Raw genomic sequence first — 72,089 nt, forward strand, 5'->3', positions numbered from 1 at the left:
CTGTGATCAAAGCAGGCAAATTGGGAGCTTGCAAACATTAATCTCAACAATGCTGCAACTTTGTCAGAGTTGTTTGTTGAAGTGCTGATGGCGGCCAGTGTTGTGGCATAGTGGGTTAAGCCACCACCTGCAACGCTGGCATCCTGTGATGCTGACATCTCATATGGGCGCCGGTCCTTGTCCTGGCCACTCCACTTCTGATCCAGCTCCCTGCTAATGTGGCTGGGAAAGCAGTGGAGAATGGCCCAAGAGTTTGGGCCCCTGCACCCACCTGTGAGACCCGGATAAAGTCCCTGGCTCCTGGCTTCGGCTTGGCCCTTCCCCAAGCTGTTGCAGCCTTTTTTGGGAGTGAACCAGTGGAGGGAAGATCTCTCTCTCTCTCTCTCCCCCCCTCCTCTCTCTGTAACTCTGTCTTTCAAATAAATAAAATAAATATTTTTTAAAAAGAAATAACCAATGAACATTTTACAATAGTGGAATTCTTACTACTCTGTGGATCCCACATTTAGGGAGCAATCTCTAGAAATCTTTTTTACAAATACCAGTGGCAAATTACACTGGCCTGCCTGCCTTCCCTCCCTTCCTCCTTCCTTCCCTTACTCTGTACCACCCTCACTTCCTCGTTCCCTTCCTTCCTTAGTCCCATCCAGCCTTCATTTCCAAATCCGCTGAGTGGACAGTGCCAGAATCTCATCTAGGCTCTGGGTGCTTTAACACTGAAGTAATGACTTTTTTTTTTTTTTAAAGGTTTACCATTTACTTTTATTCATCTGTAAAGCAGAGAGGGAGGGGGAGGGAAATAGCTTTTCCATCAGCTGGTTCACTTCTCAAATGCCTGCTAGATCTGTTTATTCAATTCTTACTACTTAAGTGACACTACAGCGGAGTGTTGAGGGTGATATGAAAAGCAGTCTATCCTTCCCCAAGAGTGTTGCAATGCCCAGTGCTAGGGAAGCATGGACTCAATATTAGTTCCCTCCCTGAACCAGAGCCCCAGCCAGAGTTGTTCTGGGACCGCAACTCACAGAAGAGATCAGAGACAGTTTCTTACTAATGCTGGCTCTGCCGATGCAGCTGGCGCCTGTGTTCTCAGCCCTGCTGTTGTTTGCCTTCGCGCCAGCCAGTGACACAGCTACTGTCCCAAGCAAACACACAAAAAAGAAAACATCCTCCATTTTAATGGGTTTACATAGAAAATATCCAAGATTTCTTGCTTGTTTTAGAGATAAAACAATTTGCTATGGGGGAAGACAAAGGTTCCAAATCCCCTGGAGTCTCCGGTGTGGTAGCATCTCCCTTGGAGGCAGAGCTGGCCGCCTCACCAGGCTCCTTCCGGGCCTCTGCCATTTCCTCCTCCCCCAGAATGTCGGGTGGGCAATGGGACTGGCCTGCTCTCCCCACATCCAGAGCTTTCCTTTTGTTTCTAAAATGCCCTTGAGTTTGACACTGACCCCATCACCATCGCCACCTCCTGCTAGCAAGAGTTTTTACATCTTTAGGACCCAAACTGTGGATGTCGATATGCAAAGACAAGATTGTCAACAGAAAAGCAACCAGGGATCAACGCCTACGTTTGTGGGAATACACAGAGCGGTCTCGGAAGCCGGTCATCCCAGCCAAGTTTAATCAGTGATTCTGAGGAACTCTTCCCAAGTGTAGAAGGTTAGTGTCTGAGTCTCTCTCCCTACCCCACTCCAGTCTTAGTTCCCAGCTCTAAGGTTTCTGTGGCACATTCCTTGGACTTTATCGCATCCACTGTTTTTGTTGTGAAAATTTGAAAAGGGTCAATGATCCCACCAAGGCAGGAACCCTGTTATCTAAAGGGCTTACCCTGCAGACCGGCTGATCCAGAAACCTCAGTTGGCTGGCGGGCCATCCCCATGTGCTGCTGGGGAGAGCGAGGGAGGAAAACCCAGGGCCAGCCCCCGAGGTGCATGTGGAGCCTGGCCCACTAGCCTGCACTATTGGCCAGAGGCTGAGAAAACAAAGAAAAGCGCAATGCAAATGGATGCCATCAAATCATTAAAAAAAGAAACAAATGCAAATGTGGTGTTCTTGCTGGTCTTTTCTTTGCCGTGTGTATCCAATTTTTTTTTAATGTGTGCATGGTTTTTGTTGTGATGCTTTTCCTTTTCACCAGCTGTGTTCCACATGTCTGTCACCTTCAGCCCTTTGCTTCTTTTACTAGAATATATCAAAACAGACCTCAGTTTTGAAACTCTCCTGTGGCATGTTTTCTTTTTTTCTTATTTGGAAAGATCTGTTTGATTAAGAAAATATAAAGATATTGCTCTACTTTCTTTGTAGCTGGGCTAACTTGGAAATAGGCAGCAAAATAGGTGACTTCACACAGGCCAGGAGACTGAGGGAATTTTAGGCCTGGCTATGGAGGCTGGAGGTACAGGTTTGGGGTAGTAGGTGGAGTCAGGCCAGAGCCAATCGCATGTTCCAGACTTTGGGTTTCATTGTGTTATAGAGGCCAGGAATGACAAGAGGGTATGGAAATCTGTGTCCTTAGTTTAAAAGAATACAGAGTCTGTTATATATTAATGTTAGCCATTGCAAAACACACTGAACACCGGAGTAAGGGAAAGGGTTTATTGGGGAACACCCAACAGACCGGAGTGAAGGGGCGGCGAAGGAAAAGGAGAGAGAAAGAGTATAAGAGAGAGAGCCAGAGGAGAGGAGCTAGTGAGGAGAGAAGATAGAGCAGAGAGACGAGAGACGAGAGGAGGAGAGGAGCCAAGAGAGAGAGCCAAGAGAGAAGAACCAAGAGACAAGAGAGCACGTGTTCAGGAACAGGCCCTTTTAAAACTTCACCCGAGGGCGGGCAGGGATACAGGAGCAGCGGATCTCATTAGGATGGGGGTGGAGCCTGGTTCAGGTAGCTGGGCCATGCGGCCACCTGGCTAAAACTGTGCCAGTTTCCTAACAGAGTCCATGCTGTGTTCAAAAATCTACTCATACATATTGTGTGGAAAAAAGGCATACAGAAACCAGTTACTGGGGCCAGTACTGTTGCGTAGTGGGTTAAGCCTCCCATGTGAGGGCCGGTTCGAGTTCTGCCTGCTCTTCTTCTGATTCAGCTTCCTGTTGATGGCCTGGGAAAACAGTAGAAGATGGCCTAAATCCTTGGGCCCCTGCACCTGCATGGGAGACCAACCTGTAGCTCCTGGCTCCTGGCTTTGGATCAGCCCAGCTCCAACCACTGTGGCCATTTGGGGAGTGAACCAGCAAGTAGAAGACCTCTCTCTCTGTCTCTCCCTCTTTATGTCTGTAGCTCAGCCTCTCAGATAAATGAGTAAATTAAAAGGAAGAAGCAGCAGCGGCAGCCGCTGCTGCCACCAGTTACTACTGAGGTGGGAATTTGGTAACTCTGGGGCAGGAGGTGAGAGGTACACTTAAAATTTCCTTGCAAATACTTCCTTTTTAGATTTTTGGACCTTGTGCTTAGATTTCTGATTAAAAGTTAAAATTTAATCAACATCCTCAGAAAGGAATACATTCCACAAGACTAAGAAAATTGAAACACAGTCCCCTAGAGCAATTCCTCCCTTTGCATAAGAGGAATACAATCCTGCCTGTCACCTCCATTGGAAGGGAGAGTCCTGGGGCGAGCTCACACCATGTTTACACTACAGTGATGCTGAAGGGCCAAGCTGATGTCCCCAAGTGGACACAGGCTCTTGAATACCACCAGTTTGGAAAAGATGCTGGGGACTTCAGGGTTTGTGCCAGTGGGGCCTGGATGGCACCTGTCTGTGCATGTCATTGCAGGCCCATGTGCTTGGAAAGACCTGGACCACAGCTGCTATAATAGGGACTGAGAAAAGGAATGGATTGGGAGAAGACATTGAAGAAGCAGATGGAGCAGGTGCACCAGTCCATGGAGCCCCTCCCTCTCTCCTCTGCAGGCTCTCCTCCCTGGAGCAGATGGAATGTCCAGTCGCGTGAGGCCCTTTGGTTGTGGCTCTTGGTTCATTCCTTGCAGCCATCACTTGAGGGCTGGCTGGTTCAGTTTCTCAGGACATGGATCTTGGCCCATCTACAAGTCCTTCTCTTCAGCATCATCCTTTCTCCCTCTTTGCACACATCCCAGAGGAAATGGTGCCAGCACAGGATGCCAACAGCGTGCCCCTTAGCTGGACTGCTCATACAGGTGGCTCTTCTCTGGTTCTTGCTTATTTATTCACTTAACAAACATGCGTGAAATAGTTACCAAGGGCCGGCACTATGGCTCACTTGGTTAATCCTCTGCCTACAGCGCCAACATCCCATAAGGGTGCCGGGTTCTAGTCCCGGTTGCTCCTCTTCCAGTCCAGCTCTCTGCTGTGGCTGGGAAGGCAGTGGAGGATGGCCCAAGTGCTTGGGCCCTGCACCCGCATGGGAGACCAAGAGGAAGCACCTGGATCCTGGCTTCGGATTGGCACAGTGCTGACCATAGCTGCCATTTGGGGAGTGAACCAACAGAGGGAAGACCTTTCTCTCTCTCTCTCTCTCTCTCTCACTGTCTATAACTCTACTTGTCAAATAAATAAAAAATAAAAAAATAAATACTTACCAAATGCTAAAAGCTATGTTAGGATCTGGAACTACAAGACCCTGTACAGTTTGTGATTGAATGGGAAAGAGATTATTTTTCAGAAAACACATGTTGTACTAGGCTGAAGAATATTAGTAGAATCTAGACTCAGGGTAATATGGGACTATCTGGAGGGGTATCCACCCTAGATTGACCCAGGAAAGAAGTAACCAAGCCAGCCCTGGACAGTGGGAATGTGTGTGCTGCTGTGGACTGGTGGGGGCAAGGTGGGAGCTGAGAAGAGTATAGAACATTTCAGAAATGAATCACAAGCCTGCACGTCAGGAACTTTAAATTGCTTATCTGGTGGAAACACAAAATCTGAGCTAGGATAAGAAGCAGAAAGAGAAGATAGAGGGCTTTAAATCCCAAGCAAGGAGTTTACAAGGATCTGTAGCAGAAAAATGGCATGATTTAATAAGCTTTGTGTTTTGCAGAGATGATCTAAGGCAGAGGGGAAAATGTATTGGAGTGGCAAACAGCTCCTGGAATAGTACAGAGGAGCCAGCTTTGAGGGGGTGAGATGTGGATAGGGCAGCATGTGCTAGAAAACAGTAGAATAGAGGTGAAGGCAATAGTGGGAGTTACTCTGATTTTCCTCCCGTGATTGATGGGAATTAGGATGTCATTGCAGATCTACAGGAAAGGAACTTGGGAAAAATGACCACACAGTGTCAAAGCAATGTCAGACCTAGGCCTAGGGAAGTGGTCCAAAGCCAGTGCCAAGCCAGATGGGTGGTGGGGGTTATGAGATGATTCCTGCTGGGATGCAGAAAGGAGGCAAGGCAAGTGGATGTCACCGTGGCCAGACTTTGTGGAACACTCGTGACTTCAGTGAGTGTTCTAAGAGTCCCTAAAGGAATCAACGTGGACCCTACATGGGAGTGAGGTGGGGTCCAGATCACCCACTTTTTGGTGAGTATCTGGCTGAGTGGAGCTATAGTGAGGAGTGACGGAGAGCTTGGGAGGAAGGTTTTGAAGAAAAAACAATGATTTCTGTTTTGAAGTTTTTGACTTTCTGGTGCTTGGTGTCCATCAGATCCATGTGAAATCCAGGAAGTGTCTAGATAATGCAAATGGTGTGCTTCAAGCTAGGACAGGAGTCTTAAGAAAGAAAAAGCAATAAAAACATCCATTGCTTCAGTGAAATAACTGTCCACTTTGTTTGTCAAAATGGAATTAAATTGTGATCGTCCTAAAAACATTTCTAATAGAGTGGTGTCAATAGAAACTAGAATACAACCATTGAAGAACAAAGGTAGCAGTAAGGAGAGTGTTTGGTATGAAATGAACTTGACGCAACAGTTACCTGTAAGCGGAGTGACCAACTGTCCCTGTGTGCCCAGGAATGAGGGGGTTTGTGGAATTCGATGTGTAGCACTAAAGCTGAGAAGGTCCAAAAAACCAGGACAAGTTGCTCATCTGACTTCCAAGAACACTACTTGGCAGGATGTCCTAGAAGTCGCGAAATAAACATGCTGGGAGAAAATGAAGACACTCGAGGCCGGCCTGGCTCACTAGGCTAATCCTCCGCCTTGCGGCGCCGGCACATCCGGGTTCTAGTCCCGGTCAGGGCGCCGGATTCTGTCCCTGTTGCCCCTTTTCCAGGCCAGCTCTCTGCTGTGGCCCGGGAGTGCAGTGGAGGATGGCCCAAGTACTTGGGCCCTGCACCCCATGGGAGACCAGAAGAAGTACCTGGCTCCTGCCATCGGATCAGCGCGGTGCGCCAGCGGAGGCGGCCATTGGAGGGTGAACCAATGGCAAAGGAAGACCTTTCTTTCTGTCTCTCTCTCTCACTGTCCACTCTGCCTGTCAAAAAATAAAAAATAAATAAATAAATAAATAAATAAATAAATAAAAGAAAATGAAGACACTTGAACCAAAGATTTATTGAATAAACTCAAAATGCAAACCACTCGGGGCTGGCACTGTGGCATAGTGGGTAAAGCCGCCAGCCACCGGCAGGTACCCCATAGGCACCGGTTTGGGACCCGGCTGCTCCACTTCCAATCCAGCTCCTTTTGTTGCACCATCTGAGAGTGAATCAGTGGATGGAAGACCTCTCTCTCTCTCTCCCTCTCTCCCTCCTTCTCTCTCTCTTTCTCTCTCTCTGCTTCTGCCTCTCTGTAACTCTGATTTTCAAATAAGCAAATAGATCTTTTTAAAAGACACACAAACCAAGAAGCAAGAGAAAAGAGTGAGATGGTCCATGGCACTAAGGCTAGGATGCAAGTTGGGTGGAAAAAGCTACGTGAACTAAATCCTGTTACCCAATGTCCGTATCCTCTCTGTGTCTCTCTGGTCTGAAGCAGGGGCTAGAGTTGAAAATGAGCAAAGTAGAGTCAAAACAGAAGATGTTTAAAGCAGAGATATGAGAAATTAATTGAGGAGGCACAATTCTTGGGAGAGCATAAAAGACAGCACACAGATCTGGCGGTGAGTGGTGGGGAAGTTCACCCTCTTATCCTCACGAAAGAAAGAATCTCCTTGGCACGGAATATGTATTTTCTGTGGTGAGTGGGGTTGCCATGTATCTTAGCTTCTTTTGTGAAGCAGCTGGGCCCTTGCACAATCATTTCCAGGCACGGATTGATTACTTTTTATTAGGTGTGGTGTGGTGTGGTGGCCTTGTGTGTATCCACTTGGCTATACTGAGCAACATTTCCCACAGTCTTATTTCTCATGTTTCTGGTTTGGGTGGGCCACAAGGGAGATTCTCTTGAGATTTGGGAGGTGGATGGGCAGGATCATGCTGACTCCCCGCCATCAGCACGAAGCAGCAGCCAGGCCTGCTGTGCCTCCTCCTGCTTCTCTGACCCCTTGGCCTGTTGTATGTGTTTAGTTCCGTGGGGAAGGGCCCCACTATCAGCACCACAGGCGATCTGAACTGGCAGACGTTTCCAGCTGGCCTCCCAGTTCTAGCTCATGCTGTGATTCCCTTATCCATTTTCCCTTCACAACTCCTGGCTCTTGGGACTGCTGCAAGCTCAAGTACCAGATGAGAAGACTTGGGCCTCGTGGAGATTGCTTAGCCAGTTCCAACAATGGTGGAAGGCCAGATTTCTATAAAGTGACTCTCTCAAACCAGACCTGAATGTATGCTAATACGTGCCAGAAAAGCCAGTCACATAATTAGAGGGTTGGGGCTTCCAGCCACGTGACAGCAGCCTGACCTCTGACCTCCAGGGAGGGGAGGGGAGCTGGAGATTCAATTAAATCGTGCAACCAATCATGTCTATGTGATGGAACCCCAACACGAAGTCTGGACAGGAAGCTGGGGGAAGCTTCCTGTTGGTACTCACACATCAGTGAGACCGAGAGGTGTTGAGTCCTGAGCACAGGGAGCGTGGAGTTTGGGACCTGCCAGATTCTTCAAGTACCTGTCCCTGGTTTGTATCTTTTGTGGAGAAACTGTAATCCTAAGCAGAGTGCTTATTTGAATTCCATGAGCCATCTAGTGAATTATCGAACCTGATGGGGCTGTAGGAACCCCTGGAATTTGCAGTCAGTTGGTCAGAAGCACAAGCGACTCAGGAATTGTGGAGCTTCTAGCTGGTACTTGGAGTAAGGGGAGTCTTGTGGGTGGCTGTACCCTCAGCTTGTGAAGTCTGACCTATCATGGGGTAGTTGGTGTTAGGGTTGTATTGCAGAGAGAAGATAATATGATTAACCCCATGTAGGTGTCGCCTAGCTTCAGTAGAAATCAACTCACGGCCAGTCTTGCTTTGGCTACAACTGCTCCCATATTCCTTCCAACCTTATTCCTCACCACCGTTTCTATGTGCTGCTGGTTACTTTGAAGCAAATGCCTGACATGATATCATTTTCTCTACAAATATGAGGGCAGATATCTCTAAAAGACAAGCCCCCCCTTTCAAAATAACCACAGTGTCACTAATTTCCTTTAAAAAAAGGACATTGACTTAATATTATTACATAATAATATCCCATCTTCCAATTTCCACTATTGTCTCAAGCTTTTTTACAGATAGTTTATTAAAATTAGGATTCAAAGCCCACATTGCAGCTTACTGGTGGGTCTTTAATCTTTTTCAATCTATATGTTCTTAGCTCATTTTGTTCCTTGCAATTTATTTGCTAAAGAAATTTGGTGTCTTGGGTACTCTTCCAACTTGAAAGTACTCACGAAGCACCTGGGGATCTTGTGAAAAAGAACATTTCTGCTTTAAGGAGTAGAACTGGAGCAGGTCTGAGATGTGATGTCACTGGCAACCTCCCGGTTGGAGGCTGATGTTGCTGCCCAGGGACCATACTTAGAGCAGCAAACTCTACAGCTTGTGTCTGGATCTGATGGTTGTATCCTCATGGTATCATTACCATGCTTCTCTGTCCCTTTAAGCTGCTGGTGAGACCTTCCACACTGGGTGGAAGCAAGCTTCTCTTGTGTTACTTGTAATGCTCCTTCTAAAATATCTAAAATATGTATTTTGGGGTGGGCATTTAGCATAGTGGTTAAGACACCACTTGGTTAATAACTTAATTAAATAACTTGGGACCTCGGCATCCCTGTTAGAGTGTCTAGGTTTGAGTCTTGGCTCCAGTTCCAATTCCCATTTCCTGCTAATGTGCACCCTAGGGGGCAGCAGGTGATGGTTCGAGTAGTTTGGTCTCTTGTCACCCACGTGGGAGACATGGATTGAGCTCTGGACTCCTGACTTCAGCCTGGCCCATCCATGGCTGTTGTGGACATGTGGGGAGTGAACCAGCAGATGGAAGATATCTCTCTCTCTCTTTATCTCTCCACCTTTCAAATGAAATGAAAATAAATTTTAAAAGTTTTAATAAATAAAATATGTATTTAAGCAATTAAAGTTTTTCCACTAGTATCTTTACAGTTCTCTCAACTCTTTTCAAAGTTCTCTCTCATTTAAAATTGGGAGAGTATGGGTGATCCTGGCTGGGAGACTGCCTGCCTAGCCCATGCATGACCTGACTGCTGGCAGGCACGTTTCCCCCACCTCCACTCCCTGTTGAAGAACCTTGCAATTGCCAATTAGGTACCCGGCTCCTGGATGTGGCCAAGACCCATAAGGATCACGTAGAAGTTTACGTGACCTTCAAGCTGATTAGAGAGGCATAGCGGCTCCAATATCAGCTTTATCCTATAGAATTAATGTTGCTCTGAACTAGCTATGCCCCCTCGGCCTGCCCTTTAAAAGGTGTGCTTGATTGCTAGTAAACGGACATGTTCACTACAACTTGTCTCCGGTGCTTCTTGCCGAAGAACGCTGTCGCCCCACCGTACTGGCAGTGTGGGCCTCGCAGGACAGGTGCGCAGGAGAGGGGAAGAACAGACAGGCATGTGGTCTAGCAGTTAAGATACCAGTTAGCGTGCCCACTTCCTCACCTAGGTTGGATCTCTGGCTCCAGCTCCTTATTCCTGTTTCCTGCTGGTGCAGACCCTATGAGGCAGTGGTGATGGCTCAATTAGTTGGGTTCTTGCCACCCATGTGGGAGCCCTGGATTGAGTTCCTGGCTCCCAGATTCAGTTCTGATCTGTTACCAGCTATTGCAAGCATTTGGGGAGTGAACCACCAGATGCAGCACTACTTCTCTATCGCTCTCCCCATCCTGAGTCTGTGTGTGTGTGTGTGTGTGTGTGTATTTGTCTCTTCCTGTCTCTCAAATAAATAAATTGAATAACATAATTTTTCAAAGATTGATTGGTTTGTTGGTTGATTTGAAAGGCAGTATTGGGCCGGCACCGCGGCTCACTAGGCTAATCCTCCACCTAGCGGCGCCGGCACACCGGGTTCTAGTCCCGGTCGGGGTGCCGGATTCTGTCTCGGTTGCCCCTCTTCCAGGCCAGCTCTCTGCTGTGGCCAGGGAGTGCAGTGGAGGATGACCCAAGTGCTTGGGCCCTGCACCCCATGGGAGACCAGGAGAAGTACCTGGCTCCCGGCTTCGGATCAGCGCGGTGCGCCAGCCGCAGCACGCCAGCTGCAACGGCCATTGGAGGGTGAACCAACGGCAAAGGAAGACCTTTCTCTCTGTCTCTCTCTCTCTCATTGTCCACTCTGCCTGTAAAAAAAAGAAAAGAAAAGAAAAATAAAGAAAGAAAAAGAAAGGCAGTATTAGGCTGGTGCCACGGCTCAATAGGCTAATCCTCTGCCTGTAAAAAAAAAAAAAAAAGGCAGTATTATAGAGAGAGAGAGAAGGAGAGACAGACAAAGACCCTCTACCCACTGGTTCATCCTCCAAACAGCTGCAATGATCAGGGATAGACCAGGCTGAAGGCGAGAACCTAGAATTCCATCTGAATCTCCCATGTGGGTGGCAGGAGCCTAAGTAGTTGGATCATTTTCTGATGTTTTCCCAGGCACAATAGTAGGGAGCTGGATCAGAAGTAGAGCAGACGCCAGCACTGTGGCATAGCCGGTAAAGCTGCTGCCTGAAGTGCCAGCATCCCATATGTGTGCCAGTTTGAGTCCAGACTGCTCCACTTCTGATTCAGCTCTCTACTATGGCCTAGGAAAGCAGTAGAAGATGGCCCAAGTCCTTGGACCCCTGCACCTGTGTGGGAGACCCGAAGGAAGCTCCTGGCTCCTAGCTTTGCATTAGCCCAGCTCCAGTTGTTGCAGCCATTTGAAGAGTGAACCAGCGGATGGAAGACCTGCCTTTCTCTCTCTCTAACTCTGTCTTTCGAATAAATAAATATTCAAAAGGCAGAGTTACAGAGAGAAAGAATGATCTTCCATCTGCTGATTCACTCCCCAAATGACTACAATGGCATGGGCTGGACCAGGCCAAATCCAGGACCCTGGAATCTATCCAGGTCTCCCATGTGAGTAGCCAGGACCCGGTCACTTGTGTCATTTTCTGTTGCTTTTCGAGGTGCATTGGCAAGGAACTGGATCAGAAGTGGAGCAGCCAGTATTCAAATCTGTGATTATATGGATGCTGGCATTGCAGACTGCAGCTTAATACACTGCACCATAATGTTGGTCCCTTCCTTGAGTTCTTATGTGTAGAAAATGGTTGTCTGTTGCCTTGAAATTCAACTTGATTTGATTTATTGTTCTTAATCAAATCCTTTCCATCCTTAGTATTTTATAGGCTTCTGCTGATGTGGAAAAGATCAACACCAGTTCCATTGTCCTCTATTAAAAGTAACCTTCATTTTACATCTAGAAGCTTAAAGAATTCATTTTTTTAAAAATTTAGTAACAACTAGGAGTTAGTTTAGTGTTGATCATTCTTAAACAATTTGTCCTTGAACATAATGTACAGATGCATTTGTATAATTGTTTCAATTTCTTTTCTTGTATTACATCTTTGAATATCATTTCTTTTCCATTTACTGTATTCTCAAAGCTTGAATGCACTGATGGCAGATTATTACTGTCCATTCTACACTTAATTTCTATTTAAATTTAAATATTTTTGGTTTTGTCCTTTGCACTCTCTGTTGTTATCAGAGGCCTTTTATTCATGGTACTAATTTAGTTTTTAGCCATGTCTGTTGTTTCTAATTAGTTTTCTTAATAGTGCATTTTGGTGTCCATTTTTTCCCTTAATACTATATGTTTTGGTGATTTTAAGAGACATAGAATCAACAGATGTGTGTGAGGTGGTGGAGATAGAGACAAGTTTATTATTAGGAATTACCTCATGTGAAGATTGCAGGGGCTGAGAAGTCCCAAGGTTGAGTTGGAGCCCCAGGAGAAACAATGTGTGGCTCTAGTCTGAGTCTAAAGGCCTGAGAACCAGGAGAGCCACAGTGTATATTCTAGGGCAAAAACTGGCAGCATGAACACCCAAGGAAAGCCAATGTCGCAGATTGAGTGCAAAGGCCAGAAAACACCAAGTTCTCAGCTCAAAGCAGTTAGGCAGGAGTTCCTGTTTACTCATGCACTATTCGACTCTTCAGTTGATTGGATGAGGCGATCCACACTGGGGAACGCAATCTGCTTTGCTTAGTATATAGATGGAAATGTTAGTCTAAAGCATCCTCACCAACACAACTAGAATCATGTCTGCCCAAATGTGGCTGGACCAGGCTGAAGCCATGAGCCAGGTACTCCATTGAGGTCTCCCATGTGGGTAGCTGGGATCCAAGTACTTGGGCTATCATCTGCTGCCTCCCAGGGTATCCATTAGCAGGAAGTTGAATTAGAAGTACAGAGTAACAAGGCACTCCCATATGAGATTGTGGGTGTCCCAAGCTGTGGCTTAACCTGCTGTGCTACAATGCCTAACACTCTGGGAACCCTTGGAGACCCAAAATTAACCATCACACATTGCAATCACAGCCTTCTGTTGCTTTAGCTCACCTTTGATTTCTTGTTTCATCGAATTCATAGACTTTGAATTTTTTCCTACAATACAAAGCATTTGTTGTAGGAATTTTCCTTCAAGTTTTAAAGGTGTATTTCTTTCCAGATATATTGTTAATCTTTTTTTCCTGTCACAGTATTTTTCATTTACATGCAAACCTCCTTTCTACTGTACTAACGTGTGGATCTGAATCCAGATCCTAGCTTCGCAGACACAGTGGGGGTGAATCTCTCATCATTTTCATATATCTCTGAGACTAATGAGTCTTCCTCTGAGACATTCAGTTTGGGGCTGAGTCTTTTGTGTTCTCTCTTTTCTCTTATTGCCTGGGGACAAGTTGAAGGGGAAAATGATTTTTTAGGATTAGACTCAGACTCAATGGTTAGAAAGAAAATTCAATGTAATGGTAGCTTAAATCACAAAGGAGTTTATTCCTCTCTCTCATTTAGAAGGCTGACTGAAACCATAGACAGCAAAGGGCCCCCCTTGTTTTGCTTAACAGCAAGCTCCCTTAACTGTCTAATGTACTAAGAAGCCCACAATTGTCATTCACCCGCCTATTGCATAACTCAGTGTCCCACAATGACTGTCCTGGCTAAAAATCTGCCAAATACAACTTCAGCAGCACATATACTAAGACTGGAATGATACAGAGATTAGCATGGCCCCTGTCAAGGATGACACACAGATTTGTGAAGCGTTCCATATTAAAAAAAAAAATCTGCCAAGATGTCTTTTAAGGTCCCTGATAAAACTGGACAGAACTAGCTACAGTCAACTTTGTAAGTGGAGCCTGTGTAGATCAACTCAGACTAAACAATGAACACTATGGTTCATTATATGGATGTCTATTTGAGTCCCTGCTGTTCCACTTCCAATCCAACTCCCTGCTAATACAACTGGGAAAGCAGCAGAAGATGGCCCAAGTTCTTGGGTCCCTGCACCCACATCGGAGACCTGGAAGAAGCTCCTGGCTCCTGGCTTAGGTCTGGTCCAGACCCAGCCATTGCAGCCATTTGAGTAGTGAACCAGTGGATGGAGGATTCTCTCTCTCTCTCTCTCTCTCTCTCTCTCTCTCTCTCTTTCTCTCTTTCTCTTTCTCTCTCTTTGCCTTTCCAATGAATAAATAAACATTTTTTTAAAAATGACACACCTCTGATGACATTTCAGCATTCATTAAAAAAAAAAAAGATTTATTTTCTTTATTTGAAAGGCAGAGCTAGAGAGCGAGAGGTCTTCCATCTGTCGGTTTACTTCCCAAATGGTCACAGTGGCTGGGGCTGGGCCAGGCCAACACCACGAGCCAGGAGCTTCATTCAGGTCTCCCACATGGGTGAAGGGGTCCAGCACTTGGTCCATCCTCCTCTACTTTCCCAGGCACATCAGAAGGGAGCTAGATCGGAAGTGGAGTAGCTGAGACTAAACGGGTGCCCATATGGGATGCCAGCACCTTTACCTGCTACGCCATAGTACTGGCCCCCAGCAGCCACCTTTGAACATGCAATGGAAGTAAAGGCATGAGTTGTCAAGCTACATGCCCAAGGGACTCTCCTCACCCCTTTCTTCTGCATCTACCACCTTCTGTCACTTTGTTTCACCTAGTTATACCCCTTTTACCCTAACTCCATAAATTCCTGGATCCCTTTCTGAAAAAGGAGATTGATTTGGGTTTGACATGGCCTGTCTCTTTCTCCTTATAGCTCTGTAATAATGGTAACAACAACAATGCTAGATGTTCTCTTTCTCAGAAGATGAATTCAGTGTTTTTGCAATAGTAGCAGTGTGTGCGCAAGTAGGCGGACCTGCTGTCTTACAACATGAGTATGCCATTGCTGTTGATACGGAGTCTCAAGTTCACTGTGTGGTCACCATGTGACCCATCATGGTCAATTTAGCTCCAATTAACACATTTGCTTCACAGCCAGGAAGAGAGAAATGAGAATGAAATGCCCACTCCATATGTAGTACCCATCACTTTAGCTTTGTCCAGAACTTGAAACCTATGGGGTCACACTTAGCTACAAAGCTAACTTAGAAAGTATATATTATATTTTTTTCATGAGTGGTCTTATGCCCAATAAAAATGTGAAGATACTTTTACTATGGAAGAAAGGATGAACAGTAAGTGAGGACAACTGCTGGTCTCTGTGGCGATGGGGGAAGTGAGCAAAGAGGAGTAACTTCAGCTGGGGCTGTGGGCTCTCCTGTGTGGTGGATTGGCCAGTGTCCTTTTTGCTGTACTTGAATTGAAGATCCTGCATGAAATCCATCCCACTTTATTGCTGAAATAGATTTGCTCTTAGAGTCTAGCTACTCTCCAACTCAGGACAGAATCATGAAGTCTTTGTTTCTGACAAAGGAAAAATGTAGGCATTTATTTCCTCCTCTTCCCCCATGCGTGTCTGACCCACCAATGCCTCTGCTAACATCTAGGCCACTCCCTTCCAACTGGAGGAAAGGAAAGATAAGAGAAGCTGTGGCTTTTGATAATTTGTCATGGGAGGAGGAGGTTCTTCAAATATAATTTTCTTTGTGTGTCTTCTGTTTTGTTTACTTCATTTAATTTTAGAGAAGATTCTACAATATAGCTTCATAAGTTTTTCATCTTATTCTCTTCAAACATCCCTAAATAGAGACAAAATATATAACTGCAAATTTATCAGAATCAAATAAAACCTATCTTTTTTTATTTTTAAAAATTTTTAAGATCTATTTTATTTATTTGAAAGACAGAGCTACATAGAGAGGTAGAGCCAGACAGAGAAAGAGAGGTCTTCCATCCACTGGTTCACTCCCCAGATGGCCGCAACAGCCAGAGCTGGGTTGATCCAAAGCCAGGAGCCAGGAGCTTCCTTGGGGTTCCCCCAGGTGGGTACAGGGGCCCAAGCACTTGGGCCATCTTCTGCTGCCCTTCCAGGCCATAGCAGAGAGCTGGATCAGAACTGGAGCAGCCAGGACTTGAACCAGCAGCCATATGGGATGCTGGCAGTGCAGGCTGGGGCTTTAACCCACTCTGCCACAGCACCAGCGCAAAACCTATGTCTTTTGATGGAAACACTGATAATTCATGCTGATTTGTCTGAAGATATATACTTATATTTTTCTTGGGAAATTCATTACTGGATCATTCATAAAAGTAAAATTTTGCTAAGAATTAGTGATTTTTCCTCTCTGTGCTACTAATTTGTTAGCTCCTAAGTGGTGGTTATAATAATCCAAACATATTTTTAGTCAATAAATGAAGACAATTTACGACACTTCAAAACAGATCTTCTAGGAAGCTTAGAAAACTATCTTACTGATGGATTTTATTGCATGATAATCATCATTTGTATTCTCTTCCTTTGACAACTGCCTCTTAATTCAGACTGGCCTATAATGACAGTCTGGCTCATTTAAAAGCCCTGTTGGTGTGAATAATAATTATAAATGTAATAATTATAACTAGCATTTATGGAGCTCTTACCGATAATATCCTTGCTTGAGCACAGCTTAAGGCTACATAGGTATTAAGATATACCTTTCAAAATTATACTCTTCCTTCCACACGTAGAAGTTTGAAACCAGACCCCCTACTTATACCTTACACAAAAGTCAACTCAAAATGGATCAAGAATCTAAAATTAAGATCAGAAATTATCAAAGTACTAGAAGAAAGCATAGGGGAAACCCTGCAAGGCCTTAGGCAAATACTTTTTGGGTTATACCTCAAAAGCACAGGCAATAAAAACAAAAACAAAAAGGATTATATCAAGCGGAAGATGCTTTTACACAGCAAAGGAAATAATTAACAATGTAAAGAGACAATTGACAGAATGGGAGAAAATACTTGCAAACTATGCATCTGATACAGGGTTAATATTCAGAATATTTAAGGAACTCAAGAAACTCAACAACAACAAAACAAACAATTCAGTTAAGAAATAGGCTGGCATTGTGGCACAGCAGGTTAAGCCACCACCTATAACATTGGCATTCCGTATGCACTCTTAAGAGACTTATTTTGCTTCTTGGAAAGGCAGTTACAGAGCGAGGTAGGGAGAGAGAGAGAGAAAGAGGGAGAGAGAGAGAGAGAGAGAGAGAGAATATTCCTTCCTCTGTTCATTCGCCAAATGCCCACAATGGTTAGGGATGGGCCAGGCTGCATCCAGAAGCCAGGAGCTTCTTCTGGGTCTCTCATGTGGGCACAGAGGCTCAAGAACTTTGTCCATCTTCCTCTGCTTTCCCAGGCACATTAGTAGGAAGTTGGATTGGAAGTGGAGCAGCCAGGGCTCAAACCACTGCCCATATGGGATGCTGACACTGCAGGTGACAGCTTTACCCACTATGCCACAGTGCTGGCCCCGAATAGACATTTTTCAAAGGAAGAAATACAAAGGGCCAAGAGACACATGAAAAAGTCCTCAGGATCACTTATCATCAAGGAAATGCAAATGAAAATAACAATGAGGTGTCATCTATTCCAGTTAGAATGACTATTATCCAAGGATCAAACAATAACAATTTCTGGTAAAGTTGTGGAGAAAAGGGTAAACTAATACACTGTTGGTGCGAATGCAAATTTGAATAACCATATGGAAAACAGTATGGAGATTGCTGGAACAAAACTGAAAAAGCTCTATCAATGACCCAGCTATGTTGCGTGGGAATCCTTGAGAATATATCCAAGGAAGTTAGATCAGCATGTGAGAGAGATAGATGTACTCCCATGTTTACTGCAGCCCAATTCACAATAGCAAAATATGGACTCAACCTAGATGTCCTTCAACTGAAGACTGGGTAAAGAAAACATATACACACTCACAAGCACACACACACACAAACACACACACACGATGGAGGATTATCCAGCCATAAAATAGAATGAAATCCTGACATTTGCTACAAAATAGATGGAATTGGAGATCATTATGCTAAATGAAATAAGCCAGTCAAAATTTTCATATTGTCTATACATGATGGATGTTGCATCGTTATTTACACAGATAGCTATAAGAATTGTTTTCCCTGAATTATCCATCTGTATGGCAATATACCCTTCTGTGATCACTCTGTGTTCATTGTCATAAAGCAGTCATTTTGTGATATTAGTATTCCTGTTTTTAAGAAAAAATAGGGGGCCAGCGCTGTGGTGCAGTGGATTAAAGCCCCGGCCTGAAGCGCTGGCATCCCATATGCGCGCTGGTTCTAGACTTGGCTGCTCCTCTTCCAACCCAGCTCTCTGCTATGGCCTGGGAAAGCAGAAGATGGCCCAAGTCCTTGGGCCCCTGCACACACGTGGGAGACCCAGAAGAAGCTCCTGGCTCCTGGCTTCAAATCAGCTCAGCTCCAGCTGTTGTGGCCATCTGGGGAGTGAACCAGCGGATGGAAGACCTCTCTCTCTGTCTCTACCTCTCTCTGTAACTCTGTCTTTCAAATAAATAAAAAATAAATCTTTAAAAAAAAAAGAAAAAAATAGTACATATGCATGTATTTATATTATGTACCAATAAAGTGAATATGGCAAATGTTAAAAATTGTTAAATCTTTGGGCCGGCGCCATGGCTCACTAGGCTAATCCTCCGCCTGCGGCACCGGCACACGGGGTTCTAGTCCTGGGCGGGGCGCTGGATTCTGTCCCGGCTGCCCCTCTTCCAGGCCAGCTCTCTGCTGTGGCCAGGGAGTGCAGTAGAGGATGGCCCAAGTGCTTGGACCCTGCATCCCATGGGAGACCAGGAGAAGTACCTGGCTCCTGCCATTGGATCAGCGCGGTGCACCGGCCGCAGTGCGCCGGCCGCGGCGGCCATTGGAGGGTGAACCAACGGCAAAGGAAGACCTTTCTCTCTGTCTCTCTCTCTCACTGTCCACTCTGCTTGTCAAAAAAAAAAAAAAAATGTTAAATCTTTGAATTAAAAACATCTTAAGGAACAAAACACTAAGGTGCAGGAGTATAATAACCCAAATAAAAATGGAATTGATTTTAAAAAATATACTTTCTCTCTAAATAAATGCCAAGTAATCTGACTTGATCATTACACATTGAACACAGGTATCAAATTATTACAATGTGCCCATTCATACGTACAATTACAGTAATAATAAAAATTATTCCACTTCAATGTGAAAATTTCCTTCCTTCGTCTTCCTCTTGGTTTTAATGGAACATTTATGTTGCAGACATCTCCTCCCTCAGTTATAGCAGTGGCCCAGGGTCCAGAGAGCTGTCCTGTGCTGCTCACTTTCTTGCCCGCCTTCTGGCGAGGAAGATGAAACTGAGGCCCCCTGTGTGTGCTTGTTTCCTCTTACCCCTGCTACCCTGTTGGGTCACTCAGAGGTACACAATATGACTGATGACCTTGGAAATGTCACTTTTCAGTAACCCTATTTAGTAGCTTCACGTTTCTTTTTTAGGGGCTTTCATTTTATGGGCTTTTTATAGGCTTTCATTTTATACCCATCTTTTGGATGTATAGAGGTAGACAGATTAGTCTGTTTAATTGGCACATAAGAACTGTACATGCAAGTGTTCTTCAAAAAGCTTGGGGAAGGCAGAGGTAATCACTCCCATAACACCAATGCAAAAAGTTTATGAAAAATGGAATTAAAAAGTAAATTTAGTTTTGCACAAAATATTTGAAATCCATGCATGATTTGTCACAGAATGCTTTTTGAACTTTCTGAAGACCCCTTGTATGTATGGATTTCAAAGTTTTATGTACCAGAAAAAGATTTATGTTTTAATTCCATTTTCCCACAACCTTTTTGAAGTAACTTTGGATTTGTGGGTTACAGTGTTAAAATTAATGCACACAATTATAATGATCAAATCAAGGCTAATTAACATTTCCATCTCTTTTCTCCCAGTCTTCGGTAAAATATATAGTGAGTTCTTGTGAACTATAGTCCCCTACTGTGCTGTGGGACACTAGGTCTTCTTCCTTCTGTCTGAATGTATTTTAGTATCCAGATCCATCTCTCTTCCAGCCCCCTGCCCCTCCACCATTCCTAGCAACTTGTAATCAATATTCTGTTCTCTTCTTCTTTTTCCAGAAAAATGTGCAGTCCAGGGGGACATATGGGCAACTCTGGTTTCCATTTACACGCCTCCCAGGGTCACGAGAGATGAGTTGTAGTCTTTGCGTTGCCCCATGCACAGAAATCCCAGTTCTCAGGAAATGACGCACACGGCACGGTGACTGATGCGAATGAGCTCCCCGGGGTCAGATCCTCGGAGGCACAGAGTTCAACTTCTGGATTCCTAATTCTCACTTTTAGTGTGAACTATCACATAGTGCCCACCTGAGGTTTTTGCCTTCAATTCTGAGCATCCTGGTTTTCTTTTACGGTTCCTCAAATGTTTGTATTTATTGTCATATCATGTCAAAGAGTAGTTTCAAGGGCAAGTGTGTGGTGAGGCAGGGCAAACAATATTTTAAATAAATTTCAGCGGTCATTTTCGCTTCCACATTTTGGACTTAGGTTGAAGATGGCTTTTGCCGTTTCACACTAGATCTTTACCACTCACTGTGATACTACATGAAGCTTGTATCTGGTGTTTTTACAAGCTTTTCTGTTCAAGTCTTAGTACCCTGACCTTAAGTATCTGGGGAACAGGGCCACTGTCTATAGGGCTCCACTGCCATCTCCTGCCCTGGGAAGGCTGTGTCAGTTTTCCCAGTGCAACCCAAAGCCAAGTTGGGCTTTTCTCAATCCCCTTCGACACCAGCAGAGGGCACAAGCTCCAGATAAGTGGGATGGGAGGAGGTCCTCTCTGGGCCAGATGCTGGGTCTCAGGGCTGGGCTGCAGGGGTTTAGAAGCTCCCCCCAGCGCCAGGACATCCATGTGCCATACCAGACACTCCCACTGAAGAGCTCAATTTCAGCAACCTTTCAGTTGGCGTTTTGAGATTCCAGAGTAATTACCCGCAAGCTTTAAGCAAAAACCATTTCAGGACCTGCTTTCTTCCTGAAATCTCAGTGCTCAAACTGCACAATCTTTCTGCACTTATTCTTAGGTGTTCAATAAGAAATATTTTAATACATATATTCTGAGACATTATACACACGTTTCTGTGAATATATAGAAGCTAGGTTTTGATCCCAAGGGAAATCAAGGAGAAATAAAGCAAGTATGAAAAATAGAACTGAAGAGTAAAAAAAAAAGAAAAAAAATCAGTGTCCTCTAATTCTTTTCCTCCTTCCGCGTTAAGTTTTCTTTGATCCCTAGAGCACGTCAGAAGTTCAAGCAAATAAATTATAAAAAGAGAAGCACCGAATTCCCTTTTGAAAGAGATGTATTAAATCTAAGATCATGTACACAAGAACATTTTTAAAGAACACAGTGAGGAACAAAGACAAGTTAGAGGAGTTTTTTTGTTTTGTTGTTGCTGCTGTTGTAAACAAAGTAGATTAAAACACTCTCGGCCCCTCTTCCCCTTCCAGCCTACCACCTCATATCATCAGCTGCTTGTTTTTGTTTTGTTTTCAACATTGAAGCCTTGAGAACGAACGTTTGATGTTAGAGGACAGATTAGTGGTTAACTTTGTGTGACTATGACTGCAGATGGCACAAAGAGGCCTACTGGGTGCTTTGTCCGGAAGCTGCTGGTGGTAGAGTGTGTGTGTGTGTGTGTGTGTATGCAAGTTCAAAAAAGCTGAATACTTACAACTTGGGAACATTACTGAATATAAGTTATGCCTCAATGAAAAAGAACTTAAGGGGCCAGCACGTGGCAAAGTAGGTAAAGTTGTCACCTGTGACACCAGCATCCTATATGGATGTTTGAGACCCAGCTGCTCCACTTCTGATCTAGCTCCCTGCTAATGAATCTGGGAAAAAAGTGGAAGATGACCCAAGTGCTTGGGCCCCTGCACCCATGTAAGAGAACCAGAAGAAGCTCTGGCTCCTGACTTCAGTCTGGCCCAGCCCCAGCTGTTGCAGCCATTTGGGAAATGAGCCAGCAGATGAAAGATCTCTCTCTGTCTCTCCCCCTCTTTCTGGGGTGATGATTTGACCCATTTTAATTATTAAGAGGTCCAACGAGCACTCCCAGTTTCCCTGGTGGGACGTCCTGAGCTGTTCAGCAGCTCCCATGTGTGTGTGATTTGTGCACACAATCGTGAACCAACAGGCTATGCTGCACTCTGCAGATACATGCAGCGGCCAGAGAATAGGGCGCTGCCTGGCCAGTAGCAGGGACTCCAATTTGGAGGATTTGTTATTTCAATGCATTTAGACCACTTCTCAATTATCAAATGAAAAACAATGAATAACTATGGGGCTGTTGTTTAATAAAGTTCATGGGAATTTCCTGAAGTCCTCTCCCTTTGCCATTGTATGTGTATGTATGGTAATCTTCAGGAAATGCTTATTTACTTACTTATTTTTAATATTTAATATTTTTAAGATTTATTTTACTTATTTGAAAGGCAGAGTTAGGGAGAGAGAGGGAAAGAGAGAGAAAAAGGGGGGTGGGGAGAGATATCTTTCATCTCCTGGCTCAGTCCCCAAATGGCTGCAATGGCCAGGGCTGGGCTAGGCTGAAACCAGGAGCTGCATCTGGGTCTCCCACGTGGGTACAGGGACTCAAGCACTTGGGCCATCTTCTGCTGTTTTTCCAGGCACATTAGCAGGGAGCTGGATCAGAAGTGGAGCCCCAGCAACTCAAACTAGTGCCCAAGTAGGATGCTGGTGTCACAGGCTACAGCTTTAAACCACTGCACAAAAAAACGCCAGGCCCAGGTAATGTTTATTTAACAATGAGATTTGAATTGGTTGGAAGTTTGGGTATACTTGGAACAATTTCTCAGATACCACAAAATCAAGAGAGTGAAGTACAGTAGTCAGTTGCTTGACTAGGACACAGAGGATATGATGTATTGTTCCGGCTTTATCACTAGCTTTCTGGATCACTTTGCCCACACTACCTGAAAGCTCTGGCTCTCAGTTTTCCAATCTGTGAGATGAAAGAGTTTCAACTTTCAAATTATGAGACTGTAAGTTTTCTGTTGTTGTTGTTATTTGTTGTTGTTGTTGTTTGAAAAGAGGTGTATTTAGCTCACAATTTTGGAGGATGAAGTCAAAGATATATCAACTCCAGCTATTCCACCCCTGCCTAAGGCCCCTTGACTGCAGTACAACATGATAGAGAAGCAGAAAGGGAAATGGTTGTGTGAAGAAGGTGGAACTTCAGAATTTTATAAACTTTTTGGGTAGATTGGACAGTTACCTATCAGCTATGCCATGAGATGATACAGCTAAGGGGGGACCTTGTAAGCTACTGCACCCTGCGTTTGGACCTTCAGCCTCCAAAACTGAGAGACAAATCAACCTCTTTTCTTTACAAACTCCTTTTAATCACTTATTGTTAAAGTGATGAAAAATTGACTCATTTGCTGGGCATTATCAATCAACTATAGATTAAAATATGGTGAGAGGTAGATTTTGAGATCAGAACTAAATGATGCAAGATGACCAATATTAATGTATTTCCTTGTATTTGGCTTAACAAAATGCATTCTTTCATCCTTAACTATTCAGTGTTCTGCATTTGTCTGTCAACTTTACTCTCTGACAACTTTGGAAGTTTAACAATTAACCAGCCCTGATTTGATCAGTGCAGTGCACATTGTATACTTTTGCATGTATCTAAGTGTAGCATTGTCCTCCAGAGGCATGGGCCATTATTATGTGTCAATCAAGAAACTTTTTGAATGTTTAAGGAAATGGAAATGCCAGTTGCCTCCTTTGATCATTGCTCATTGTGTACATGTAATGAAGCATCACACTGAACTCCACAAAAATGTACCAAAAACTCCAATTAGCCAGATTTGCTTATGCGAATAAAGAATATCAAGAGTTACCTTACATTGTGTTTCAGTACGTCATTTTGCTTCAGAAAATGTGCCCAGATGTACACATCCTCTGTCCTTGAACTGATACAGAGGAGAACACAACGCACACGTCACTGGCTGCCTTGTGTCTTGTGCTATGCTGGGCAGCTCCCAGAACTGCTAGGTTAACAGGAAAAAGCAGATTGCACTTTACGGATCACACACTTTTCTCCAGTGAACTCCTTGTGGGTTTTTCTCTCTGCCGGGGTAGGTTTCATCCTAACACTTGCCTGCTAATCCCTCAAGAAGGAGAAGAGCGAAATCCCCCTTTTTGATGTTGCTGCAGGCAGAAACATCACTGCTGAAGTTCCAAGCAGGTTCTGATTTGCATCTGGCTCCACAGACTACCACGATCGCACCTGGCAGGAATGTGTCGATTACAGAGAAGAAAAATGAAACCGGGCAATGGTAAGTGTTGAATTCAAAGTCATCAGGTTTGGGGCACATCTGAAATATAGTTTCAGACTTTCAAATCTTTGGTGTTTTAATTATCACGCACAACTTTTAGCTATTCCCACAAGAAAATTGTAATAACTACTAAAAGTTTTTACAACTTTCTTTAAAGCTGCAAAAATAAGCATCTGCCTACCATAAATAAATTTCAAGTTTATGTGTAAGTATTGTCGCTGAAGTCCTCTAAAAGGTACATGGGAGTGTGTGTGCCACAGATTAGTTTTTGTAAATATTCAGTTATTTATTTTTTGAAAGAGTGACAGAGAGAGGGAGAGACAATGGTGGGTGGGGGGAGAGAGGGTGATTTGCTAGTTCTCTCCTCAAATGCTGGCAAAAGCCAGGGCTGGGCCAGGTTGAAACTAAGAGCCAGGAACTCCGTCCAAATTCCCCATGTGCGTGTGGCAGAAACCAAGTACTCAGGCCATCAGGTGCTGCCTCCCAGGTGCATTAGAAGGAAGCTGGATTGGAAGCAGGACTTGATCCCAATTCCTCTGATATGGGATGTGGGTAGTCCCAAACAGTGACTTAACTACTGCACCACAATACTTACCCCAGATTTTTAAAAAATATTTATTTTATTTTATTTGAAAGGCAGAGTTACAGAAAGACAGAGGAAGAAGCAGAGGCAGAGTGAGAGAGAGAGAGAGATCTTCTATCTGCTGGTTTACTCCACAAATGGCTGCAATGGTCATGGCTGGGCCATACCAAAACCAGGAGCTTCATCTGGGTCTCCCACATTAGGGCAGGGACCCAGGTTCTTGGGATATCTTCCACTTTTTTCCCGGGCACATTAGTGTGATGCTGGATCAGAAGTGGAGCCACTGACTCAAACTGGTGCACACATGGGATGCTGGCATTGCTGGTGGTGGCTTAATCTGCTATGTCTCAATGCCTGCCCCCAGATTTGGCTTTTAAAACAAGTCCACTGATGGGGCCAGTATTGTGATACAGTGAGTTAAGCTGCCATCTGCAATACTGCCATTCCATAGTGGATGGCCAGTTTGAGTCCAAGGTACTCTGCTTCAATTCAGCTCCTTGCTGATGTGCCTGGGAATGTAGCAGAAGATGACCCAAGTGCTTGGGCCCTTGCCACTCATGTGGAAGACTCGGATGGAGTTGTAGGTTCCTGGTTTCAGCCTGACCAAGTCCTGGTCATTGTGGCCATTTGGGGAGTGAACCAGCAGATGGAAGATCTCGTCCTCTGTGTGTGTGTGTGTGTGTGTTTTAAGATTTTATTTATTTATTTGAGAGGTAGGGTTATAGATAGTGAGAGACAGAGACAGAGAGAAAGGTCTTCTGTCCACTGGTTCACTCCCCAAATGGCCGCAACGGCTGGGGCTGGGCCAATCTGAAGCCAGGAGCCAGGAGCTTCTTCCTAGTGTCCCATGTGGGTGCAGGGCCCCAAGGACTTGGGCCATCTTCTACTGCTTTCCCAGGCCATAGCAGAGAGCTGGATCGGAAAAGGAGCAGCCAGGACTAGAACCAGTGCCCATATGGGATGCCAGTACTGTAGGCAGAGGATTAACTTACTGCGCATGGCACCGGCCCCTCTTCCTCTCTCTGACTCTTCCTCTCTCTCTGTCACTCTGCTTTTCAAATAAATAAAATATATCTTTTTTTTTTTTTTAAGTTCAATGAAGTCTGGTACTATGGTTTAAACACGGTTTGACTATGCCCCAAACCGTTCATGGGTTCATGACTCTGGAAGGGATTAACATAGTTCTCTTGGGACCCCAATTTTTCTCTGGCTTCCTGTCACACACACACTCCTGCCATGATGCTATCCATCATGAACGATGCAGCCAGTGATCCCTCCGAAGAGGTGGCACTTGCTATCTGTACTTTCAATCACTAAAACTGAGCTAAGTAAAATTATTTTCTTTACAAGTAACCAAACCTCAGGGATTTTGTTATAAAAGTGGGAAATTTGGCCACCATTTAGGCAAGAAGAGATAAAGGAGGAGAGATGAGACAGAGAAGGAAGGATGGAGAAGGCTAGAAAGGGAAGAAAGGAAGTGGCAAGGTCAAGCTAAAGAATACAGATGGCTAAGGGCCAATGAGGGATGGATAGAATTATTTTTGAATTTGTGTTGTCAATCTAGCTTATTTCGCCTGTTATACAAGGTCATATATGTCAATTAAAAAAGTTCTTTCCAGGGGCAGACATTTGGCACGCTGATTAAGACACCACTTGGGACACCCACACTCAATATTGGAGTACTTGGTTTGAGTCCCAGCTTCACCTTCAATTCCACTTTCCTGCTAATGTGTACCCTGGGAGACAGTGGTGATGGCTGAAGCACTTGGGTTGATGCAATGGCTGTTGCAGGCAACTGGGGAGTGAACTAGTAGATGGGAAATCTTTCTCTTTCTCCACTTTTCAAATAAAATGAAAAATAAAAGAATAAAAATTTTTTAAATGTTCTTTGGACACCTACTAGTATTAGACTTAGAAAATGGAACTCATTGTACTACCAAGAAATTAAGAGAATACTGATAATATAGATGTTCCTTGGGTAATGATGGGGTTATATCCCAGTAAATTTACTGTGTGTTGAAAATATTTTGAGACAGGGCCGGTTCCATGGCACAGTAGGTTAATCCTCTGCCTGCAGCACTGGCCTCCCATATGGGTACCGGTTCTAGTCCTGGCTGCTCCTCTTCCAATCCAGCTCTCTGCTATGGCCTGGGAAAGCAGTAGAAGATGGCCCAAGTCCTTGGGCCCCTGCACCAGTGTGGGAGACCAGGAAGAAGCTCCTGGCTTCCGGCTTTGGATCGGCACGGCTCCAGCCGTTGTGGCCATCTGGGGAGTGAACCAACGGAAGGAAGACTTTTCTTTCTGTTTCTCCCTCTCACTGTCTGTAACTCTCAAATAAATAAATAAAACCTTAAAAAAAAAAAAAAACCTATTAGCTGAGTCATCATAAGTCAGAGGCCATCTAACATGCTAAATATATGGGAGAGGGATATTTAGTTCAGGAAGTATAGAGTAGATACACTTGCCCCAGTCCTCCCTTTAGTTACAACTCTAAATCCCAGTCATAATACAAAACATACACAAGAAATTTCTAAAACTTGGAGACAGAAAGGCAAACCAGTTATAGATCTCAAGATTCAAGAACCAAGGTGGTAAGTTCTTTGGCTTTCTTTTTGCCCCACATAGCCAACACTTGGAACTGAAGAAGCCAGAACCCCAAAATGCAACAGGCAAAGAGAAAAAACAACAGCAAAAACCTGTTCTTGTTAGTCAAAGGACCAGGTAAGGGACAGCCTACCAAGATGTACACTGGAAGCACTGCCACTCTAGTCCAGACAAACATAATGGACAAGTCTGTGGCGCTATGCCCACCCACACAGGAAAACTAAGAAGCTGAGACTTCTCCCCTTGCTGGGCTGTAATAGGGCACTCCAAGTCCCTCACCAGGTTAGCGTGAAAGAATGCCTGCTGGAGAGCCAGGACTGTCACCACTGCTTCGCAGCAGTAGTTCGTGTAATTAGAAACAGTCTCAGGGCTGGCATTGTGGCATATGCCGGCATCCCACATGGGCGCCAGTTCACATCCTGGCAGCTCCTCTTCTGATCCAGCCCCCTGCTGACGGCCTGGGCAAAGTAGCTGAAGATGGCCCAAGTGGTTGGGTCCCTGCCTCCTACTCAGGAAATCCCAATGAAGCCCCCTGGCTCCTGGCTTCAGCCTGGCCCACCCCTGGGAGTTGCAGCCATTTGGAGAGTGAATGGAGGATCTCCCTCCCTATCTCTCCTCTCTTTGTAACCCTAAAATTCAAATAAATAAATAAATCTTAAAAAAAGAAGAAAAGAAAAAGAAAATTCTGATTCCTGTCAGCACAGACCCTGGGAAGTGATAGATGACAGCTCAGTTGATTGGGTCCCTGCCATCATGCGCAAGTGCTTGATTGCATTACCTCTCCTGACTCCAGCCCTGGCCACTGCAGGCATTTGGGAGAGTGACCCAGTAGATGGGAGCTGGCTGTCTCTGTCTCTCAAATAAATACATAGGTAAGTTAGTAAATAAAAAAATGTATCAAAGAAATTCACCTAAAAACACTACAGATAAGTCAAATAGAATTTGAAAAGGTACAAGTAATCCAATGGGAAACAGATTTAAAAAAAAATACTGAGAAACACCAAACTGACCAAAACAAAAAAATTAAGCTCTAGTATACCAATTATTACATTACATGTTAAAAAGAGTCTAAATACATCAATTAAAAGATAGATTGGCAGAGAGGATTTAAAAACATGACATAGTCATTTCTGGAAACAAATAGTTCTACCAGAGAAGTCTGCCAAATATTTAAGGAATTAACAGCAAATCTACACAACCACTTTTTGAAGCTAATATTACTTTAATACAAAAACCAAAGACAATACCAAACAATCAACCAAACAAAAAACCATAGATCAATAGTCCTCATGAATATAGGTGCAAAAATCCTTGACAAAATATTAGCAAGTCAAATTCAACAACATATACAAAAATTATAAGCCATGATCAAGTAGGCTTTAGTCTACTGATGGAAGGCAAGCATTATGTTAAACAAAATCAATGTAATATATTATATTAATCTAAAGAAGAAAAATCAGTGATCCTATACACGGAAGCAGAAAAATAATTTGACAATATTCATCATATATTAGTGATGATTTACCTATTCAGTAAGATGGAAATTTTTCCCTAAATATTATCTTTTTAAAAATGTTTTCATTTATTTAAAACATTTACTTGAAAGGCAAAGAGACACAAAGAGAAAGAGATAATGTCTTCCATCAACTTGTTTACTTCCCCAAATGTTCATAACAGCCACTGCTGGGCCAGGCCAAAACCATGAGCTGGGAATCAATCTTGGTCTCCCACATGGGCAGCATGGGCCTAAATAATGAAATCATCACCTGCTGCTTCCCAGAGTATGCATTAGCAAGAAGCTGGAGTCAAAGTGGAGTTAGGGGCTCAAATAAAGTCATTCTAATATGGAATATGGGCCTCCCAATTTAATTTAATTTTAATTTTTAATTAACTTTAATTGCTATGCCAAATGCCCAAACCCTCCCGCTGAATATTTTCCATCAGCTGCTGGTTAAATCCACAGATGTGGAACCCGTGGATACAGAGAAGGCCAACTGTAAAATTAATTTTGACTGTTTAACTTTTTTACTAAAAAAATGTAAAAGTACATAGGAGCTTGCATTTGTGATCTGTGCTATATTTCTGCAGGATAGCTCTGTTTTACAAGTTACGAACAGGAAACGAAGGCTAGTTCTTTAATTCAATGTTCTTTCCAGCCTGCATTCCTTCCCCCTTGGAGTGAATTCATGTAGTGAAGGAGGTTTGAGTGGCTGCTCATCTGAATTTATTTATTCATGGATTCATACAACAAATGTTTGTTGAACAGTTATTGTATGCAATCTCTGTAGGAGGGTATGTGATTTTGCTCTGCCCTGAACTCACAGTCCTGATGAGGACAAAAGTCTTCTACTTGAAAAACTGACAAATGGCCAAGTTTGAAGGCAAATGAGATGCTAACAGGAATGCTGTTCGGGAAGGGGAAATATGGGCTTGAGATGGTAAGAGAAAAAAAAATCAGATTTGAAGATCATACTGCCCAGCTCTCCAATGCAATTTGCTCCGTGGACTTTGCTGAATGATCCTAATCCATGTAGACTCAGCAAGTCTGTGTGTTAAGCTACTTCCATTCTTCTGCTGGTTAACACTTTAAAGAGATCTCAGTCACCTGAGATGGAAGCACTTACCACTAGGGAAAAACACACTAAAGAGTTCTGCTTCCCCTTTTCCCACTTACACTTACAGGAATATGGTTATACACCTCATAATGAAGTGCTGGCCAGTGACTGAGCACACACACAACAGATGGCGGTCCTGTGAGGTCACACCGCGTGGCGACATTGATGCTGTCTTAGTTCCTGTGAGTACTCACATTGCCATTTGCTCAATGAAGAAATCCCCTAATGACTCAGTTGTCAGAATGTGCCTCTACTGCTTCATGACACATGGCTGTGGCAACATGGATGTCAAATCTCACAAGTGAAAATAACTAGATAATTATAATATTTCATCCTTTGATGATGACTGACTAAAGAGAAAATTAATCTAAAACATGAACTGATGAACCATGATCACACTTCCAATGCTCTTGTCAAACCCTTTGATTTTCATATCCTCTTTCAATTAAGACTTGTGTATAATAAGCTACTGTTTTTTTAAAATATTTGTCTTATTTATTTAGCCATTTCTTTAAAAAGGAGAGGGGGAAAGGTGGGGGGGTGAAATTTAGAGAGAGAAAAAGAGAGCACTCGCATCCTCTTGTTCGTTCCCCAAATGTCTGCAATGGCTAGAGTTGGGTTGGGCTGAAGCTGTGAGGCCAGAATTCAATCCAGATCTTCCATGGAGTGGCCACCACTACCATCTCCCAGGATGTACGTTAGCAGGAGGCTGGATGTGAGAGTGGAGCTGGGATTCAAACCCAAGCACTCCTATGTGTGTGCAGGTATCTTAACTGCCGGACTAAATACTTGCTCCTTTTAATCTTTTCAAACAGATTCCCTCTGGCAGTAATTTTCAGGGTCACTAAGTCACCTCACATCAGATCACCTGGAAGCCTTGTCAATATTGGCCATAACCTTCCCCATTCTAGAATTTCAGGAAGTGCGGCCCAAGTCTGTCTCTTTGCCAGGTGATTGCTGCACACACTAAAATTAGAGAAGCGCTGCAGCTGGTCGAGGAATAAACTTGGTCTCTTGTATTCTCCCTGACAAGATCAACAGGCAGGAGGGGAAAGGGCTGGGAAATATTTGGAAAGGCCTCCAACAGTGAAGGGAGTGGAGAGGATTATTCATAACCCTTTGGTGCCAAGAAATCTGTAACTTCTGAAGCTATGGGCTAATGCATCTTACATTAGTGATTTGGCATGCAGGAAATTCCTCCACCCACAGTGCCAAGGGCACAAGGAGTCTTGGCAGCCCTTAAATACAACGAAGTTGAGTCTTTTAGGTTATCCAGGGTTTCTGATTTCCTACTTTGTTACTTAAAAGTAAGCAAAATGGGAGCCAGTGTTGTGGCACAACAGGCTAAGCCTCTGCTTGCTGTGTTGGCATTCCATATCCGAATACTGTTCATGTCCCAGCGGGTCTGCTTCCATCCAGCTTCCTGCTAATGTCCCTGGGAAGGGAGTGGACGATGGCTCAAGTACTTGGGACCCTCACCCATGTGGGAGACCTGGGTGGAGTTTCTGACTCCTGGCTTCAGCCTGGACCAAACCTGGATGTTGCAGCCATTTGAGGAGTGAACTAGTGGGTAGTGAATAGAACAGGACTTGTCCTGTGCAGCCTTTTACTGCCTGAGGCACAATCAGATGTTCGTGGAGGGTTCAGAGCCCTCTTGGGTGCAGATAGTTTAGATTCCCTTTAAATAAAGGTATAGCTTGAATCTGAACACTTGTTTTTGGACTTGTTTTGGATTCATCTTAGACTCACAAAAAGTTGCAGAATTATTGCAGTGAATTCCTGTGTACACTTCTCCCACTCTCCCCCGGTGATAACATCTTACATAACCAGAGCATAGTATCAAGCGCAGGAATTTGAAATTTGTGCAATATTGCTGACTATACTACAAACGATGTGGCCATATTATGGTTTGAATGTTGTATCCTCCCCCCAGATTTCATATGCTGGAACCTAGCTCCAATGCACCAATATTAAGAGGTGGGACCTTTAGGAATTGATCAAGCCATGAGAATGGAGACCACACAGGTGGGATTAGTGACCTCACACAAGAGGCCCAAGGGAGCTTGTCACCCCCTCCACCACCTCAAGGAAGCAAGAGGGTGTCAGTCACGAGGAGCAGGCCCTCAGCAGACACAGAATCTGTTGGGTCTTGACCTTGGACTTCTTAGCCTATGGACTGTAAGAGAAATTGATTTTGCAAATTATCCCACCTAAGATATTTTGTTCTAGCAACTCAATGAACAGAGGCAGCTGCTTTTGTGTGAGAGCTAGGCCAGGAAGCATCTTATCCACACTGGGCATGTGCCCAGAACGCATGAGAGTTTAGCATGGCTGTAAGGTCCAATGACATTCTGTAGTGCCCTGTGATGGTGACAGTGTTTCCTTTTCCATAGGAGCTACCCAGGACATGTCCTGTGCATTGCAGCGATTTTCAGCTCAAGATTCCTTGGGGCTGCAAACAATGTCTAAGAGCCCACTGTTTGTTTGTATTAAACTCATTTTATTATGCTGCTGTTTGCCTGTGTACTTAATAAGTAAATTCCTTACATTTCTATGGTGTTTTAAATTCACAGAACGGGGGTAAAAAGCCACTGTCTGCAGTGCCAGCATCCTATATGGGCACCAGTTCAAATTCTGCTCTACTTCCAATCCAGCTCTCTGCCGTGGCCTGGGATAGCAGTAGAAGATGGCCCAAGTCCTTGGGCCCCTGCACCTGCATGGAGACCCGGAAGAAGCTCCTGGCTCCTGGCTTCAGATCGGCCCAGCTTTGGCCATTGTGGCCAGCTGGGGAGTGAACCAGTGGATGGGAAGACCTCTCTCTTTCTCTCTGCCTCTGACTCTCTGTAACTCTGCCTGTCAAATAAATGCATAAATCTTTAAAAAATTAATCTGTAAATAATTCACAGAACATTTACCTTCCCTTATTTGTCACTTGCAGTCAATCTAGGAAATTAGGGTCCATAGGCTCTTTTGTATTCTATAGGTGAGGAACTGGATTGAACCCCAGGCTTCTTGTTCTGGGGATGGCATACCATTACAATGCTTCTTTTATTGCTTCTATTCTTCAAATATTTTCTGTGATTGTTTTTATTCATTATATATATACATATATCATTTTGGTGAATGGAATGTATTAGAAGGTTTATTATGAAAAAGAGTCCCTTGCACTGCCCTTCCTCCCTGCACTGGTTCGCAATCTCTGAGGTGTCTGAGCTTGTTTTGTGCTGTTATAACCATGTTATCCCAGAGCAATCTACAAGGATCAGAAGTTGGCTGGCCCACAGGTCTGGAGGCTGGGAAGTCCAGGTCAAGGTCCTGGCATCTTGCGGGAGCTTTCTTGTTTCACCTGGGAGGCATCACCCTGTGGAAGGGCCACCAGACGGCCAGAGAGGGAAAGCAAGAGGGAATAACTCTCTTCTGCAGAAACAAGCCCACCTGTCATAAGGACATCAGCGATTTCTGAGCGCTCCACCCTAATGACCTAAATCCATCTTTTTTTTTTTTTTTTTTTTTTTTGACAGGCAGAGTGGACAGTGAGAGAGAGAGATAGGGAGAAAGGTCTTCCTTTGCCGTTGGTTCACCCTCCAATGGCCGCTGCAGCCAGCGTGCTGCAGCCAGTGCACCGCGCTGATCCGAAGCCAGGAGCCAGGTGCTTCTCCTGGTCTCCCATGGGGTGCAGGGCCCAAGCACTCAGGCCATCCTCTACTGCACTCCCTGGCCACAGCAGAGAGCTGGCCTGGAAGAGGGGCAACCGGGACAGAATTCGGCTCCCCGACTGGGACTAGAACCCGGTGTGCCGGCGCCGCTAGGTGGAGGATTAGCCTAGTGAGCCACAGCGCAGGCCCCTAAATCCTTCTTAAAGGTCCGACCTCTTACTATTGCTACAATGGCAGTTAAATTTCCACACCAGTTTGGGAGGGGATAAACATTGGAACCATAGCAAGAGAAAGCCACCCTCAAACATTTAGCTGCAATTTCTGGCCTTTATCTTCCCATCTCTAATAACACTGCCTTAGTCTCTTTTGTGCTGCCATAATAATTGCTTTGGACTCAGTCATTTATAAAGAACAAAAGTTTATTTCTTGCATTTCTGGAAGTTGGGAAGTACAAGATCAAGGAGTCCACACCTGACAAGGGCCTTTGTGCTTTACCCTCCCATGACAGAATGCAGAAGGGCAAGACAGTATGAGAGATAAGAGTGGAATGAACTCAGCCCTTTTATCAGGAACTCACTGCCACTATAATGGCATAAATCCATTGATGAGGAAAAGGTTCCTGTGACTTCATCACCTCTTAAAAGTCACACCTGTCACCACTGTTGCACTGGAATTTAGATTTCCAATACATAAACTCTGGGGACACATTCAGACGATGGCACACAGTTGCACTGCCGTCTCCCGATTTCTCACCTCTAAACATCATCCAGACTTCTCATGTCAGAAGGTGAGGCTTTCATTGGTTGCACTGCTTCCTCTCTACCCCCGTCTCATCTACATATTACTTGATCACCCCTTACACTTTCTGTTTAGGATATCAGCATTTTTGTTTTATCAGTACTTTGATGACCACTTGCTTACGATGAAAAGCTAGTCACTGCTGCACAGGTAAGCCATATATTATTTTATATTAATTATACTTTATTTATCATATCATATTCTATTATAATTACTTTTCCTCTACTGCTTAACCTTGTTTTTTTTGTAGAGTTAGTAATTCTCAAGTTTGTCCCCTTGCTCAGTTTTCTATGCATCTTATTTATAACTAACATATTTCCACATGCTCCTGTGGCCTACATTTCCTCCAAAATACACCTGATTTTGATATGACCTTGATCCCTGTGGAATTACATCTGACCCTGAGTATTCTGTGCCTCTCTGGGCTGGTGACTCCCAGGCTTGTGACAGAGCTCTCTTCCTTCCTCTCTTTTTGAGGGGATTTCTTTCACATCTCTGTTGGAGTGCCTGAATCCAGTGTCTTTTCCTTTCTAGGTTCATCCCCTCATTTTGGTGGAGAAGTTCTTTTATATCTTCCTGGGAAAGGATATTCAGAAAAAAAGTTTTTGAGCCCTCAAATATCTGGAGACATCTTTGGTTGATTATTTAATTGGTAATTTGGCTGGAGAAAGAAGTCCCAATAGAATATCCTTTTCCTGCGAATTTTTATATCATTACATTTTCTTTGCTTACATTGAAGTCTGGAGTCATTCCAGTACCTAATCCTTTGGAAGAAACCCGTTTTTTCCTTTTTGGAAGTTTTTTAGGCCTCCCTTCCTCTTATTTCACAGTGACGTATCCTGAAGCACTACTACGTCCGCTGATGGTGCCTGACAGTTGGTGCACTCCCTTCCATCTGAAAACTATTAGGAGTCAATGGTTGTAGGAATGTTCGCAAATTATTTCTTTGTTTTCTCTAGCACTTTGTTCTCTTCTCTCTTCTTTCTTGAAATTCTTCTTACGCATTTGCTGCACTTTCTAGATTGGCTTCAATTTTCTTACCCTTCCTCCTTTAAAAAAATGTACTTTAGGGGCCGGCGCCATGGCACAGTAGGTTAATCCTCCGCCTGCGGCACCGGCATCCCATATGGGCGCTGGGTTCTAGTCCCGGTTGCTTCTCTTCCAGTCCATCTCTCTGCTATGGCCTGGAATAGCAGTAGAAGATGGCCCAAGTGCTTGGGCCCCTCCACCCGCATGGGAGACCAGGAAGAAGCACCTGGCTCCTGGCCAGGTGGAGAGTGAACCAAATGGTAGCGGCCATTTGGAGAGTGAACCAATGGAAGGAAGACCTTTGTCTCTCTCTCACTGTAACTCTACCTATCAAATAAATAAAAATCTTTTTTAAAAAATGTACTTTATTTGAAAGACAGAAGACAGAGGGACCATAGTCTTAGTAACTCATGACAAAAGCCTTTGGTGATCACAGACGTCATAAATAAGAGTGTCAATTGTTAAATCAACAACAGGAGTCACTGTGCACTTGCTCCCCATGTAGGACCTCTGTCCTTAATGTGTTGTACTATGTGAATTAATGGTAAAACTAGTCTTCAAACAGTACTTTATACAAAGTCTTCAAACAGTACTTTATACAAAGTATCTGTGTGAGTGCAAACTGTTGAAATCTTTAGGTAGTATAGAATTGATCTGTATATAAAGATAATTAAAAATAAATCTTAGTGAAGAATGGGATAAGAGAGGGAGTAGGAGGTGTGTCGGTTTAGGGGTAGGAGGGCGGGTATGGGGAGAAGAACTGCTGTAATCCAAAAGTTGCACCTATGAAATTTATATTTATTAAATAAAAGCTTTCTATAAAAAATTTTTAAAAATAAAGAAAATAAAGAAAGAAAATGGAGGAAGATTGCCAATCCACTGGTTCTCTCGCCAAATTCCCACAGTAGCGGGGGCTGTGCTGGGCCCAAACTGGGAGCTGGGAACACAATCTGTGTCTCCCACATGGGTGGCAGAGATCCAACTACTTGGGCCAAGGCATACATTAGCAGGAAGCTGGAATCTGGAATGGAGCCAGGACTCAAACCCAAGCACTGTAATGTGGGATGTGGCATCTTAACCTCTGCCCCTGATGCCCCCATTGTCCCTTTCTCTTTTGTTTTCCTTCTCTATGTATTATTCTTCTCTACTCTTCTGAGAGATTTCTTAAATGACAAGGGTAATTTTAAAAGTCTGTGTGGGGCTCAGTGCTGTGCTATGGCGTAGCAAGCTGCTGCCTGCAGTGCTGGCATCCCACATGGGCGCTGGTTTGAGTCCTGGCTGCTCCACTTCCCAATCAGCCCCCTGGGAAGGCGGTGGAAGATGGCCCAAGTCCTTGGGCCCCTGCATGGGAGATCTGGAATAAGCTCCTGGCTCCTGGCTTCAGAGTAGCCCAGCTCTGGTCGTTGCAGCCATTTGAGGAGTGAACCAGCCAATGGAAATTGTTTCTCTCTGTCTTTGCCTTTGTCCTTGTCTCTCTCTGTGACTCTCTCTAACTCTGCCTTTCAAACAAATAAATAAATCTTTTTAAAAATTTTTATGAAAAAACTATGCATGGATTTAGAAATTCTTTGCACCAAAATAAACTTATTTTTTCAGGGTCAGTGTTGTGGCACCGTGGGTTAAGCCACCACTTGTGTTGCCAATGGTTGCTCTGCTTCTGATCCAGCTTTCTGCTAATCTACCTGAGAAGGCAGCAGATGATGAACCAAGTACTTGGACACCTACCAACCATGAGGAAGACCTGGAAGGAGTTCCTGGTCCATGGCTTTGGCTTGGCCCAGATCTGGTTGTTGTGACCATTTGGGGAGTGAACCAGATGGAAGATCTATTTCTCTCTGTGTGTCTCTCTATCACGCTGCCTTTAAAATAAATAAACAAATAAATAAATAATCTGTAACTTGCAATTCTCTCTCTCTTTTTTTTTAAGATTTATTTACTTGAAAGTCAGAGTCACACAGAGAGAAGGAGAGGCAGGGGGGAGAGAGAGAGAGAGAGGTCTTCTATCCGTTGGTTCACTCCCCAATTGGCCGCAACGGCAGGAGCTGCGCCAATCTGAAGCCAGGAGCCAGGAGCTTCTTCTGGGGCTCCCATGCGGGTGCAGGAGCCCAAGGACTTGGGCCATCTTGTACTGCTTTCCCAGGCCATAGCAGAGAGCTGGACCAGAAAAGGAGCAGCCAGGACTAGAACCGGTGCCCATATAGGATGCTAGAGCTTCAGGCCAGGGCTTTAACCAGCTGCGCCACAGTGCCGGCCCCATCAATTCTCTTTTACTATGAAATTTTTGAAGTCCCCCGGTGTGTGTCTTCTCAAACCACTTCCCAGCTCCAGATCACTGGCATTTTTTTTCTATTTACCATCGTTCTCCATGCCACGTGGAATATTGGTGATGTCTCATTTTTAAAGGCAACTTACTGCATTGGTATCTCATGAATTTTTTTTCCTCTTTAAGCCATAGATATCTATTTTCAAATTTGGAAACTAGTGCTTAATTCGACTTTATTTGACTTAAATCATAGTTTCCTCTTTTCAGTTCAAAGCCCTCAGAAAGTTTCTGACCAATTAACCGTTCAGTGCTTTGATGATAATTCACAACACACAAATTAGTCACACTAGCTCCTTGTTGCTTTGAAAGTTCCCATTTATTCTAAAGAAGTTGGTATCAACAATCAAAGAAGTGTGGTATCAACAATGCATATAACTCACGAGAGGAGACACCACGTTTGTGTGCTCACAGGCAGTGGCAGAGATGCTGTGACTGCTGCCTGGACATGAGTCACTGTCATGTGCCTTTCTTTATGCAATGTGTCCTGACGTCAGAGGTGTTAAACCATGGAAAAACTAGATCAGTTCTGCAACCTCCTTAGGAAGAAAATATTAGAATGAGTGTTGACCAGCTTTGGAGGTAGCGGGGGGATCTCCCCTGCTGTGGTCCACAGCATCAGCACCAGATGGCAGGACTCCATCCCCTAGAAGAACTGGGACTCAGGTGCACACTATAGGTTTTCCGTTGGCTTGGAAGAGACCAATGTGTAAGGTTTTGCAGGCCTTTTCTGTGGTCTAGGGGATCAAGCCACTGGGTGGGATCCAGGGAATAGCAATATGTACACAAGTTCTCTGGACAGGAAGCATGGAGTGAAAGAACTGCGTGACTACCTAGCCTGGCTGCATTTAACAGTGAACAGAACAGGAATGATTTATTATTTTATGTTCAAAAAAAATCTTCATTATCTTTTTCTTTTCTTGACAGGCAGAGTTAGATAGTGAGAGAGAGAGAGACAGAGAGAAAAGTTTTCTTCCTTTGGTTCACACCCCAAATGGCCGCTACGGCCGGCGCGTTGCGCAGATCCGAAGCCAAGAGCCAGGTGCTTCCTCCTGGTCTCCATGCGGGTGCAAGGCCCAAGCACTTGGGCCATCCTCCATTGCCCTCCTGGGCCACAGCAGAGAGCTGGACTGGAAGAGGAGCAACCGGGACAGGACTGGTGCCCCAACCAGGACCAGAACCCGGGGTGCCGGCACCGCAGGTGGAGGATTAGCCAAGTGAGCTGCGGCGCCGGCCATTATCTTTATTATCTATTTATTCATTTGAAATGTAGAGAGACACAGAGAGAGCGAGAGAGGGAGAGAAAGAAAAACCTATCTATCTGGCATCTGCTGGTTTATTCCCTCAAATACCTGCCATAGCTGGCTCTGGGCCAGGCTGAAGCCAGGAGCCAGGAACTTTATCAAGGTCTTCCACATGGATTACAGGACCCCAAGTACTTGAGCCATCGTCTACTGTTTCCCAGGTACATCAGCAGGAAGCTGGAATGGAAGTGGAGGCAGAACTTGATTTCACGAACTCCAGTATGGGATGTGGGTATCTCAAGCCATAACTTAACCCAGTGCATCACAATGCTGGTTCCCATATGATGTGATTTAGTACATAATATACGTTATTCTGATATTTATACTTGTAAAAATATTGTAATATATGACAAAGACTCAAGATTAATTCAAAACTCAAAAGGAATAGGGAAAAATAGAACTATTTGTGGTATCCCTTAGTGTATTTATAATAATACAAATTAATACATCATATCCATGGATCCCGCAGTCAGCAGGAGAATTGATGTAGCTCTGGATTGTATACTTTGAATTAAACTGACATCTATTTAATAAGATCTTGCACTAGAAAGGATTTTTGTGACAGCAAATAAAATTCTGCACTAACAGAGGCAAGAAGACAAAAAGAAAGATTGATCAATGTAAGTGAAGAAATTGCACTGTATTTGGTAAAACAACACAAAAGATAAAGTCTTTGTTTGCTCTCTCAAGCAGATGATCTTGCACCCCAGACGGATGAGAACAGAGCATCTAACCACGGAAGATGGGAGTGGGGCTGCCTGTTGGCTTAGATAAATCGCACCCCAGAGTCCCGAAAGAGCTTGCAGATGTGATCACAGGACTCTTCGAACAGGAGGAGTCAAGGGAATGGAGAGACCGCAAAAGCCTGGAGATGGGCAAATGAGTTCCAGATTTTCCAGCACAACAGGAAAGGTGACCTACGGGTCTGTGTGCTGGCTAAGTTTGATGTCGAGCTGTAGTGAAACTCCAGAATGGATGATTAAAGGGGATTTGTGTGTATTTATTAAGGAAGTGGTGACTGCTAGGCCCTGTGAATTCCCTCACAACAGAGTTCATGCCCACTAACCTTGTTTCCATTTTGTAGCACTCCACTGAGGAGCAGGAGCCCACATTTATTCTGTTTGCCGTAATTTAAAAAAAAAGAAAGAAAAAGAAAAAAATACTATTTTGCTTCCTTACTCCTGTTTTTAATTGTACAACATTGTGGTTTTTTTTTTTTTTTTTATTTGATAGAGTTAGACAGTGAGAGAGAGAAACAGACAGAAAGGTCTTCCTTCTGTTGGTTCACCCCCCCAAATGGCCACTACGGCCAGAAGTACACCGATCCGAAGCCAGGTGCTTCCTCCTGGTCTCCCACGAGGGTGCAGGGGCTCAAGCACTTGGGCCATCCTCCACTGTCTTCCCAGGCCGCAGCAGAGAGCTGGACTGGAAGAGGAGCAACCGGGACTAGAACCTGGTGCCCATATAGGATGCTGGAGCCACAGGCGGAGGATTAACCAACTGAGCCACGGCGCTGGCCCCACAACATTGTGTATTGATATATTCATTTCAATATACATATGCAAGTACATAATGAAATGATTACTATAATTTTTTTTTGACAGGCAGAGTAGACAGTGAAAGAGACAGAGAGAAAGGTCTTCCTTTGCCGTTGGTTCACCCTCCAATGGCCGCCGCGGCTGGCGCACTGTGGCCAGTGCACTGCGCTGATCCGATGGCAGGAGCCAGGTACTTCTCCTGGTCTCCCATGGGGTGCAGGGCCCAAGCACTTGGGCCATCCTCCACTGCACTCCCGGGCCACAGCAGAGAGCTGGCCTGGAAGAGGGGCAACCGGGACAGACTCCGGCGCCCTGACCAGGACTAGAACCCGGTGTGCCAGCACCGCAAGGTGGAGGATTAGCCTAGTGAGCTGCGGCGCTGGTCGAAATGATTACTATAGACAAGTAAATTGGCAGACCCATCATCTCCTTTTGTGTGTATGTATAAGAGTTTCTAAAATCTACTCTCATCAAATTACCAATATAAAATACAACATTATTGACTATAGAATTCATGGTATGCATTTGATTTCTAGATCTAGTCATCCTACATAACTGCAATTTTGTACCCTTTCACTATATCTTCTCAGTTCCACTTCACCTCCACCCTTCTAATTACTATTGTACTCTCTGCTTCTATAGATTCAATTTATTTTACTTTTATGTTCCACATACAAGTGAACTCATGCAGTATTTTTGGTGTTGGACTTGCTTCACTTAACACAGTGTCCAATAGGTTCATCCATATTGTCACAGGTAGCTTCTTTTTTTTTTTTTTTTTTTTTTTTTTTTTTTTTTTTTGACAGGCAGAGTTAGTGAGAGAGAGAGAGAGAGAGAGAGAGAAAGGTCTTCCTTCCACTGGTTCACTCCCCAAATGGCCGCTACGGCTGGCGCAATGCGCCGATCTGAAGCCAGGAGCCAGGTGCATCCCCCTGGTCTCCCATGGGGTGCAGGGCCCAAGCACCTGGGCCATCCTGCACTGCACTCCCGGGCCACAGCAGAGAGCTGGCCTGGAAGAGGGGCAATCGGGACAGAATCTGGCGCCCAACCAGGACTAGAACCCCAGGGTGCTGGCACCGCAGATGGAGGATTAGCCTAGTGAGCCACGGCGCTGGCCACAGGTAGCTTCTTTTTAAAGGCTAAATGATAAGAAGCTCCTGGCTCCTGACTTCGGCTTGGCCCCAGTCCTGGCAGCCATCTGGGGAGAGAACCAACAGATGGAAGATCTCTCTGTCTCTCCTCCCTCTGTAATCTGACTTTCAAATAAATAAATAAATCTCAAAAAAAAAAAAAAAAAGGCTGAATGACATTTCATAATTTACATACTTGGTACAAATTCTTCTGTTCATCCACTGATGGGTATTTCTGTTTTCTTATGTTGGCTGTTGATGCAATGAGCACAGGAATCTAATTAGGTTCTTTTTTTTTTTTTAAGATTTATTTATTTGCAAGTCAGAGTTACACAGAGGGAAGGAGAGGCAGAGAGAAAGAGAGGCAGAGAGAGAGAGGTCTTCCATCCGATGGTTCACTCCCCAATTGGCCGCAATGGCCAGAGCTGTGCCGATCCGAAGCCAGGAGCCAGGAGCCAGGTGCTTCTTCCCAGTCTCCCATGCGGGTACAGGGGCCCAAGGACTTGGGCCATCTTATACTGCTTACCCAGGCCATAGCAGAGAGCTGGATTGGAAGTGGAGCAGCCAGGCCTCGAACCGGGGACCATTTGGGATGCAGGCCGTGCCACAGCACCAGACCCTCTAATTAGGTTTTTGCCCATTTTTAAAATTCAGTTTTTATTGTTGGCTATTAAATTGTGTGAGTTCTAATATATTTTGAACAGTAACCACTTTCCTGTATATTTCATAAATATTTTCCCAGTATGTAGGCTGCCTTTTTATTGATTGTTTCCTTTGCTGTGCTTTGAAGATTGGTATAATCTCATTTGTTTATTTCTGCTTTTGTTGCCTGCACTTTTGGTGTCCCACCTCAAAAAACCATTGCCAAGACCATTGTCATGGCATTTTCACCCTGTGTTTTCTTGTAGGTGTTTTGTGGTTTTAGACCCTCTAGGTCTTCAGTTCATTTTGAATTGATTTTTGTGAATGAATAATATTAGTATGCAATTTCACTCTTTTGCATGTGGAAATCTAGTTTTCCCAACACCATTTATTGAAGAGATAATCCTTTCCCCATGATGTCTTTTTGGTTTCTTTGTTTAAAATTAGTCAATTGTAGAGACTTGGGTTTATTTCAGAATTATCTATTCTGTTCCATTGGTCTATGTGTGTTATTTCAGTACTATATTATTTCAATTACTAACAATTTGGTACATTTTTGAGATCAGGTACTGTGATTGATGTCGCCAGTTGTGCTTGCTTTGTTCAGATTTGCTTTGGCTATTCAGAATTTTGGTAGTTCCATATAAATTTTAGGATCATTTTTCCTTTTTCTATGAAAGCATCATTTGAATTTTCATAGAGATTGCATTGAACTTGTAGATTTCTTCAGATAGTATAACCTTCTAACACTGTTAAGTTTCCAGTCCATGAACATGGTATTTTTTTCCATTTATTTGTGTCTTCTTCAATTTTTTTCATCATTTTTTTTAGTTGTCTTTATACAGATATTTCACATCTTTGGTTAAATTTATTCCTAAATATTAATCACTTTTTAAAGTAAGATAGTAACAATCAAATATCCTTTCTTATTTATTTGTATAAATTTCCTATTATTTATATTAATTTACTAGGGCCTCGATGACAAAACATCAATGATTGGATGGCTTAAATCACAGAAATTTATTTTCTGACAGTTCTGGAAGCTGGAAGTCTGAGCTCAGGTGTCAGCAGGGTTGGTTTCTCCAGCAACCTCTATCTTTGGCTTGCAGATGACTGTCTTCTCTCTGGTCTTCCCTCTGCGTGAGTCTGTATCCTCATCTTCTCTTCTTATAAGGGCATAAGTCATATTGGATTAAGATCTACCCTATTGACTTCATTTTAATTTAACAACCTTTTTAAAGACCCTATCTCCAAATACAATCATATTCTCAGGTATTGGAGGTTAACACTTCCACATATGTATTCTGGAAGAAGAATTCAACCTATGGCATCACTTAATATTAGTGTGCGTCCCAGTCCAAGGTACAGGTTTCTTTGTCTGTTAATCACTTGCTAATGGGCTTGTATGATACAGTAATAAAAATATGTGTTATATTATTGAATGCTTACTACATACCAGATACTGTTCTACAAACTTTAGCCACATGAGCTCATTTAATTCTCATTAAAACCCACTCATCAGAGGAGGAAAATAAGGCCCAAGGTCAAGTGAGTGACAACATAGGATTTGGACCTAGACAATCTGGATCTGGAACCCATTTTAACAGCTATCTCATTTGCAGGAATTTGAATCAATAGCAAAGTGAAATTATAAATCTTGTAAAACATGTAGGGTTTCAAGAAGGCTTCAGAAAACAGCTGGAATAAGACCCAAAATCAAAAACGAAGAAGGATCTGGAAGAGTCAGATTTATTAATTGAGGAAGAAATTGTTGCAGAGGTCAAAGGACCACAGAGAGGAATTATCTGAATATGAAAGGAACAGTGAGAATCTGGGAAAATTAATAAAGTGTTCTAATTTTTTTACAGGACAATCTTCAGCTTTATGATCTGAAGTCAAATGAAAAATGAAGACTGTCTCAACTCTCTGTCATACAGTTTTGTCAGAAAAATCTTCTCCTTCATGATAATAGACTTTTATTCACATTTTTTCTTTTTCAGAATTGATATATAATTGCACTCATAACTGAAATTTTGTTAACTTTGAGGTAAAATTAATTAATTTATAAAATTTCAGGTTCTGTTTTTAAGATTAATTCCAATCAAAATTATTTTCAGTATTTACTAGATCTTTTTCTGTTTTCAATGGATTTAAGTGAACTATTTCCCGCCCCCAATACTAATTACATTCATCTAATTCTCCACTACATAACTTCAGTTGATTGAACTAAAGAATATTAATTGATTAGTGTCAGATTAAAGATCAGTTTCTGATGCAGCATCTTGGGACTCTTGTTTTACATTTTAATCAGGGACTTGGGCGAAACACTATTAGACATGCTTGTTTAATAAGTTAGTGTCAAAAGGCTGGGGTGGTTGGATTATATGCTGATTAGCAGAAGCAAGGTTCACAGGGAATTCAGGCTCTAGGACAGAAATTAAAGCCACAAAATCAATTTTATCTAGAAAAAATGCATTTAGGTTAAAAAATGCATTTAGGTTACTATTTCATGAGTACAAGAGAGAAAAGACCGGCACAGGTTGCAGAGTCAAAGGCACTACACATTCCTTGATGAAGCTGAGTAATCCTTATTTGCCACGTCTTAGCCTGACTTTCCAGGGGTGTTGTGTTCATTTCTAGAAACCATTTTCAAAAAAAAAGAAAAAAACACAAATCAGCGCAAGCTGAAGGCTGATCAGTATATCAAAATGTTTAAATGCAACATCTTCTATGAAACAAAGAAACTAAGGATGTTAAGTCTTTAGGAAATAATACAAAAGGAATATTCGGGCTACCTTGAGAGATTTGGAAAGTGGAGAAGGCAGGAAGATTTTAGTGGATTACTCCAAGAAATGCACGGGGAAAGGTAGTGAAGAGGTATATTTTGGCTTAACATATCAGAACAGCCCTGCAGTAATCTGGGGAGGTCAGTAACTGCAGGAAACCAGTGACCCTTCTGTTTCTAGAAGTGTGTAAGCACCTGCTTCAAGTACTACCTGTCACAAAAGTTCTGGAAGGAATGTCTGCAAAAGACAGGAAAGTCATGCCTTCAAAGCTAAGAAATTAAGATAGCCACTATATATTTTCCAAAGTTCTATCTTTTAGATGTTTTTAATTATAAACAGACTGTTGGGCTATAAACAGCTTTCATTAAAGGCATTCGGTTTTTCCGCATAACATGGCATCAGAGTGAGGAAGTTCCAGAGCTTGTTCAACAGCTTACTGATGCCCCTGGGCACTCAGGCTCTTCCCATTCTTGGCTTCATCACCCTGTTAATTTTCATCCCCAGCTAAGAGGGAGCCTCGTGGTCTCAATGTGCCTGCTGAAGTGCCAGGCAGTACAGCCTCACGTGATCAAGTTCAAATGCAGAATGGACAGCACGGCCAAAGATGTGTATTATGAGTTGTTTATCCATTCATCCATAGGTGGACATTTTAGTTGGTACCATCTTTTGGCTATGGTGAATAATGTTGTTTGATAATTAGCATATAAATAATCTATTTAAGTCCCTTCTTTCTGTACTTTTGTGTATATGTGTAGAAGTGGAATTGCTGGTTTATATGGTGATTCTATGTTTCTTTTTTTCTTTTTAAGATTTATTTATTTATTTGAAAGGTAGAGTTACAGAGAGGCAGAGGCAGAGAGAGAGAAAGAGAGGGAGGTCTTCCATCTGCTGGTTCACTCCAAATGGCCACGAGGACAGCGCCAATCCAAAGACAGGGGCCAGGAGCGTCTTCTTCTTCTTTTTTTTTTTTTTTTTTTTTTTTGACAGGCAGAGTTAGACAGTGAGAGAGTGAGACAGAAAGAAAGGTCTTCCTTCCGTTGGTTCACCCCCAAGGGCCACTACGGCCAGTGTGCTGCTGAAGAGTTAAAATTGTATATGTGCAGGTGTAAAAAGTTAAGCTTAAGCTTACAGGTTTAAACCTTCCTGGTACAGCTGTAAAAATAAGACAGAGTGAAGTAGCACCTTGACAGTAGGGACTCCATTTTGGAGCACTTGAGACTCCATTCTGGGAAAGCACCCCCCCACCGTGAGACTCTGGTTTGCAACCATGATCTCAAATAGTCGGACAATAGCAGTGCACTACATCACCCTTGGCAGAGCACAAAAACCCCCTAGCATGATTGCTCAAGCTTAAAAGTAGAAAGGTTGCACCTGGGTTACCTGGGCTAATAAGATGTGATTTGTCTGTGTCTTGCATTAATGTCAAGTCCTAATTGCTAATTGTAATATTGTAACTGGTATTGTCAAAATTATGATAAATATTAATTTCACTTAGGTTTTAGGTTATGTTGACCCCAGTAACCATATACTCTCTTTTGATTTTATGTACTCTCTTTTGATTTTAGCAACTGTGTATAGCAACCGTGCATAGCAACCGTGTATTCCCCCCTTCCCGGTTTTGCGGTTTTTGCCTTTATAAACCCTAACCTTTGGTTATTCAGGGCTGCTCTGTTCATGTATGATCAGACAGCCCCAGCATGCTGGATAATCAATAAAGCTTCCCCTTGCTGTTTGCATAAGAGATGTCTCTTGGTGACGTTTTTCGGGCAGTCGACTCTAACACTGCGCCAATCTGAAGCCAGGAGCCAGGTGCTTCCTCCTGGTCTCCCATGAGGGTGCAGGGCCCAAGGACCTGGGCCATCCTCCACTGCCCTCCCGGGCCACAGCAGAGAGCTGGACTGGAAGAGGAGCAACCGGGACAGAACCGGCACCCCAACCAGGACTAGAACCCTGGGGTGCCGGCACCACAAGCGGAAGATTAGCCCAGTGAGTTGCAGCGCCAGCAAGGGGCCAGGAGCTTCTTTTGGGCCTCCCGCTCAGGTGCAGGGGCCCCATCTTCTGTTGTTTTCTCAGGTCATAGCAGAGAGCTGGATTGGAAGTAGAGCAGCCAGGACTCAAATCGGCGCCCATATGGGATGCTGGCACTGCAGGCTGCTGCTTTACCTACTACATCACAGCACCGGCCTATGTTTCATCATTAAGGAGCTGCCATATTGGCCGGCGCTGCAGCTCACTAGGCTAATCCTCTGCCTTGCGGTGCTGGCACACCGGGTTATAGTCCCGGTCGGGGCGCCGGATTCTGTCCCGGTTGCCCCTCTTCCAGGCCAGCTCTCTGCTGTGGCCAGGGAGTGCAGTGGAGGATGGCCCAGGTGCTTGGGCCCTGCACCCCATGGGAGACCAGGAGAAGCACCTGGCTCCTGCCATCGGATCAGCGCGGTGCGCCGGCTGCAGCGCGCTGGCCACGGCGGCCATTGGAGGGTGAACCAACGGCAAAGGAAGACCTTTCTCTCTGTCTCTCTCTTTCTCACTGTCCACTCTGCCTGTCAAAAAAATTAAAAAAAAAATAAAGAAATTGCTAGACTTTTCCCCAAAAGTGATAGAAGTAAATATAATTTTGGTTTTTACTCTTTTTTCTTCATTATTGAAAATGAGTCCCTTAATGGTTGCTCTCTGCCAGCCAGTGACAGCTGTGTCCTGGTCCATTTCAGCCCCTTTGCCAGAAAAGGTCCCATGGGAAGTAAGGTTTGGGTGCTGCTGCTTTCACAAGGAAGAAGAGCTTCTGGTCACAAAGTTCGCTGTCCAGGTGACTGGGAGTCTCCCAGGGTCATCGTGCACAGCTCTGCTCGCTGTACCTTGTGGTCCTTTTCCTTTGGTCTGAATTGCCTTTGAAGCACATTTCCACTCAAAGACACATGTTCAAAGGCGAGGAAACCTTTTCATGACAAATGAGACTGTAGACTCCCAGCTCTGCGCATCACGAAACTTCACTTAACCATTGTGAGCCAGAAACAATTCCACTGTCCCAATTTAAGTCTCAAAGAAAGTCGTCGTCGTCTAAAACTTCTGTCTGTGTAGCAGGCATTTTCCCACCCATTAGAGCCCAGCACGACCGTAGCACAGCTACAGTAAGTCCGTTCCTGTCTCAGGGAGGCTGCTAACGAGCTCTGAGAGCTGCCTCTTCATGTGTACGTGGGGATTCAAAGGGTCTTTGTGGTAGAGACAGTTACAACATCTCTGGAAGACAGAACACAGCAAGATAAGACACCGGGGAGGATAGCACCACAAAGTCTTTTCCAAGGTTACCACTCCTTTTTGACTGACTTTGTTGTAGGCATAAACCACTTTATGGAGGTGGATCAGTTCAGATTAGGCTGAGAAAAGCTCAAAATGCCAATGATTTCGCCAAGGCAGAAGTTTAATTCTCTCCCACATAGAAGTCCGGGGCTGCAGTGATAGCTCCACGCGGGTACTCCCAGCCTCGGTGCAACAGATGAGAGAACACAACCAGCAACCTCCCCCAGAGCGCCAAAGGAGGGAACTCGCTCTTGGCAGAGACGTGTGATTCCAAGCTAGACATTAACACCAGCAGGGCTGACAAGGAACACGTGTCTTTTCCCAGAGGGAGCTATCCTGGTGGCACCACTGCCGTCTTGGTCACATGGCCACGTTGAAAGGCAGGGAAAGCTAAGAAATAGAACCTAAAAGTCACAGTTCTATTATTAAACTAGAGGGGAAAATGAAATCTTTGGAAACAGTTGCCAATCTGCCACAGCAGTGTGGGAGCTGACACATTAATCTCTCCATGTATACTGTCCAGTGTGGTAGCCACCTACCACGTGTGGCTACTGTGTACATAAAATAGGACTGACCCGCTGACTTGATTGCTTCATAATGCATAGGTGTATTCAAGCATCATTGTATTTCATAAATATATTCCATTACTATTTGCTGAAAATAAAATAATAAAACTAAAACTTAAAGATAAAAAAGAAAAGAAATGTGGTTGGCTCAAATTGAGATGTGCTATCAGTGGAAAATAGGAAGGGAAGTGGAATTAAAATGTTTAAAAGCTGGGGCTGGCGCTGTGGCATAGCGGGTTAAGTAGCCACCTGCAGGGCCAGCATTCCATACGGGCACCAGTGTGAATCCTGGCTGCTCCATTTCCAATCCAGCTTCCCGCTAACACGTCTGGGCCCCTGAATCCACTTGTGAGACACGAAAGAGGCTCCTGGCTCTTGGCTTCAGATCGGCCCAGCTCCTGCCATTGTAGTCATTTGAGGAGTGAACCAGGAGATGGAAGGCCTCCCTCTCTCTCTCTCTCTCCCCTCTTTCTCTCTCTCTCTGCCTCTGTATAACTCTGTCTTTCAAATAAATAATATCTTAAAAAATAAAATAAATAAAAGTTTATATAAACTTTATTTTATAATTTTTATTTATTATTTATATTATTTTATTATTTATTTTATAATACTTAATACAAAATATAAATTTTAAAAATAAATAAAAGTTTACTAAGGTGAATTTCACCTGTTTGTTTCTACTTTTTTCAATGTGGCTATTAACTTTACATTATTGCATAGTGCTGCTGTAGAATACCTCGGTGCAGGATCTCCTGAAAGAGGCCAGGCTTGGAAGTGGGATCAGCCTGAGATATTCAGCAAGAAGAGGTTGAAACAAAACAATGTCCAAAAGGAAGAGGGAGAGGAGGAGAGGGGAGAGGGGGAAGGAAGGAAGGAAGGAAGGAAGGAAGGAAGGAAGGAAGGAAGGAAGGAAGGAAGGAGAGGCAGAAGCTAAGGATGAAGCCATGGAGGATTCTAGAGCTAAGGCTCATTCGCCTGAGGAGAGCAGAGGAAGAATTTGAGGAGAGCTGAACTGCAGGAGAGGTGTTGAAAGACGCCAGCACTGAGTAAACCGAAAGGAAAATTGTTTCTGATTTTTCGGGCCTGGACATAAAGAGCTGAACTTCGGGGACCACCCAGAGAAAACCCTGGCGCAGAGCCCCAGGGCTCCAGGACAGCTTCTGGGTTGGCTCCGTGACTCTGTACCTGTGAATTCCCCACTCCCGGCCCCACCCGCAGCAGAGGCCATGGCTATGCAGGCTCTGGCAGCAGGCAGAAGGGGGAGCCCTCTGTGCTGTTCCTAGCACCTTGTCCCAGACTCCTCTGCTGGAAAGCGGCAGTGGCCCTGGACCCCGGGGACTGTGAGACAGAAGCCAGGTCCCACAGGAAAACCGGGCCACAGACAGAAGAAGGCAGAGAGGACGCCTCTTCCTGCCAGGGCTGTGGAGCACGGGATCTGACGTATGTGTTCTTCTTAACAGTATGTGTGTACCAAGCTAGATTTTAAGCATGAGTAGAGTTGAAAAAGAATATGGGGGGGATGGGGTGGGCGTTAGGTGCAACAGTTAAGACTGCCACTTGGATGCCCACATCTCCTATCAGAGTGCCTGCGTTCAGGTCCTGGCTCCTTTCCAGACTCCAGATTCCTGCCAATGCGCACCCTGTGAAGCACCAGGTGATGGCTCAAGTCCTTGAGTCCTGGCTGCCCACATGGGAGACCCAGATGGAGTTCCCCGCTCCTGGCTTCAGCCTGGCTCAGCCCAAGCTATGGCAGCCATTTGGAGAGTGAGCCAGCAGATATAAGCTCTCTCTTTGTCTCTCTCTGCCTTTCAAATAGATAAAAATTAAAATAAATTTTAAAAAATAGATGGAAGAGTTAGCAATCATCTGGTGACTTTTTAAATTTATTTATTTATAATTTACTTATTTATTTATTTATTTGAAAAACAGAGAGAGAGAGAGAGATATCTTTCATCTGCAGCTTCACTTCCCAAATGCCCACAACACCCAGGGCTGACCCAGACCAAAATCAGGAGCCCAGAACTCAATCTGGGTCTCCCACATGAGTGGCAGCACCCAGGTACTTGAGCCATCACCTGGAATAGGTAGTGAAAGCAGAGCTGGAACCCAGGGACATACAGGATGTGGGTGGGTGTCCCAAAGGCATCTTAATAGCCATGACAAGCACTTGCACTGTGGTGAATTTTTTGAGTTATTTATATATTTATTTAAGAAGTAAAGAGAGAGAAAGAGAGAGAGAGAGAGAGAGAGAGAGACTTCCTGTTGACTGATTTGTTTCCCAAATGCCTTCAACAGCCAGGGCTGGATTGGGGCTGAAGCCAGGATCACAATTCAGTCCTCCCATGTAGGTGGCGGGAATCCAATTACCTGGTCTGCACTAGTGGGGGCTGCAGTGAGCAGTGGAGACAATTACCAACACCAGGTACTCGGGTGTGGAACTTGCACCTTCCCTCCTGGGCCCCCATCTGGCGAATTTCAGTTGGATAGAGAGCTATGTCAGATCTGCTTTGGGAATGATTTGCTCTTGGTTGGTTTCCAGGTGGATTCAAAAAGAAAAGAGAGAAGTGCTCCCTCTTTACGTTGACCATTTACCTATAACTAGAATAATCCAAAAGCCCCTTTGTTTATAATACTTTTCAACATACATAACTGATTGACATGAGGCCAAGTGGAGTACAGCACATTATTAAGCACTCCATGTTCTTAGAGGAAAGCAGTGACTTAAGGCCATTTTTATAATAATAGTAGTAATATGATTATATTAATGTCACTTTAAAGACAACTCAGCTTGTCTAACTTAGAAAGTCTTTAATTTCCTACTCAATAACTTTACAAGTACTATTTTTATTTTATTCTTTTTATTTGACAGGTAGAGTTATAGACAGAGAGACAGAGAGAAAGGTCTTCCTTCCATTGGTTCACTCCCCTAATGGCCACTACGGCCGCTGCCAATCCGAAGCCAGGAGCCGGTTGCTTCCTCCTGGTCTCCCATGCGGGTGCAGGGCCCAAGCACTTGGGCCATCCTCCACTGCGCTCCCGGGCCACAGCAGAGAGCTGGCCTGGAAGAAGGGCAACCGGGACAGAATCCGGCGCCCCAACCGGGACTAGAACCCAGGGTGCTGGCACCGCAGGCAGAGGATTAGCCAAGTGAGCCACGGTGCCAGCCTACAAATACTATTAAAAACACACGTTTCAAAGATTTGAAGTGGAGACCAAACTTTTTCATTTAGATCCACTAGAATTGTGGATTATACCATCAAACTGCATAGGATGTGCCATGTTTAAGTAGCCATTATGTTTTCCTCTTTCATAAAGTGAAATCAGCAGATGTTACAGGCTTTCTACTAATGGACTTTGTTGATAATTAGACCACACAGTCAAGGCACAAAACCTAAATGTGGGTAGGAGAAGAATTTCGCTACTTGCTCTGTGGACTGCGGCGGGTTCAAGATGGAAGCTTGGGGAACTTGCATGGTTCCTGATGATAAGCAGTAGAGTGAGCCAGTGACGGTAAGGAAGCCTTCCGGCTGGGAAATGGTCCAGAGAGCAATTTCAGAACCCTCTGAACCTGTTTAGACAGGGGCGGAAGGTTTATAATTATAGCTTCTTACCTCTTTCCCGTTTAAAGTACGAATGTGCTGTGTCATGACTCAAAGGGGTTAATTTTCTTGCTACAGAAGCCTTGTAAGGGCCTGGAGGCAACTGCCTGCGAACAGCTCCTTGGGCTGTCTTGCCAGTGCAGAGGAATGAATGCCACTATTATGTATTATAGATTTCTTTTTTTGGCCTAAGGTTCAGCCCTTTTCATTTTATGGTTGTTATTCCCTCGTAAAGCGCTGGAACTAGCTAAGTGGTGATATTAATTCTCTTTTCTGAGTTCTGAAATCGCTGCGGGCTATAAAAGCCCCTTGAGGAATTGTCAAGTCAGAGATCTAGAAGAGAAAGAAAGCTTCAGGATCTCAGGGCAGATGTGCTGTCTCGTGTGGGAGGGATCTGACCCTAGGAACGTAATCGGATGCGCAGAGCTGGGTAGCGGCAGAGCGGGGCTGACCCTGGTTCTCTCCAGCTCTCTCTTCACAATACACACATTCGAGGGAATTTCAGAACTTTCATGAAAAGTGGAATTGAAAGATAAGTTTATTTTGGTGCAAAACATTTTGAAATCCATGGCTACAAGGGCGTCTTCAAGAAGCTCATAGAAAAAACGTAGTATGAAAAAGCTATTCACCCACTTCAAAATTTTTTTGCACCAAAATAAATTTATCTTTTAATTCCATTCCATGAACTTCTTGGAAATAAACCTCTGTATCATTTTTCTTTTTAGGTAAGACAACAAGTGGATATAATAACAAGGATTACCTAATTACTGTTAGTTAAATAAATATGTGCTTTTAAATATTAAACTATAGCTTGGTGCCCACCTTCAAGTCTTGCAAAGACATAAAACCAAGGCCCCATCTCAACCTTCTTCCCAGGTTCCCTAGCGGCTGCCAGTAAGTGTGCACCCACCGTGCTGCCCAGACTCGAGTGCACAGGTGGAGGGAGTAAGGCAGCCCGGGGAGCCAACGGCAGCTGATCAGAGGCTTAGACAACAGCACAAAACCAGAACCGGTTCCTCTTCATTCCCAGTCCAGTCAGTTTTACACAACTTTTAATTGTGTCCTTTACTAGGGAATAACGGCTTGCAGTAATAAACCCCACAAGCAAGTGTATATCCTAGCAATTAAAATACCCATGACTTACATTGGAGTATCTGAGTTCAGCTCCCAGCTTCAGCTCCCCACTTCTTCCTGCTAATACAGACCCTGAGAGGCCATGATAGAGCTTTAGTCCTTGGATCCCTGCCACCTATGTGAGACACTGGGAATGGCATTCTTGGTTTTGACCCCGCCCAGTGCTGGCTGATAGTTACAGGCTGATAGTGAATGAGAACTGTCTCTCTCTCTTTCTCTCTCTCTCTCTCTGCCTTTAAAATGAGTTTTGAAGATTAAAAGAAAAAAAAATCCACTTTATGCCACTGGGCCCTTGATTGGGTTTCTATCAGATGAGTCTAGATTCCCTCTATTGTTTCAGATACAACTTCTATCTTCAGTGACGGAAGTTCTGCTGTTTGCTGTTTAAAGAAGCGAGAAGGCTAGTGCAGAGGAGACTAAGCCACCCGCACCTTTTTATAGTGCAAGTAGAGTCACCAGAAAAAATACGGGGCCCTGTTAGATCTGAATTGGTCAGCAGTGGGGACATGTTTTTGCACAGAAAACCATTCACTGTTTCTCCAAGTTCAGAATCCCCTGGGTGCCTGCATCTCTGTGCTCTCTCTGGCAGCCCAGGGAACCCCCTTTCCCCGCTGGCTGCTGAGTTCCTTGTCTGGTCGGATTCATTTGAATCTGATGACTCTCTCCTTTGTGCCGGACCCCACTCAGCAAGACTCCCAGGGGCAGTGGGAATCAGAGGCTGCTTTCTAGAAACTGTTAGATAAGCCACCTCGATCTCCTTTCCTCCACCTCCCTTTAGGCTTGGGGAGGGGATTGTTGGGATAAAATCATCCCACTGTCATATTTTAAAACGCTGTGTTCAATGCCCTTTGTCGGCTTATCATTCCTAAGAGTCGTTTTTAGTCAAAAGCCCCATTCTTTAGCCATATTAAGCGTGTTGTTGTCTGATGTTTTCTTTGGGGAATGTGTGAGCAGGGGAGGGGCTGTCTCATAGCAGATGGGACTCAGCACATTTCTGCACGCAGAGTCAGGGCCTTTTCCTTCCATCTCCACAATTATCCCCAGGTCTGGATTCCAGGCCTGGGTCCCCACGGGCAGTATAGGGGAGCAGGCAGAGCAGAGGCCCCAGGATGGGACTGATGTGCCGCCTCTTCCTGGGTCTCCAAATGCAGCGACTTCACCTCCCGCTGCCTTGTTCTCCACCTCTGTAAAATGAGGGCCTGAGGTTGCCGTTGTGAAGAATACACAGCTAATAAAGGCAAAGTCCTCAGAATGGTGCTCAGTTAATCAACCACTAGGGGCCGGCGCTGTGGCACAGTGGGTTAAAGCCTGATGGCATCCCATAGGGGCACCAGTTCAAGTCCTGGCTGCTCCACTTCTGATCCAGCTCTCTTGCTATGGCCTGGGAAAGCAGTAGAAGATGGCCCAAGTCCTTGGGCTCCACACCCATGTGGGAGACCTGGAAGAAGCTCCTGGCTCCTGGCTCCTGGCTTCGGATCAGCTCAGTTCTGGCCTTTGCAGCCATCTGGGGAGTGAACCAGTGGATGATTTCTATTCTGATCCTATCTGTAAAGTGGCTACAAATAAGCCACTTGACCTACAGGATTTGCAGAGGAAAAAGTCAGTGAGTCTCAAGAAAGTGTAGGTTCTCAGAGACTGGGGCCATTCACTTTGGGAAAAATATAGACTGTCTTCAGGAATAGATACATAAGAACAATTCTGGGAGTTTTTCAATAAGTCACAAAGAAGGATGTGGGGGAAAAGAAAACCCTACCCATTTTCAAAATATTTATTTATTAATTAATATTATTTATTAATTTGAAAGGCATTATCAACAGATAAAGGGAAGAGAGAGAGAGACACACACACTTTCCATCTTCTTTCACTCCCCTAATGCCTGTAACAGCCCTTGCTGGGCCAGGCAGAAACCGGGATCCAGGGAGTCCATCTGTGTCTCTCAAGGGTGGTAGCAACCCACGTTCTTGGGCCACCTTCTGCAGCCTTCCCAGGCACTCTGGCAGGGAGCTGGATGGAAAGCAGGGTAGCTGGACTTGAACCACTGCTTTGATGTGGAATGCTGGCAGCAGCTTCACCAGCTGTACCACAACAGTAGTCCCTGGGAAGCCCCCTTTTGAATGTGAATGCTCTTCAGGATAACAGAGAAATAAGCCACTCAGCAGTATAGAGATCCCCAAGCTAATCAGAGTAAGTGGCCTACTGTGTGCTGGGATCTTGGGATTTATTCCACTTTGCCTGCAAAGCTGATGGCCTGGTTGCCCTTCCTTTCTCATGTCCATGATTGTGTTGCCAAGTGATGGGTGATGATTAAATCTGAGAGTCCAATAAGAATAGCGCTCATATCAAAGACTGCTGTCTTGGAGCGTTCCAACACGTGTGGAGAGCCAGGAGGAGTGCAGCTTTGTAAGGAAAGTGTGTCAGGAGTAATGAAATGCAGATAATGGTGAGAAATGGAAAGAAAGCTCAAAGCACTGACTTTGAAAGGAGACCTGAGCTCATAATTGGCAGAAACACCTGCGTTCCACAGCAGACTCATCGCTCATCAGGCCCTTAGAACAGTGGTGGGTGGCAAATTGAAGTGGGGTCTGAGCAGGGATAACTTTTTTTTTTTGGACAGGCAGAGCTAGACAGTGAGAGAGAGAGAGAGAGGGAGGGAGAGAAAGGTCTTCCTTTTTCCATTGGTTCACCCCCCACGTGGCTGCTGTGGCCAGCGCATCGCGGCGATCCGAAGCCAGGAGCCAGGTGCTTCCTCCTGGTCTCCCATGTGGGTGCAGGGCCCAAAGACTTGGGCCATCCTCCACTGCACTCCCGGGCCACAGCAGAGAGCTTGCCTGGAAGAGGGGCAACCGGGACAGAATCCGGTGCCCCAACCGGGACTAGAACCCGGGGTGCCAGCACCGCAGGCGGAGGATTAGCCTAGAGAGCCGCAACACCGGCCGCAGTGATAATTTTTAAAAGCTCCAGGAGTGAAGAGCAACTAACATAGTAGATTTACTCTAAGTCTTGTACTTCCATTACATTTCAATGAAGACAAATTGGAAGCTAATGCAAGAAACTCTATATTGTTTTATCACATAGTATGTTATATGTTATATTAACTATATGATCAGCTTTATGAATGCATTGATTTAAAAAATTCTTTGTACATAGACAAACTTAGCTTTTAATTCCATTTTCCAAGGCTTTTTGAAGTACGCTTGTACATCGTGTTCATTCTTTGGTGTGCATTTGTTCTTGATTACCTCTTTTTGTTGCTTTCTCAAGTTCTGAATTAAAGCACCCTCAAGATACTGCAGCTAGATTACTCTCAGGGTAAGATGGCTCCCTCTAACCATGGGGGTCAAGAGGTTAGTTTCAGGATTGGAAAGTGAAAACATTCAGCTAACAGAGCCTATTTATCTTCCCATGTATGCATGTGCATGAGCATGGTTGGAAGGAAGTGTGAGCTTAGGAGCAGCCCCATAGCACTTTGGGATAAGTTCACAAGTATGCCAGATGTTGCAAAGCCTGGGAACCCTGGAGAAAAGGATCATCATAGTCAAAAATGAGCCAACCTGCCAGTGAGAAGCCTGGAATCCGAAACCCAGTGTTTCACTTCCTAAGCTGGTGACCCTGGTGGATGACTGTGAGTATTCCAAGTCACAGTTATAATGCCACCGTCTTAAAGCCCTAAGGGACAAGGGAGCCTGCACACATTTGGAAATCATCCGCCTTACTCAAATGCAATGGATTTTTTTAAATTCTTATTTTTATTTATGTGATAGGCAGAGTGGGGGTGGTGGGGGAAGACTCTTAGTTGCTGGTTCTTTCTTCAAATAATTGCAAAACAGCAGGGGTTGGGCCAGGGCTGGAGCCAAGAGCCAGGAGCCGGGAGCCAGGAATGAAATCCTGCTCTACCATATGGGTGACAGAAATCCAATTACTTGAGTTATCCCCTGCTGCCTCCCAGGGTCTTCACTGGTAAGAAGCTGGAATCAGGAGCCAGAGCTGGAGATTGAACCCAAGCATTCCAGTGTGGGAGTGGAGCATCTTAACTACTAGGCTAACTTCCCACTCCTGCTATGATTTATTAGATAAGTACATGCTTGTGTGAGTATGTAGTTTATTTTTTTAAGATATATTTTATTTGTTTGAAAGACAGAGTTACAGAGAGAGGTAGAGGGGTTTTTTATCCACTTCCCAGATGGCTGCGATGGCCAGAGCTGAGCTGAGCTGATCCGAAGCCAGGTGCCAGGAGCCAGGAGCTTCTTCTGGGTCTCCCATGCAGGTGCAGGGGCCCAAGCACTGGGGCATCCTCCACTGCTTTCCCAGGCCACAGCAGAGAGCTACATGGGAAGTGGAGCAGCCGGGACTCAAACCGGCACCTAAGGTGCAGGTGCTATAGGTTGGGGCTTTAACCCACTGTGCCACAGCCCTGTAGTTTAGATTTGGTTTGCCCTGGAGGTTATAGTTATCATATAGTCCCCAACTGCAAGTATCCTTTACTCACCTGTGCTATGTATGAGTTAGCTGAAAGTGATTCTGTTGCCAATATCATCAAAGGACAACTGCCACAAGTGAATTTGTTTAATCATAAAGGAAAAAAATCAAAATTTAAAATCAAATTTAATTTAAAGGGGAAAAATAAAACATTATTCACAAGTACAATGGAACAAACCAATTCCTGAAAAAGAGCTTTGCATCTTGTTAATCACATTTATTGGAAGTATTGAGAAAAATGCCATTCAGTTTAAGATGTTCAAGTTATCTGCCAATCAACTCATTTTAAGAGTGGAAGAAACTGGCCGGCCCCGCGGCTTACTAGGCTAATCCTTCGCCTTGCGGCGCCGGCACACCGGATTCTGTCCCGGTTGCCCCTCTTCCAGGCCAGCTCTCTGCTGTGGCCCAGGAGTGCAGTGGAGGATGGCCCAAGTGCTTGGACCCTGCACCCCATGGGAGACCAGGAGAAGCACCTGGCTCCTGCCATCGGATCAGCGCGGTGCGCCGGAGGGTGAACCAACGGCAAAGGAACACCTTTCTCTCTGTCTCTCTCTCTCTCACTGTCCATTCTGCCTGTCAAAAAAAAGAGGAAAAAAAAAAAAAGAAAGAAAGAAAAGAAAAGAAACAAACAGAGTGGAAGAATCCTCAGGTCAGTTTGAAGAATCAAATGTATATGGGGCCAGTGCTGTGGCTCACTTGGTTAATCCTCTGCCTGTGGCACTGGCATCCAATATGGGTGCTGGGTTTTAGTCTCCTCTACTTCTCTTCCAGTCCAGCTCTCTGCTGTGGCCTGGGAGGGCAGTGGAGGATGGCCCAAGTGCTTGGGCCCTGCACCCGCATGGGAGACCAGGAGGAAGCACCTGGCTCCTGGCTTCGGATCAGCGTAGCTCCGGCCTTAGTGGCCATCTTGGGGGTGAACCAACATAAGGAAGACCTTTCTCTTTCTCTCTCTTACTGTCTATAACTCTACCTGTCAAATAAATTTTTTAAAAAGAGAGAGAGAGAGAGAGAGAGAGAAAGAGAGAAGAGAATCAAATGTATACAGGAATGGGCATTTGGTGCAGCCATTAAGGTGCTACTGGGAGGGAGGGGTGGGGCAATGCTGTGGTGTAGCGGGTTATGCCACCACATGCAGCGCTGGCATCCCAAACAGATGTTGGTTCATATCATGGTTGCTCCTCTTGTGATCCAGCCCCATGCTTGTGGCCAGGGAAAGCAGTGGAGGATGGCCCAGGTGCTTGGGCCCTGCCCTCATGTAGGAGACCCAGAAGAAGGTCCTGGTTCCCGGCTTCAGATCGGCCCAGCCCCAGCCATTGCGGCCATTTAGGAAGTGAACCAGTGGATGGTAGACCTTTCTCTCTGTCTCTCCCTCTCTCTGTCTGTAACTCTGCCTTTCAAATAAATAACGAAATTTTTTTCTGGCAATAATTTTGATTATGAAAAATGATTTTTATTTATTTTTAATTGTGTCTCATAAATGCAATATTATGTACATAGTAATTCTTCCCACCATGCCCACCCTCCCACCCATTCTCCCCCTTTTCCTGCTGTCTCTTGTTTTATCTGAGAAAGAGAAAGAAAAAGAAGAAAAGAACAAATGGAGTAAAAAAAATAAGAGAAATGTTCCTCAACTGTCTATATAAGGGATGATCTATAATAACTAAATGTTAAAAAAAAAAAAAAAGATGCTACTTGGGACACCTGCATCCCATATTGGAGTTCCTGGGTTCAAGTCCCACCTCTGCTTCCAAGTCCACCTTCTTGCTAATGCACACTCTAGGAAATAGCAAGTGATGACGTGAGTACTTGGGTCCCTGCTTCCCATGTGGGAGACCCAGATTGAGTGCTAGGCTTCTGGCTTCGGCCTGGACCCATACTGGCTGTTGTGGACATTTGGGAAGTAAACCAGTGGATGGAAGATATCTCTTTCTCTCTCTTTCTGCCTTTCAAATAAATGAAAATAAATAAAAATTTTTTAAGTTAAAAATAAGTGTTTGCATGTTTTTCTTTCATGTCTTGCACAATTGAAAAGAAACTTGTGCAAAGTCTATTTTCTGGACAGGATAAATGCTTTCTTTCAACCCCCTCTCGGTGGAGGATCAACTAGTACCACACCACCTCCCAAGACAGACAGCACTGGATTCAATGTCGTTCATTTGTTTATCAATTCATATGTTTTCTCCAATTTTTAAGACAGCCACAGTTTCTTCCATCTCCCAGTGTCATATTTAAACGTTTGCCATAAGTACACTGTCTGCCTCAAAAGTATCAGTCATTTCTCATGTTCACATAATTCACACCTCCAGGCTGAACCTGAGGAGATCCAGGGACTTCGCTCATGTTTTAAACTCAAGCGCATTTTGTGAAACAAATGGTAAACCTGTCATCTCTGTAAAACACTCTTATCTATTTGGGTAAGCAGAGAAATGCCTACACAGCTTTGCAAAGGGTTTCACGATGGAGTCTGAAGCCAGCGGCAGTATCTGCCATGGTTTGAATGTCCCCGCAAAAACGCCTGTTGGCATTTAATCCCTATTGTGAAGATTTGAGAAGTGGGACCAGGTGGAACCTTTGAGAAGTGATGGGGCAGAGCCCTTTTGATGGATTAATCCACTTGTGAATTAATGGATTAGTGGATTAACGGGTTATCAGGGAAGTGCTTTGTTAAAAAGGAACTCTGGCTTGCTTGCTCTGTCTTGTCATGCAATGCCTTCCCCCACGGCGTGACCCAGCAGGAGGGCCCTCACCAGATGCCAAGCAGACGCCAGGCTCTGGAACTTCCAGAACCATGTGCTACATAAAATCTCTTTTATTTATAAATTAGCTGGCCTATGGTATTCAAGTATAAAAACAGAAAACAGACTAAGACAGCATTCCAAAAGAAATATGGTGTTTTTACACACTGCTCTAAACACTGAATTCTCCCAAAGGGAGTGTTCCCATTACAGCATCACAGAACTGTCCTACCCTGTGTCCAGTCCAGACTCCATTCTTTCTAGAATTTAACATTGCCAGGGCAACCAGAGGTGATCATTTTCTCAGATACTGCCTCATGCTACTCAAATTCCCAAGAGACAATGTATAAAACAGAATATCAGCTAGTCATACTAATGAATTCAGATAGAATATCGATTAATTGATATTTTCTAGTAAAGTGTTTAAAGACAATCAGGCAATACATCACATAAACATGTAGTTAAAAGGCCTAATGAAGAATATTCAGAATACTATAACTAGAAAGAATCCTAGAAATTATCTCCATCAATTCCCTTATTTTCAGAAGAAGAAACTGAGATCCGAGAAAGCTATGATGTGCCCCAGGTGAAAGTGATTCACAGACAGATCTGACGGGTCTCCAGACTCTCTCCAGTGCTGTCTTTCTTCCATGCAGGGTAGCGAAAGAAATTTGGCTTTAGAGGACACAAAGAATGTTTCTTTTTTACACATCACTAACCATATACCATCATTCTGGGATTCCAATATTCTATTGCCTAACAGGCATGGGAAAAACAGACTGAAACCTCTTCATGATGAACTACGGCTCTGGTTTGAATGTGTCCCCCAAAGTTCCTATGCTGGAAGCTTCATCTCCATAGTCAGTTGTGACTGGTATTTGGAGGTGAGGCCTTTGAGAGATGACGAGGATTAGATGAGGTCACAACAGCATTAGCGGCTTATAAGAGAGAGACCTGAGTGGGCGCCTTGCCCTGTTTGGCCGTATGACGCCTCCTCTTGCACATCGTGATGTAGCGCAAGGCCCTCGCTAGATGCCGGCACCATGCTCACAGGCCACCAGCCTCCAGTTCATTCACAGTCTTCATAAAGTGTCCGATATAGTAACCGATTTCATTCATTCACTCATTCATTCAACCAGCACCCACTGAGTCCTACTCTCAATCAGGCATCGTCCTAACGCTGGCAATGTATCAGAGGTGACTAGAGAATACATCTTTGTCCTCATGATTTTCTTTATCACTGGGACAGGGCTGGGGAGGGAGGATAGGCAGAAGTAAGCTCCACTGAGATCTCCCTTCCAGGGAACATTTGCTGCTCAGCTGTGGGTATAAAGCCCTGGTCCTTTCCCCCTAATATGGACCAGTTCTTCTGGACAATGCTTGCTCTAGAGCTCCCCATCATCTTGGCCAACATTTTGTCAGGTCTGCATTGCAATTCAGCTTCTCCCTTTGCTCAATCAGTCCTTCTCCCACATCTCTCTTATCTTCTCCCATGTCTCAGCCCAAGGTGCTGACACTGACCCTGCACCCCAAACTCTGCGTCTGCTTCCAGAGAACCCAACTTGCAATAGTGTATACGCAACTACTTTATATAAGGTGGTAAATGAAGAATTTTTTAAAATAAGGTAAGATTTGAGCATTTGGGTGGAGACCAGAGAATGTCAGGAGAGAGTCCTGCAGGGACAGAAACCCCTGAGGGAAAAGCATCCCAGGAAGAGGGGTGAGCTATTACCATGGCCCTGAGGCAGGGGCATGTCTGCCAGATTTGAGGAACAGGGCATTACAGCCATATGAAGGAGAAGGGAGGTAGGAAATAAGATGTGTGAGATACTGGTGGAGGGGCAATGGGTTGGGGGGTGATACCACCTGCTTGTGCAGGATTTGTATGGATCTGGCTTTTACTCTTAGATGGAAGGGAAGCTATAGATGGTTTTTGAGCAGAGAAATTGATATAATGTGATTTTCACAGTAAGAGTTTCACTCTGGACAAGGGTGGAGGCAGGAAGGTCATATGAGGAGCTACGGCGAGAATCCAGTGTGAAGCAATGGTAGCTTGGAATGAAGTGGGAACAGAGCAGGTGGTAAGGCGAAGTCATAGGCTGGACATGCGCTGAAGGTAGAACCAAGAGGGACTGGAAGCAGAGCATGAGAGAACGGGAGACAGCAAAGGTAACTCCAGCCAAGTTATTTGGGTCTGAACAACTGGAGCAGGAAAGAGGGAGTTGTTGGCTGGATCAGGATTTCATTTTGGCACATGTTAGAGCTGCAAATAGAATCTGCGAAGTCCCTAATTAACATAACTTATCCAAAAGAGGATGTGTTACACAGGGCAATGCCTGCACAAGCCTAGAAAAGTTACAGCCCCACCAAGCTAACATTGTTTTCCTCTGAGAACAGGATGGCTTAAGGGCGAAAATTCTTCCCCAGGCCAAAGGGTTTAGGTTGGGAGATCCAAGATGACTGCCAATGTGACCTGAGGCCGACCTCATGCCTCACTGTAAGCTCATTTCCATGCTGAAGTCTCTCCTACCCATGCGCTGACAGTTGACAATCATGACAGCCAGTGGAAGGGACCATGGGAGAGAAAAAGGTGACTCTCAATTCTGAGAATTACACCGACACTTTCCCAGAAAATCCATGGATATTCCTCATACACACTGCATATTCCTCTCCCTCATTGCTGTTACCCAATATCTGTGACTCCCCAGCTCCTAGCAGACTGAGAACTTGATTTGCAAGTCAGCCTCCTACTTCTCCATGCTATTGCCAATGAATAAAGCTGTCGCTGTTGATGGTCACCTTTGGTTTAGCTGTTGACTTTGCAACCCTAAATAGATAAAGGACCCAATTTTGAGGTCCCTCACTTCCTCCAAAAAGGAGGTAACAGATACTTTAAAAAATAAAAGGGTTGGAGCCAGCGCTGTGGTGCAGTGGGTTAACGCCCTGGCTTGCAGTGCCGGCATCCCATATGGACGCCGGTTTGAGACCCGGCTGCTCCATTTCCGATCCAGCTCTCTGCTATGGCCTGGGAAAGCAGTAGAAGATGGCCCAAGTCCTTGGGCCCCTGCACCCACGTGGGAGACTGGGAAGAAGCTCCTGGCTCCTGGCTTCAGATCAGCACAGCTCTGGCCATTGCGGCAATTGGGGAGTGAACCATCGGATAAAAGACCTCTCTCTCTCTCTCTCTCTCTCTCTGCCTCTCCTCTCTCTGTGTCACTCTGACTTTCAAATAAATAAATGAATATTTTAAAAAATAAAAGGGTATATGATTAATCATTCCTGTGAGATAAGAGATGTAAACCTGGACTATCCCGGGAAAATAAGGCTTGAGAACATAGGGTAACCCAGGATTCAGGAAGAGGTCACAGCATGTGTTTGGGAAACTGGATTTAAGCTGGAGGCATTGTGATCTGAATGCGTGTGTTCATCTAAAATTCATGTGCTGAGATCTAACCTCTACAACGATGTTTTTTTCAAGATTTATTTATTTGAAAAGGAGGGCAATAGAGAGAGCGTGAGTGAGAAAGAGAGAGAGAGAGAGAGAGAGAGAGATTCCATCCACTGATCCAGTTCCTGAATGGCTGCAACAGCCTGGGTAGGCCAGGTAGAAGCCTGGAGTTCACAGCTCCATCTGGTCTCCCACATGGGTGGCAGAGGTTCAAGCACTTGAGTCATCATCTGCTGCTTTCCCAGGTGTTTTAGCAGGATGCTGGATTGGAAGCGTAGTAGCTGGGACTTGAGCCAGCACGCTGACATGAGATGAGGGTGTCCCAAGCAGCTTAACCTGCTGTGCCATGATGTCCACCCCACAGTGTTAAGAGGCGGGGATCTTTGGGTGTGATGAGGTCCTCAGGGCTTCCCTTCATGATGGGTTCCTGCCTCTATTAAGGAGGCCTGAGGAGCTTGTGAGGCCATTTCGCCCTGTGCCACGTGAGGATGCCGCAGAGGGCGCCATCTATGAAACCCAGAGTAAGGCTTCGCCAGACGCCGGATCTGCTTGGCAGCTTCATCTCGGACTTCACAGTTTCTAGATCTGTGGAAAACAAATTTCTATTATTTACAAACTACCCATTCTAAGGTATTATGATACAGCAGCCTGAACACAATGAGAAAGAAGGAAAGCTTTTCTTCTACCCAGTGGTTGGGGAGGAACCTGAGAATGAACAAAAAATGGACAGACAGGAGAGAAGTGAGGTTTATTTACCTGTGTATGTGGGAGTACTTGGTAATGCGTAACTCTCTGAATAGCTAGATGTAAAGGCTTCTATACCAACTTAACAAGAGGGAGGAGGGTTTGGCACCAATGGGAGAGTATGGAAGGTTCTATTGAGTTTGTTGATGCTGGTAGGTAGCTGCATGCACACTTGCTGGTGCTCAGAGTCAGTCCTTCAAGCAAGAAACTCCCTGATAGGCAGGTCAGTGAGAGTTGTATTTTCAAGAGGGTCTACTTAAGTTTAGGTAGTATTTCTCCACATGGCTTCTGATGGTTCAGATGTTTTCAGTTTAAAATCTCATGCTACTGGGGCACAGCATGTTTAAGCAGCTGCTTGCAATGCTGGCAACCCACATTGGAGCACCAGTCGAATCCTCAGCTGCACCACTTCTGATCCAACTCCCTGCTAACACACCTGGGAAGGCATCAGAAGATGGTCTGAGTGGTTGGGTCCCTGCCATCCACAGGGGAGACCTGGATGGAGTTTCTGGATCCCGGCTTCTGCCGTGTCCAGCAGCCATTCGGTGAGTGAACCTGCAAATGGAACATTTCTCTCTCTCTCTCTATCTCTCCTCTCTCTCTCTCTCTCTCTCTCCCCCCCTGTTGCAGTTTATCACCATTTCAAATAAGAAATAATTAAATAAAAATAAGTAAATAAAATTTAAAAAAAATTTCTTACCACTCTGACACACTGTTACTCCCTTCATTGCTGGCTTTGTGTGTTGAACAAGCGACTGTTTTCTAACCAGGAGCAAGAATTGTGACCTACAGAAGTTTGCTCTGAGAGCAAAGTACCCTAGAGAATTAAGAGCCCAACCACATGATTTCTAGGTAATTTGTCTATCATAAACTATCTGATGAATTATGCTGGAAGTCATAAACCAGTAGTCAACCTAGAATTCAATTGGATATCATTAGATAGATAGATAGATAGATAGATTTTATTTATTTATTTGAGAAGTAGAGTTATAGAGAGGCAGAGACAGAGAAAGGTCTTCCATCTGCTGGTTCACTCCCCAAATGGCTCCAACAGCTGGAGCTGAACCAATCTGAAGCCAGGAGCCAGGAGCTTCTTCTGGGTCCCCAACATGGGCACAGAGGCTCTAGCACTTGGGTCATCTTCCACTGCTTTTCCAGGCTGTGAGCAGAGAGGTGGATTGGAAGAGGAGCAGCCGGGACACGAACTGGTGCCCATATAGGAGTCCAGCACTACAGGCAGAGGCTTAGCCTACTATGCCAGCACCGGTCCCTGTATAACATTTTAATTCCCCCTAAGAGTTATGAGATGCTAAGAAAGAATTTAGAAATGGGGAAATAATGTAGGAATCAAGCAAATTCAGAATTCTTCAGAGTCAAAGAAATCCCATTTACATATTTTAAGAGCCAAAGAAATGTGAAATCCAATCAAATGATGTGTGAGGTGTAGATTCCTCTAAGGATTCAAAAGGGTCTTGGTCTTGGGCTACTTGCCCCTTCCCTCTACTGCAATTAAGGAGTAATTGACACTGCAACCACAAATGGAATTCAGTTAGTCACCAAAGAATTCAGTTAGCCCAAATCTTTGGTGGTTATGCAACCTCAAGCCATAATTACATGGGAAAATTGTAGCCTGAGTGAGAAGTACCTTATAACCCCAGGAAGACTTGAGGGAACCAAATTCAAATTGTGTTTGCATTTTGGGGTTAAGGAATTTGCATGTACTTGGTGTTTTATAAACTTGTCATGGTGTAAAGGCAGATGTCAACTTGAATAACTGCTTTATAGATCCAACTTAAAATATGCAAATAAGGTAGCCGTTTGGTGATTAAGAATGCCACTTGGGACCCTCACATCCCATATCAGCGTGTGCCCATGGGAGTCTTGGCTCTACTTCCAAATCCTGCTTCCTCCTAATGTGTCTCCTGGGAGGCAGCAAGTGATGGCTCAGTGCTTGGATCTCTGCACCTGTGTGGGAGACCCAGATTAAGTTCCTGGCTCTTGGAACTTAAGTTCCTGGCCCAGCCCTGGCTATTGTGGGGAGGATTTGGAGAATGAACCAGTGGATGGAAGATCTTTCTCTACCTCTGTCTCTCTGGTTTTCAAATAAATAAAAAAAATTTTTAATTTAAATATGCAAATGTTAAACCAATATGCAAAATAATTTACTCAAGCACTATAAAAGGTTATATCTAGGGCTAAATGGTATAAGAGAACCATATATTCAACATACTATAAATTTGCTCTTTTTTTAAAAAAAAAAGATTTGTTTATTTATTGGAAAGGCAGGGTTATAGAGAGGCAGAGACAGAGAGAGGGAGAGATCTTCCATCCACTAGTTCACTCCCCAAATGGCTGTGGCCCAAGGACTTGGAGCATCCTCCACTGCTTTCCCAGGAGCACTAGCAGGGGGCTGGATCGGAAGTGGAGCTGCCAGGACTTGAACCAGTGCTCATATGGGATGCTAGCACAGCAGGCAGCAACCTGACTCGCTATGCCACAGTACTGGCCCCTGTAAGCTTACTTTAAAATACCAGGCTTGTAATAGTTACTTAGTGTTCAGTAAGGTTTCATTTATTAAGTCATACAATTATTTACTAAAATCAAATGTTAAATTTCTAAGTGAAGTGCAGTATAAAAGATCTTAAAATATTTAATTTTATTTATAAATAGGACCAAATTTTAATAAAAAGTTTTTGTAAAATGAGTAGCATCTGTTACACTCAAAGCAATAGAATTTTTTAGGGGCGGGTGCTGTGGCACAGTAGGCTAATTCTCTGCCTGTGGCGCTGACATTCCATATGCATGCCAGTTCGAGTCCCAGCTGCTCCTCTTCCAAACCAGTTCTCTGCTGTGGCCTGGGAAAGCAGTAGAAGATGCCCCAAGTTCATGGGCCCCTGCACCCATGTGGGAGACCAGGAAGAAGCTTTTGGGCCCTGGCTTTGGATCCGCCCTGCTCCAGCTGTTGAGGCCATTTGGGGAGTGAACCAGCAGACAGAAGACCTTTCTCGCTGTCTCTCCCTCTTGCTGTCTATAACTCTACCTCTCAAATACATAAATAAAATCTCTTAAAAAATAGAATTTTTATGCTGGACTAATTGTCAAGTTGTACTTTAATATACTGAATGTTAGTGTTAACATTAACATTTAAATTAAATTAAATTACCCCTTCCCTACAAAGAAAACCACCCATGAAGATAACCCAAAGCACATTTCACATATATTATTGTGAAAATTAAAATTATATTGTGGAAGAATTCTGAAACTCAAACACGTTTGTCAGTACAGGGGGTGTAATGCTAACAGTCGGCTCTCCAGCCTGTATTTGGGCCTATTGTTGTGCCTGGGTGTGATGACCAGGGTTTCGGTGACCGTCCAGCCATCCAGAGAGAGGACCCAACCTCAGGTCCAAGTCCACACAGGGTGAAGGGAAGAGTGGAGACCCAGAGAGAAGTGGAAGCTTTGACTAGATCCTGACCAGGACCACAATCACAGGCAAGCCGTTTCTGTCTGGTTCTGACTGGGTCTAGATAGCCCTGCAGATTAAGCCTCAGGCATCATGGATTCAAACACCAGGGAGTGGGGCGGGGAAGTTTAATTGCTGGCCAAGATCCTAACTCGGGTGATAGCCTCTTGGCCATAGAACCTGAGCATGCGTAGAATGGGAAGCCTTTAACCTTAGATAACCAGCTTCCTCTGTGCAGAAGCAAGGCCACGGCATGAGCAGAACCTAACCACCAGACCCCTTTCAAGAGTGAGGAGTCTGTGGATCAGGAAGATATGATGCTAGAAGCCCTAATCAGAGCTTGCCTCAACAGTGCTTCTGCATACCACGTTGTCTTCTCTAATCCACGAAACTGTCCCAGCCCCCAGATCAGGAGGTAGATTTGAACTTTGTCTCCTGTCTCCTTGCCAGTTGACTTTGCAATAAAGCGTTTCTTTTCTCAAAAGCCAATGCCATAGCAGATGATAGCTCAAGTACTTGGGACCCCGACATCCATCAGGGAGACCCAGGTTAAGTTTCAGGTTCCTGGCTTTGGCTCAGCCATGCCCTGGCTGTTACAAACATAACTATTTTTATTATTATTTTCAGAATACCTAACTGGACTGGAAACACTCTGAGTTTGACCCAAGTTAGGTCTAATGTTGGAATTTAAAATTTTTAAATGTAATTAATTACTCTGAAAGGCAGAGAAAGAGAACTTGAATCTATTGGATCATTCTGGAAATGGGTACGATAGCCAGGCTGAAGCTAGGATCTTGGAATGCAATCCAGGCACACAATCACTTGAGCCATCACCAGTTTCTTCCCACTGTCTACGTTAGCAGGAAACTGGGGTCAAGAGGCAGAGCCTGGTACTCTGATACGGCAGGCAGATGTCTTAACCAGTGCCTTAATCACTAAGCCAAATAACCTTGGAAACACTGACCTGGAGGTTTAAAGTGGAGAAAATGGAGTTCTAAAAGTAGTTATTATTTGTCACTCATTCCCTCGGGCCAAACGTATTGACACAAGAATGATCATGACCCTAATAAACTTACAGTCCATGGAAGCAGAAAGGCCTGTCCATGAGAGAAATCCATTACCTACTCCAGGTGCGATGATGGAACTACTCAGAGTGCAGAATGCAGCACAAAGGAGAGAGGGGCTTTCTTCCAGGGTAGGGGGTGTAAGGGTGTCAGTAAATGACACGGGAACTTGGGCTGCCTTTTGGAAGCAGATGCTTGAGAGACTGATTCAGAGGAGCAGGTGGGGTGGAGGAGAGCTTGCAGTAGAGGAGGCAAGAATCTAAGGGGTGACCTCCGATGCTAATTGCACATTAGAATCACCTGGGGAACTTAAAACTCACTCACGCTTGAGCCCCACCCCATTTTAGCATCTCTAAGGTTGGTGCCCAGGCATTAAATGGATAAAAGACTTCTCCGGGCCCGCACTGTGGCACAGCTGGTAAAGCTGCAGGCTGCAATGTGGACATCCCATATGGATGCTGGTTTCAGTCCCGGCTGCTCCATTTCTAATCCAGCTCCCCACCTGGGAAAGCAGTGGATATGGCCCAAGTGCCTGGGCCCCCCCACAACCCACATGGGAGACGTGGACGGAACTCCTGGCTTCTGGCTTCAGTTTGGCCCAGCCCAGGCTATTGTGGCCATCTGGGGAGTAAACTCTCTCTCTCTAATTCTTGACTTTCAAAATAAATAAATAAATCTTAAAAAAAAAAATTCTCACTTGATTCTAACTTACCTAACTTACAATCAAGAATGAGAACCTGGGGCCGGCACCGTGGCTCACTTGGTTAATCCTCTGCCTGTGGCGCCGGCATCCCATATGGGCGCCAGGTTCTAGTCCCGGCTGCTCCTCTTCCAGTCCAGCTCTCTGCTGTGGCCTGGGAGGGCAGTGGAGGATGGCCCAAGTGCTTGGGTCTCTGCACCCACATGGGAGACCAGGAGGAAGCAGCTGGCTCCTGGCTTCGGATTGGTGCAGTGCCAGCTGTAGCGGCCATTTGGGGAGGGAACCAACAGAAGCAATACCTTTCTCTGTCTCTCACACTGTCTATAACTCTACCTGTCAAATAAATTCAAAAAAAAAAAAAGAATGAGAACCACTGATCTAAAACTGGGATTTTCTTTTTTTATTTTTTTTTATTTTTTGACAGGCAGAGTGGACAGTGAGAGAGAGAGACAGAGAGAGAAAGGTCTTCCTTTGCCGTTGGATCACCCTCCAATGGCCACCGCTGCAGCCGGCGCACCACGCTGATCCGATGGCAGGAGCCAGGATCCAGGTGCTTTTCCTGGTCTCCCATGGGGTGCAGGGCCCAAGCACCTGGGCCATCCTCCACTGCACTCCCTGGCCATAGCAGAGAGCTGGCCTGGAAGAGGGGCAACCGGGACAGAATCCGGCACCCCAACCGGGACTAGAACCCGGTGTGCCGGCGCCGCAAGGTGGAGGATTAGCCTATTGAGCCACGGCGCCGGCTGAAAACTGGGATTTTCAAGAAGAGGGATCTGGTGAGACTGGGGAGCATACAGAGGGAAACTGGTTTGGCTTGGGAAGACTGAGCATGGACAGTGATAGAACGTGCTGTGCAGGAAGCTTTGCTCCTTATTTAAGTAACTAAGTACCACTGGGCTCCAAGGGGCTGCTTTAATGGGAATAGTAGGATCAGCAGCTGTAGTAGGCACTTCATCTTTATTCACTGAGTGACGAGTGATCTAGAAGCCAGCCTTCCTTAGACGATTTTTAGAGGGTCTCTTCCGAATCCTTACCAGTTTTCTCTGTTCTTCCAGTCTTCCAATCAAAAGCCTGCCTTTGCAGCAATAGTGATATTCAGAATTCTGCTTATTCTAGAAAGACACTTTCTCATCAACTGCTAATCTTGGATAAGGCCAGCAACTCCCAATTTAATTTCAGTAGTTCACATTTCAAACAAAGTATCTAAGCAACGAATATCCTCATTTTGTTAACTCTCCCCAAATCTATGTCTAGTGTGTAATTTGAGGAAGGAGTTGAGCTCTTGAAGCTCTCGGCAGACCTCTTGTCTGATGAATATTTTAGTAGCTTAGGTAGCCCTTCAAAATTGGCAGTTTTCCCTCTAAAGATTCATTCAAGTCCATGTGATAATTCAGAATAAAAATGCTGCCAGAATTTGTGTTTGAAAAAGTAGCTTTGAAGGTTCAGTACCAACAATTGGATTTCGTTAGGCTTTAATTAGTAAACACAGCTGTTTTCTTTACTCACACAAGGGATAGGAAATTAGAATTATAGGGTAGCCTGTGGACATATGACTTAAATTCTTACACTAACTCTTATAAGTCTAAATAAGTTAATTGTGTTTTATTGCATTAAAGTACACTGGTATAAAAATCAAAGGTTTTAGAGCAGGATGGCCTTAATAACTCCCTAAAACAGTTAGAGAGGTGCCTGAAGCTGTTT

The 72,089-nt window shown here is 44.5% G+C and overlaps 1 long non-coding RNA gene and 1 other non-coding gene across 2 annotated transcripts; both read left to right on the plus strand.

The window, feature by feature from the left end:
- Nucleotides 1-13,490: 13,490 nt before the first annotated feature.
- Nucleotides 13,491-13,592, plus strand: LOC127492535 (U6 spliceosomal RNA). The gene has a single exon (XR_007922047.3). It is a non-coding gene; the product is annotated as a U6 spliceosomal RNA (small nuclear RNA).
- Nucleotides 13,593-23,963: 10,371 nt separating this feature from the next.
- LOC149123788 (uncharacterized) lies at nt 23,964-32,675 on the plus strand. The gene is made up of 3 exons (XR_016214630.1): nt 23,964-24,160; nt 30,030-30,144; nt 32,536-32,675. It is a non-coding gene; the product is annotated as an uncharacterized LOC149123788 (long non-coding RNA).
- The last annotated feature ends 39,414 nt before the right edge of the window (nt 32,676-72,089 follow it).

The sequence above is a fragment of the Oryctolagus cuniculus genome, chromosome 10, assembly GCF_051225735.1.
Source record: "Oryctolagus cuniculus isolate XC-2025 breed Fujian yellow rabbit chromosome 10, ASM5122573v1, whole genome shotgun sequence".
NCBI lineage: Eukaryota > Metazoa > Chordata > Mammalia > Lagomorpha > Leporidae > Oryctolagus > Oryctolagus cuniculus.